This window comes from Camellia sinensis, chromosome 1, assembly GCF_055761805.1.
Source record: "Camellia sinensis isolate YWXY chromosome 1, ASM5576180v1, whole genome shotgun sequence".
In the NCBI taxonomy this organism is placed as follows: domain Eukaryota; kingdom Viridiplantae; phylum Streptophyta; class Magnoliopsida; order Ericales; family Theaceae; genus Camellia; species Camellia sinensis.
Genome location: NC_138961.1, coordinates 211,058,248 through 211,130,336, shown reverse-complemented (window position 1 = coordinate 211,130,336; position 72,089 = coordinate 211,058,248). Strand labels below are relative to the sequence as shown.

The window sequence follows — 72,089 nt, the reverse complement described above, 5'->3', positions numbered from 1 at the left end:
TTTTCCCCCCTCTTTGGTCCATATACTTGGCTGGCCAGCTCTGTAAAAAGGGTTAGAAAATTTCCCTTCAAGCCCTTTACATTATATCTCTCTCCCTCTCCATCTCCATCTCCATCTCCAAGCTTCCATTCTTCAAACCCTACACCATTTTACACTACACCACCAAGCCCTACCCTTCCATCCTCCACTCCAGCAGTTTGAGGGTGTTCTCCAGAGCTTAGGGGTGCTGCAAACTCAAGCCAAGAGTTGCTAAAGACTTGTCTTCAAGGGTAAGTTCTATTTCTCCTCTTTTGAGCTTATTTTTGTATCATTTCTTAGCCATACATGCTTGCTGTTTTGAGCTCCGTCCCTAAATGAAAGTGGCATTTTTTTGAGCTCCTTTTCACTTTTTCTTAAGGGCCTCTCACTGTTTGAGGCCCCCTTGATGCACTTTCTTCATTATCCTTCTTAAATGCCATAATCTTGCATAGTATTTTTAGCCTATGTGTGATCTTTTTTGGAGCATGATGTAAACTGTAGATAGGCTTATTTTGAGCCCTTCTTCAACATTGAAGAAGGGCTCATCACTGTTTGGGACCTCCATGTGCCACTTGTCATTATACCCCTCTTTGGTTCCCATTTTTGCATGATTTATTAGCCTATTGTGCTTCTGTTTTTGGGCTCTTTTCAGAACTGAAAACAGTCTTATTTTGGCCTATTATTCATGTTTCATTAAGGGCCTTTCATGGTTTGAGGCATATTTCATATACTTTGTGTTATATCTCTCTTTTTGGCCCCATTTTTGCATAGCATTTTGGACATATTTGCATACTGTTTTGGGTCCGGCCATCAACTGTAAAATGTTTTATTTTTGGCCTCTCTTCAGCATTTTTGAAAGACCCCTTTGTGTTTAAGGCCAGCAACCACTACTTGCTTCTTTGGCCACCTTTTGGCCCATTTCTTACATGAGAGTTTAGCCATACCTGTGCTGGTTTTTGTGGTTTGCCATAAACTGTAAAAGATCATATTTTGGGCCCCTCCTCAACTTTGTTGAAGGGCCCTAATCTGTTTGGGGTCAGAAGCTGCGAGTTGTTTCATTATCTCATATTTAGGGCCATTTTTGCATACTAGTTTTGCCCTATTTGTGCTTGCTGTTTGGCCATGCTTTGAACTGTAAAAATGCTTTTCTAGGGGCTGCCTTGCTTCTGTATTTTCATCTCATGTTCAAATTATGCATGCATTGCATAGCTATAGGCCATTTCATGCGCCAAAATTCATGTTTCGGGACTTGTTCCATGTATCGGGTATCATTTCGCTTTGTTTCGGGGCTGTTTTGCCCCTCGTTTTGCTACTATTTTTTGCATGTTTGCATACCATATTCCATGTCTTTTTCATGTCTCATTAGAGTGGCATTTCGGTGCCTGAGGGTCGGTCCTCGGTTTGCGTGCACGCGTGCACGCATTTCGAGTTATCTTGTTTTCATCTGATGGCCTCTTATGTGAGTGTGACTGAGGTCCACTTGTGTTAGTGTAAGTCCATTGTGCATTGTGTATGCCATTTCATCCATAGCATTGTGTAGGCTGGGCTGTATATTACCTCGTGCAGCGTGTATGCCATTCCATAACATTGTGTATGTTAGGATTGTATCTTAGTTACATTTCGTGCATGTCATGCATATTGCATCGTGTTCGGGATAGGAGTTAGCCCGGGCACGGGAAACGAGGTGCATTTCGTACTCCGAGTGACGGAACGTGTCTCAATTCCTCAGTCACCGACACTCCGGATTATCCATGATGGAGTTAGGTTTTAGTTGAGTTTTCATGTGCATTCATTCTATATTGAGTTGCACAATTCGACTCATCGGCCATCATGCATCGATATGCGTTATTGGTGGCACGAGGATCGAGGTATGCATACATTTGTGAAAATACATTGCTATGCTCCTTTCCTGCTTTCTGTTGCAGCAAATCAAGAATTAGCAACCTTCTGGAGCTTGGCGCGCTTTCCAAGAAAAATTACAAAACAGAGGCTAATCGGGGCATCCCAGTGGATTTCCGCGCAAGGCAGCCCAGACATGCATCATTCATCAGAGTCAAGGCAGTCCCTGGCTTGCATGCCAGTTTATAGCTTTTCTTAGTTAATTTGTAAATTAATTAGGAATTTGTTTATATTCGGACTGTATTTATTTGGACTGTACTATTCTTTTATTCGGGACTGTATATTTATTCGGACCCTCTACGCGAGGGCAATGTTGTAATAAGTGTGCGTGAGTGTGATGTATGTCTTCCAACCCCACGTCTTTCTTCCCTTTTATTTACCTGCTTATGATGGTTAGATTAGGGCATATTTCAATTAGCATATAGTATGACAGCATGTTTGCATTATTCATTTGTTTTGCATGCACCGGGCTCGGCGCATCATACTAACTGCATTGTATTTCAATTTCAAAGTTGAATACATGTTAGCTGTAGCATTCCATATGCCATGTTTAGAATAGCCGAGCCTGCCATAGTTGCATTTTGCATGTGTTGCATTAGGCAATCCTGTGTATCTAGGATCATACATGGATTTCTAATGAGTTTCTGTTTTGGCTTGGAGTACTCGGTAAGTTTTATGCTTTAGCATCCTTGCATGCGTGTAAGTGACTGCCATGAATAACATGCTTACCATGGGGCTAATTGCTTATGTGATATAACTGCCTGAATGCCTGTGGGTGAAGGTTGGGTTAGTTAAATTAGGACAATTCATCAAATGTTTGTTTTAAGCCCACTAGATAGTGGCAAAACCATCTTTTCTAAGCCCACCCGAGGGTGGCAAAATCTGCATTTTAAGCCTACTTGCGAGTAGCAAACCATCTTTCACAACAAACAATAAATGTTTTGTTCCAATTCGGGCGATCCGGTCTATACTTGTATGCTGTGTGCATCACATAGTAATCTAGGCTAATAACCAGAATAAGAACACACAATGTTTTCAAAAATAGATATCATGGTTAGTAGAGGCCGATCTTTGATCGGGCGAGCGGGGGTGCTCACGAAGTGACCTTCCCCAATCGTACCCAAGTTCCCGAGCCGAGGCAACTTTGGTGATGACGGACACGTGGCCTTTGGCACCGAGTCAGGGTTTCCTAAATTTCCCGAAATAAAATATTTAGGTGGCGACTCTGTATCTGGCAAAGCAGTCCATGTTTGGCACTTCTTTTCTAAAAATCTGTTTTCTCAAAACGATTTGCTGGATTTGGACTCTTTGGTTCAGATTAAGAACCGTAACCAATTTGAGAGTCCTGAGCTGTAGTAACCCCAAATGAACAGAACGGGACTCATCCTCCCGGGGCGTTCGGGGACGTCTACAGTTTCTGACGACTCTGCTGGGGATTTAGAGAACTTGACTCGAACTCATGATATCTGTTTTTGACTACACTTGTGTGTTTCTTTGCATTGCATTTGCATTGGTGCCCCTAGGACACCGTGTTTGCCATTTGCTATTCCTGAACGGTTTGCCGGAGGCTTGTCTTGCCAAGGCATGACCATAAGGCTGATCGGTTGTGGGCTCTGCCAGTATGGGAACACAAACCCCGGTTTTACCGGGGCACCCTTTTTAACCATTCGACCTAGTGCATATTCGGATCCATAGTGACCATTCCAAACTAGGACAGATTACTTACCCGTTTATAGGTTGTTTGAAACCGCTGTGTGCGTAGTGAAACCCTAGTTCCTGACAAAATAGGACAGGGAAACCCTACCCCAACATAGAGGTGTTTTGGCTCTCACTTACTTGTTATGTGCTTTTTGGGGTGCGTCTCCATACGAATGCATGTATCAGTTTACAGGGTTTGGGCATCAGGCCTGCGGGCGTCAGTTCAGTATTGTGGGTATCAGGCCTGCGGGCATCAGTCAGTATTTGAGAATCAGTTATCTGCGGGTATCAGATTCAGATTTGAGGACAGTGATTCAGGGATAATAACCAGTGTTAGAGGACAGTGTGTATTCAGCTTATCGACTGTGTGTTGTTATGCCAGGCTGTGTGTCATGTATTTATTTTAAGCTGTTATGCTGTCCGTTTATCTGTTTATTTATTTCCTTTTCGCTTTATTTATCTTTTGCTAGGGCAGTTCCAGCACAATTGCTTCCAACCCAGCAGACATTCCCCAAGCACTTTGGACACGAGGTCGTCGACTCAATCGATCCGAGGATCTAATTGACGGACAGCCAGTGTTCCATTCTCTACCCCCGGTTATCAGGCAGAGACCGAGGAAGCACAGTGTATCCGAACAGAGGACTACCCCATCAATGGACAGTCAGATTGGGATCCTAATTACTGCTATAGAAATAGACTTGCCAATAGTTTGGACGAACCAAGGCAGTATGGCAACACCGACAGGAGTCGAGGAAATGATGCGTCAGATGCAAGAAACCATGAGAGCCATGCAACAGGACGCTATTCGCCGGGATGAGTTTGCCAAACAGCAGGCCGAGATCATGGCCCAGCAGGCCGAACTGATTACCAGACTGCAACAGCAGAATGCGGCATCTGCTTCACATCAAGTCCCTCCTCCGCCAGGGGCTCCACTACCCGAGCAGGCACCTACTGTTCAGAACGCTCTGCCTAACACCCAGAACACTGTGCCAAATCTCCAAAACTTACAAAAGGACACGAATCTTCCAATGGGGCCAACTCCGCCCCCGCTTCTGCCACAATTGTCCAAGACCCATACACCTAATCACCCGGACTCTCCTTTCGAGTTCGAGATTGATCATACAGCTCTGAAATTGAGCAAGCTTGAGAAGCTCTTCAAGAAATCCCAAGGGGTAAGGGCTATTCTGGATATTGAGGACGGATATACCGACGTGGCCGTAACATTGTCCGATAGGTTCAAGATGCCTCAAATCGATCGTTTTGACGGGTCCAGCGACCCCATGGTCCATCTTCGGCTATTCTCAGACATCCTGCGGCCAATGGGCCTAACCCGGCCACAGAAGCTTTCACTGTTCGGCCGAACCCTGTCGGGTGTGGCCGCCCACTGGTACGCGAAGTTAGAGGATGAAGTGAAGAAGAGTTGGGATGAAATGGCAGAGGCCTTTGTCGCGCAATACTCGTACAACACTCAGATCGAGATTACAACTCGTGATCTCGAAACGACAAGGCAGGAGCCCAAGAAAACTTTCTCAGACTTTGTAATCCGATGGAGGGCAAAGGCGTCAATGATGACTTTGAGGCCCACTGATAAGGACCAAATCCGGATGATTGTGCGCAATCTCCAACCAAAGTTGATGCAGAGAATGATTGTAATCCCCTTCCCCACTTTCTCAGATTTACACGAGATGGGGGTACAAATTGAAGACGCAATGAAGCAAGGTCTGTTTGACCAGGATAGGGAGCAACCGAGGAGGACTTTCAACCGTAACAACAATGCAGGCCCGAGTGGCGCTGCAAACACAAGTGCCTCGGAAGTCAGCATGGTCACCACCATTCCCCCTTCCCTTCCAAGGCCCATGGCAGCCACACCCTTCTCCGGTGCATCCGGGAGCAATACTCAAACCTCCAAATACCCCCCCAGAGGCCAAAGAACCTTCACCCCATTATACATGCCTTTGTCTAAGGCTCTGGGGGTCTTGATCAGAAAGGGACATCTGAAACCCCTAGAGTCGAGGCCATTGCCAAATCCACTCCCTCTCTCTCACAACCCGGCCAAATACTGTGCATATCACCAGCAACATGGCCATGATACCGACTAATGTTACAGGCTGCGTCACGAGATTCAAGACCTCGTTGACAAAAATGTGATTTTGCCGCCAGAAAAACCCAACGTCACAACCAACCCCCTCCCTACACACAACCAAACTCCACCTCCCAAAAGAGTCAACTTTATCCAGACTAGGGTCATGTCTTACGATCCTAGCATCTATATTACTCTCATCCACCTACCTAAACCGGAGGTGTTCCTCCCCGACTGCACTGACTCCTTGTGCATGTTGGACATCTCTACAACCCAACCCGAACCAGCGGTGGTGACCGTGGAAGATAGTGCAGCAGAGGTTGCAGAGGGGGATAGAATGGTCGAGGCTGGGTTTGAACAGTCTGGAATTTTTGCTAAGGAAGCCTACGACCCAAGTGAATACATCCTATCGGTGGGCCAATCCGAGCTGAGTGTGGGGTTGCCAGAAAGTGCAGAACTGTGTATGATCCGAGGGGGGGGATTTGAGCAGAGATTAGATGATCTGACAGCTGTAGAGGAGGACTTCGCCAACCTGCAATTTTTCGATGATCAGGAACCAGGGGATGCGGCAATCAACTGGTTTGACTATGAGGAATCGGCAGAGGCCACTAGATGGCTCGATGATCAACCAAATGTAGTGGGAGAATCCCAACCAGAACAGGGCCCGGCAGGGGCGGGGGTATCAGTTGTGGCCGGAAGGGCCGGAAGTCCAAGTATATTGCCGGAGAGTGCCGGTACGAAGAATTTTGCTCTGGACGGAAGCATTGTGGATGCAAGAAAGGCTGAACAACAAGCTGCGCTGACGCAGATAAAACAACACGATTCTAAGAGAACCGGGAAAGCTAAGATCCACGAAGGGATCGAAAGTGCTGCGGGCACAGGGATAGAGGATGCTGTGGGCATACAGACTGAAAGTGCTGTGAGCACGAACATGCCCGAACCGGATGGGTGCCTTTTGAATGCTAGCGGAATGTGGTGGGAAGACGATGACTTATGTCTTGCCCACACGGATGAAGATTGGGGAAGTAATCAACCGGATGACACTTGGTACCTCGATGAGGTGGATCACATGACGAGAAGCGGACGGTACTTCAAGCCCCCGCACCTAGACCAACTCGAGGCATCTAGGAAAGATAGAGAAGCGGAGAAGCAGAAGGAGAAGCAGATTGAAGAGGAAGCTGTGCTGAAACAGATAAAGAAGATACAGGCAGACATCTCCATCTGGGGACTGCTTATGGCATCGCGAGTACATAGGCAAGCTGTCCTATCTGCTATGGACAAGTCCAAACTCTCCATAGATACCACGCCTGAACAGCTGGTCGGGCTGGTTTTTCCGGGAGGAGGTTCCCCGGCATTAACCTTTTCGGACAAGGAACTACCGCCTGAGGGCACAAATCATAACAAACCTCTCTATATTTCCGTGGAATGTAGAGACAAGTGGATACCGGTGGTACTTGTTGATACCGGGTCTGCTATTAATGTCTGCCCGACCAGAACAGCGTATGCAATCGGGTTGAAGCCCGCGGACTTCGTCCCAACTACTCAAGTGATCAGAGCATACGACAATACCAGCAGGGAAGTGATGGGGGCTGTCAAAATTCAAACCAAGGTTGGTCCAGGACAACACAACATTGAATTTCATCTCTTGGACGTTCCCGCAACCTTCAACCTACTTTTGGGGCGACCGTGGTTGACCAGGTCAAGGCAGTCTCTTCCGCTCTACATCAAATGCTGAAATACCCTCACGGGAAGGGGGTAGCAATTGTTTTTGGGAATTCATCAATCCATCCGCCGCCGGAAGTGTCTACGCCTGTCTTAGAAATCGAGCATGGCACCGAGGATGTGTTCTTATCGGGGTTCACTTTGGCTGAGGCTCGAGTGGTACAAAATGTCATGGCTGTGAATGAGGGGGTGTACGTCAGTGCTCAATCCGTCTACCTCATGAACAAGCTACAACACATCCCCGGAATGGGATTGGGAAGAAGCGGCCGGAAAGGCGTCGCGGCATTGGCCGAAGTGCCACACAACCCTCACACTTTTGGATTGGGTTATCTGCCCACCAAAGAGGACTGGGTGAGGAAGGGGAAAGAGATGGCCGGAAGAGCCAGAGCAAAGAAGGCTGGGAAGCCTTTTGAGTTAATGCATAGGCCCATTTGGGGTACCCTAAACGGACGCTTCGTTCGGGAGGGAGAAGACTTTCCATTTTGCGGCTTCCCAGAACCATGGCTGAACGCGGAAAGGAAGCGCGTGCCTGGTTTCGAGATCTTCTTCGATTTGCAATTACCTGGGGATGACGTTGCCGAAGCGCAGATAGACCCACCAACTGAGGTTGAGCAGTGTAAAGCAGTGGATTCTGAGAACACCGAACTTGAGATGGGGGTAGCACTGGCGTGTCTACTTTCAAATCCTTCGATCGACCAAAAGTGCTTGGGGGATAACTCCTCGGTTTCTATGATTGGAGATGAAACAGCTGCGGGCCTTCCAGCGACTATCTTGGATGCATCTATCGCACCCTCTCTCACTTGGCAGTACGAGGAGGGATTTTTGTCCAGCAATACTGGGTCAGGTAGTGAGCCGGAATCTGATTCCACCGAGTCCTATGAGTCAGAATCAGGTTCCAGCTCGACTGAGTCTGAGTCTGGTAATCCTGGGGATGATAACCCGGATGCCACAGTTGTATCCAGGTCGTCTTTTTCTTTCTCATTTGAGTCTGTTGTAACCGAGAATTCGGACGATTTGGTTGAGCTTAATGAGAATCAAGTGACTGTGGTTTCTGAGTACTTTCCTGTGCCCTTAATTTATTGCATAAATTCAGACTTTCAAAACTTTGATGAAAACGACGAGGACGAAATTCCTCCGTTTTTGCAACGTCTGATTGAGCAGGAGCATGAGAGATTTGTCAAACCCTTAACAGATGAAATCATTACCATGAACATTGGTACTGAGGAGGACCCGCGGCTGGTCTAGATCGGGTCCACGCTGTCTTCGGAGGAACGCGAGCGCTTAGTCGCTTTATTAAAAGATTTCAAAGATGTTTTCGCGTGGTCCTACGAAGACATGCCTGAGATCGATCCTGAGGTTGTACAGCACCGGATCCCCCTTGACCCCGAAGCCCGACCTGTTAAGCAAAAACTCAGAAGGATCCGCCCCGACTGGGCTCTCAAGATTAAAGAAGAGGTCACCAAGCAAATCGATGCAGGCTTCCTACTGGTATCCGAATACCCGACTTGGTTGGCCAACATCGTTCCAGTGCCGAAGAAGGATGGCAGGATCTGGGTATGCGTGGATTTCAGGGATTTGAACAGAGCTAGTCCGAAGGACGACTTTCCCTTACCGCATATCGATGAACTGGTGGACTTCACAGCAGGGCATGCTTTACTTTCATTTATGGATGGCTTCTCAGGGTACAATCAGATAGTAATGGCACCAGAAGACAGAGAAAAGACTACATTCACCACCCCATGGGGGACTTACTGCTGTAGGGTAATGCCATTTGGGTTGAAGAACGCCGGAGCTACTTATCAACGAGCCGCGACCACGATATTACACGACATGATCCACAAAGAGGTTGAGGTGTATGTGGACGACATGATTGTCAAGTCCAAGGAAAGAGAGGGCCACTACACCGCCTTGCAAAAGTTCTTTCAAAGGATCAGGGAATTCCGGTTGCGGCTAAATCCTCAGAAATGCACATTTGGTGTTACAGCGGGAAAAATGCTTGGGTTTCTGATTACACAAAGGGGCATCGAGGTCGACCCTTCAAAGATCAAGGCCATCTTAGAAATGCCACCACCAAGAACTGAAAAGGAGGTGCGAGGCTTTCTGGGTAAAGTGCAATTCATAAGACGGTTTATCTCAAAATTAACCTTGACTTGTGAACCACTTTTTGGTCTCCTGAAGAAAGGCAAGAAGTTCCAATGGGACGGCTGATGCCAAGCAGCGTTTGAACAGATCAAAGAATATCTACAGAACCCACCCGTGTTGTCGCCACCAGAGCCGGGGAAACCATTGATTTTGTACCTTTCGGTGACTGAGACTACGATGGGCTGCATGCTCGCACAAGAATCGGAGGATAAGGTGGAGAGGGCCATCTACTATCTAAGCAAGAAGATGTTGGACTACGAGACCCGCTACACTCCGCTCGAGAAGGCTTGCTTAGCTTTGGTATGGGCTACCAGGAAGCTGCGGCACTACTTGCTAGCTCACTCCGTAATGTTGGTTTCACGATTGGATCCCATCAAGTACCTTTTCGAGAAACCGGCACTTACGGGTAAGCTAGCTCGCTGGCTGCTGTTGCTCTCCGAATTCGATCTGAAGTATGTGACACGCAAGTCAGTCAAAGGAAGAGCAGTAGCGGAGTTCCTTGCCGACCACCCGGTTGAGGGGGATGAACCGGTTGAGTATCTATTCCCAGATGAAGCCATTTTGCACATCGACGACGAATATTGGACGATGTACTTTGACGGAGCATCAAATCAGTACGGGTATGGGATAGGAGTGTTGCTGATAGCACCCGACAATTCCCGTATCCCTTTAGCCTTCAAACTCCGGTTCAAAGTCTCGAACAATGAAGTAGAATATGAGGCGTGCATTGCCGGCCTAGAAGCGGCCTTGGAACTAGGGGCAAGACGTTTGGACGTCATCGGAGATTCAAACCTCGTTGTATCTCAAGCAAACGGAGACTGGAAAGTCAAAGAAGAAAAGATGATGATGTACCACCAGACCTTGGACTTGTTAATTCCTCGGTTTGAAAAGCTAAATTTTGCTCATCTTCCAAGAGAGAACAACAGGTTCGCAGATTCTCTAGCAACTCTATCTTCCATGATAGACATCCCATTTGAAATCCGGATGCGTCCAGTCGTCATTGACCAGAAATTTGCGCCAGCCTATGAGTCGATTGCTGCTATAGATGAGGTTCAGGACGAAAACCCTTGGTATTATGACATTTGAAATTTCTTGGAAAATGAAGCATACCCGCCAGGGGTAAATGCCAAGGATAAGAGGGCAATCAGAAGAATGGTCGTCTAGTTCATCATCTGTGGGGGTAAACTGTATAAGAGAGGTCATTTGGGAATGCACAAATTGTGTGTTGAAGCCGAGGAATCGAAGCGCCTGATAGATGCCATCCATGGAGGAGAATGCGGTGCGCATATGAACAGAGTAATGCTAGCACGGAAGATCCTCAGACAGGGTTATTACTGGTCCACCATGGAGGAGGATTGTATTAGTTTTGTTCGGCGATGCCACAAGTGTCAGATTCATGCAAACCGCATGAACATCCCGCCGTCGAAGCTGTACAACATGACTTCGCCATGGCCATTTTCAGTTTGGGGAATCGATGTGATCGGGGCTGTCACTCCGAAGGGGTCAAATGGGCATGAGTTCATCCTGGTTGCAATAGATTATTTCACGAAATGGGTCGAGGCCCAATCATATGCGGTGTTGAAGGCGTCACACGTCGCAAAGTTTATCAGAAACAACATCATTTGTCGTTATGGGGTCCCAAACGAGATAATTTCAGATAATGGTTCCCACTTCAAGAAGGAAGTGATAGACTTGTTGGAGAAATACAACGTGGCTTTCCATAAGTTATCTACATACCGGCCGTAAACCAACGGAGCGGTCGAGGCCGCCAACAAGAATATCAAACACATACTGCAGAAGATGGTGGAAACCTACCGGGATTGGCCAGATAAGCTGTCGTTTGCTCTGTGGGGCTACAGGACTTCAATCAGAACTTCTACCGGAGCGACTCTGTATTCATTGGTTTATGGAATGGAGGCTGTTCTACCCATCGAGATTGAGGTTCCGTCATTACGAGTATTAGCCGAGTGTCAAATAGCCGAGGCAGATTGGCAGCAGAGCAGATTTGAGGAACTCATGCTTTTTGACGAAAGAAGACTGAAAGCACTGTACCACATTCAAGACTACCAACGCAGAATTTCCCGGGCTTTCAACAAGAAGGTTAAGTCCAGGAATCTAAAAAAAGGAGATTTGGTGCTCAAGGACAACCGAGCTCCCATCCACGACCCAAGGGGCAAGTTCAAACCCAATTGGACTGGTCCTTACATCATCAAAGCTATCTGGTCAGGTGGAGCTGTGGTTCTGATGGATCTAGATAGCCTAGAGTTTTCTCAACCGATCAACATGGACAAGTTGAAGAAATATTACCCTTGAGAGGCTCGCTAGGCCGAAAACCCGAAAGGGCGACCTAGGTAAAAGTTAGAGTACAAAAATTGGAAAATATAAAACCTGAGCTCGCAAGGTTGAAAACCCGCAAAGGGCGGCCTTGGCACAAGTTAGAGGGCAAAAGGAGAGTGAAAATACCCGAGTGAACCTAAGCCTGAACTACGTAAGGCTTGATTCCCATCTTTGGGATACGTAGGCAACTTCACCTTGAAGTTCAGCCATAAACTTTTCCTCGATCAACTTTGTCCATTTTGACCATCTCGGTCATCTTTATCCATCAGCATTTATCGCAATCTCTAGCACAATACTATTCAGACTAGGGGCAACTTTCCGTTGCCGCGACAGTGCAGAGCTATCCAGACTAGGGGCAACTTTCCGTTGTCATGCAGTGCCGCGGTACTCTTCAAACTAGGGGCAACTTTCCAGTTGCAGGATCTGGGGTTGTGCATCTCAGTGACAAATCTTCGGCGTGTCCAGTTCTGATCCATATCGAAAATGGTTTTGAAAAGTTTTAATAAAAGTTGACTTTGTTCAAATTAATCTCTTTACAACTAAGACCATTTTTGGACCAAAGCGGAAAATTTTCAGTACCACAATCTTTAATTTCATTGATTTCAAAAACAGAGTTCTCCTGCTTTTGCATACAATCGAAGTTGCTTTTTATTACATTCATAAAGAAAACTTGAAAGTACTAATAAAGCAATAAATTCGGGGCATAGTCAATCAAGTATCCCTGCGCCCCCTCCCAGAGCTGGTCGAAGCCTCTGACGCCAAGCTAGGCCCAACCTGTGCCTCCTCGTTGAACCAATCCAAGCACTCGTCAGACAAAGTGCAACTGAAAGTGGGAGCAGGAGCCAGGAGCTCTCTAGTCCTCCATGCTGTGGCATATCGGGCAAGCTGTGCACCTCGGACCGGGAAAGCAGCTGGGTACTCAATCCCCTCTGGTGGGCGGATCTGATCATGGCCGAACTGGCGCAGGAACCGGAACGGAAAATAGAATACACAGTGGGTTAGACCAATCAACTGGATCCCGATCAGCCGGGACATGCTGTAGCTCATTGCCGGGAGATTGAGCCAAGGACAACGCCAAGCAATGCGATCTGCGGACAAATTGCACATCCAATCAAACCACCACCTTTCGTCAAGAGCATCGACTAGGCGCTGTCGAAAGAAATAGCCTCGAGCCGAGTAGGCCGGGCAAGAGTCCACAACCTGCAATTTGTCCATTAACCATACCTGGGGAGGGATGAAAAATGAGAGAATAAAGAATAGAGAGATGTACGATGAGAGAAAAGTAAGACAAGGGTTTTATGAGAAAAACCGAGCCTGAGGGCCGAGTGATGTGAGCAAATACATATGTAAGGTTGGGTGGGAAACATTACCTGCAGCAGCAGTGGACTCCTAGCAAATCTAGTCGTCTCCCGGCGATAGACAGAATCCAAGCCCATCAGCGTCTCAGCCAAGGTCATGGCGATGCAACTCTTTCCTTCTCTCAAGCCTTGGGCAACTTCAATCAGACGAATGCTAGCTCCGCCGAAGCCCGAGGAAAGCAGAAAGTGAGACAGCAAGCACAAGCAATGGGCGTGTTGCCGGAAACCTTGCCAATAATGGTTGCTGTGGTCACCGGCATCAGAAAAGCGATGGATCAAACCAAGGATATCCAATTCCCCATTACAGATCAGAGATCGAGCATCGTGCGCGCTGAGTCCACACATCCGCCTTAAAGCTTGGGCATGACCAAAGCGGAACTGGGGCAAGATCTCTTCGTGACTTTCAGATTCCATCAAAACCTGAAAATCTTCAAAAGTTGGACATACCTCTTGGCCGCCGAAGCTAAAGACATGCATCACTGGGTTCTAAAACCCCGCCGCGGCATGGAGGAAAGGGAGATCTAGCGGAGTGCGGCTCAGCGTGAATAGTGCATTCAAGCCGAAACCCCGGAAGTTCAGCTTTTCCGAGCCGTCTAGAGAAGAGATCCAAGATGTGAGATTTTCTGCGAAAAACGCCTCCATCTTTGTGCAAAACGAAGATGAATTGAATCAAAGCACGGGGCTGAGGCTTTTTTGGAGGGAAAGACACTATTCAGGAGGACACGTGTCAAAAATTGGACGGCTGCAGGGATAAGTGGCCGGCCGACCACCTTTTCTGGCTGGCCGGCCACGTTTCTCCTTTCCAACACAAAAAACTGGCCGACTGGCTCCAAAAAGTGGCCGGCCATGCTCCAGTGTATGCCTTTGGCCCTGTTTTACCCTCCGAGGGAAAGTTTCAAGCATTTCCGTGCAACGGATGTGTCAAAAGCCTCTATTTCCCTCCGTTTCGGATGCGTTCCGGTGCCCAGATCGTCCGAAGTACACTTCGCTTTGTTAATTCTTGTTCTTCGAGTTGTTGTTTTGCTTATTGAGTTGTTGTTTTGTTTATCGAGTTGTCGTTTTGCTTATCGAGTTGTTTGTCGAGCTGTCGTATTTCGTGTTTTTGAGTTGTTACTCTTTGTTTAAGCTGTTTGTTTAAGTCTTGTTTATCGAATTTTCAACATTATTGTATTTTGATTATCGAGTTGTAAACTTGCTAGGGTTCTGTTATATCTTAGTAAGTTGAGTTGCTTAGTTTGTTGTGTCGGTTCACTACCTGACTTGGTGATTACACAATGCACATTCCCATTCAATTTCATTTTTGTGCAAAATAAAATGATGCGATACGATGCTAAAAGTTTCAAATACAAACACCTTTTCAAAAGATGTTTCATTTCATCATATTTTACAACAAACAAAGGTACAAGTTTTACAAAAAATAAAACTGCCTAACAATATGCAAAGTGCTACAAACTACTAGCAAAAAGGAAAATAAAGCAGGAAACAGCAGCATCAATGCCCTCGGGAGCGAGAATGAGAGGCCCTCCTCATCCTCTTCTGCGGGACAACCTCTGCACCATCATCATCATCCGGGTCGGAGCTGTCGTCCTCAGGATCCCCCTCAGCCTCGCCTCCGTTCCCGGAACCAAGACCGGAGTCCCCCTCCTCAGCAGATGTCTCTGACTGACGGTCTGTAACCTCCTCCTCCTCCTCCTCATCGGGCTCCGCCTCTACAACATGTGCCCTGCGTCTGCGAAAGGACCCTCCTCGAGCTCCTCGGAAAGGCCTGGACGGCCCAGCTCCGTGAAAAGGCTTGGATGGCCCAGCTCCCTAAAAAGGCCCAGATGGCCCAGCTCCCCAAGAAGGCCCAGGTGGCCCGGCCCGCGGCTGAGCATATACCGGAGGCATCTGAGAACAAAGAGTTCAAATTAAATACATCAGTCCAAATATGTACATCAGATGCAGATGCAAGCAAAAAAGGGCTACATGAAGTGGGCGCATATAAACACAGTGTACAAGTGGGGTGTGTGTCAGATGTGCTCTACACCAAATAGCCTACCAATGCAGTAGAAATCAGCATGTCATCAGAAGTATGATAAATGCCAGAAAACTGAAGGGTACCTAAAAGCCCATGACAGACAACTGTGCCTCCCTCCGCAAGACCATGCCCTCGAGTGAGGCTACCAATCCGACCACCTCCTCCATATACTCTCTGGGTGGCTGCAAATACAAGCTCAAGTCATCAACGAATAAAGGAGTGTCTAAAGCATTTGAATGATAGATAAAAAGCAGTAGAACATACCAGCGGTGAGTCGGGATCAATGACATATCGATGACCGGGCATCGGAGGCCCAATCGGGATCGGAGTCGGAGAGGGAGCCCCAAGCTACCACCCCATCAGCTCAGTCGGCATATCCGGCCACCCAGGATGAGAAAGAGTCGGAGGAATCGGGGGAACCGGTCTACCCCCACCTCTAGATGCACCAGCCCTGCTGGTGGAAGGGACGTCTGCAGCCTGAGCCCGAGCCTGGCTAGAGGATGGCATACCAGCAGACCTCGTCATCGGGGTGCGAACTCCCGTCAATGGAGGCATCAGGTATGTATGACGGTAAGTGGCATAGTCCCCCTCCTCGAGATGTAGCAAAGCATCAGTACCCAGTATAGCACTGACTACATCCTAGGAAGAGAGCCTATCAGCAGTTTGCATACTGACTGGAGGTGCTGCGGGAGGGTCCTGAGAAAGGTACCCCCACACCTAACGTAAAAAGCGTTCCTCCAGAAACCATGCTCTACCAACCGGTCCTTCGAGCAGGAGCCTGTACTGAGAGGTACCCGATCCTCCGGCATACTGAAATCGGAGACCATCACCCAAGGGTGCCCAGGGCTGCCATGTGATCTGCGGATAACAAGTGCATAAACCAATCAGAAATCGAGAATATGCGTGCCAAATCAAAGATGAAAATGGAAGGGACTGAGAGTTCTAAAGTACCTCCGATGGGCGCACAGAGTCAAAGTACTGCCGTAGATAAAGGAGAGTCTCTCGGGGTCTCGGCCGGTGCTGGCCCTCGAACACCAGTGAGTATGGGGTCATGAGGGGCCCTGCCACCTCCAACTCTGGGGCTAATGTCGGGAAATACACGTAGACCCATAACTGAGAAAAGCAGTGCAGAATGTAAATACAAAGTGCTGAGGGCAAAATACAGACTGTAAAGTGCATTGTGTGTGCAATGTACAAGTAATGAGGAGCAGAAATGTAAATCAAGAGGACAAAAAGTACCTCCCAAGCTCTCCAATAACCACCGAGTAAGTCTCCCTGCCCGCGGGAGGTCGCGCTCATGTAGCAGTAAAGGGTAGCCAGGCCGGCGCCACCCCAGTCGTACCGACTGACCTGTGATAGGTCGACCAGAGCGCTCAACAGGTACAGTTCAACCGTGTTCCCTCTATCGGCGAACAAAGTAGTCCCGAAGAAGAACATAAGAAAACCGCGGGCATACTGCTCTGTCTCCTCAGGAGTCCCGGGCTCCATCTCCACCCGCCGAAAATGGGAAGAGAACCAAGTGTACCGGACTCTCCCGGAAGCCCTGTCAACAGGTGGGCGGGCCCCCAGCAAATGAATCCAAGCGGCCTCCCATTCGCCCATGTCCTCGTCATAAGGAATGGACCAACCCCCTATGTCCAGGCCGGTCAATACAGCAAAATCTAGCGGGGTCATAGTCAAGTCCCTAGTGGCGGAAAAATGAAAGGAGTTAGTGGTGTCCCACCATCTCTCCACCAAAGCTGCCATCAGTGTCCTCCTAGCAGGACAACGCGATAATCCCATGCAGAAGGCCCCGAACCCCGCCAGATCTACTAAATCTCGGACAGCCTCCGGGAGCTCAGTATACCAATCTCTCGTAGCGGTGGAGCCATATCCCCGCACATTGCGAGAACCAACCTACGTTCAGAATGAATACGTGTGTCAGTATAAAATGAATGAGTTGTGTGCCAATGAAATGAATGAGCTGTGTGCCAATGAAATGAATAAGCTGTGTGCAAGTAAATGGGCTGCGTGTTCAGAAAATCAGAGTTTGGGCTGTGTGTTCTACTCTTAATCAGTGTGGGCTGTGTGTTCACCTTCAACATGGGCTGCGTGTTCAGAAAATCAGAGTTTGGGTTGTGTGTTCTACTCTTAATCAGTGTGGGCTGTGTGTTCACCTTCAACTTGGGCTGCGTGTTCAGAAAATAAGAGTTTGGGCTATGTGTTCTACTCTTAATCAGTGTGGGCTGTGTGTTCACCTTCAACTTGGGCTGCGTGTTCAGAAAATCAGAGTTTGGGCTGTGTGTTCTACTCTCAATCAGTGTGGGCTATGCGTTCACCATCAATTTGGGCTACGTGTTCAGAAAATCAGAGTTTGGGCTGTGTGTTCTACTCTCAATCAGTGTGGGCTGCGTGTTCACCTTCAACTCGGGCTGTGTGTTCAGAAAATCAGAGTTTGGGTTGTGTGTTCTACTCTCAATTAGTGTGGGCTGTGTGTTCACCTTCAACTTGGGCTGCGTGTTCAGAAAATCAGAGTTTGGGCTGTGTGTTCTACTCTCAATCAGTGTGGGCTGTGTGTTCACCTTCAACTCGGGCTGTGTGTTCAGAAAATCAGAGTTTGGGCTGTGTGTTCTACTCTCAATCAGTGTGGGCTGTGTGTTCACCTTCAACTTGGGCTGCGTGTTTAGAAAATCAAAGTTTGGGCTGTGTGTTCTACTCTCAATCAGTGTAGGCTGTGTGTTCACCTTCAACTTGGGTTGTGTGTTCAGAAAATCGGAGTTAGGGTTGTGTGTTCTACTCTCAATCAGTGTGGGCTGCGTGTTCACCATCAATTTGGGCTGCGTGTTCAGAAAATCAGAGTTTGGGCTGCGTGTTCTACTCTTAGTCAGTGTGTGCTGTGTGTTCACCTTCAAATTCGGGCTGTGTGTTCGACAAATCAGTGTTTGAGCCGTGTGTTCACTTCTTAACTAATGTGTACCATGCGTTCGCAATCAATTAATGAGCCGAGTGTTAAGAAATTCAAGTGTTTAAGCTACATGTTCAAGATGCAAACAAAGTACTATGTCATAGGCTAAACTGTGTGTTCAAGCATGGCAAAGGCACAAAATGCACGAAAAATGCAGAAAATGAAGTAAATACCTCTCGTGCCTCATAGGAGAGGTGATGCTCTGGCTCTCGCAGAAGTAGATCTCCGGGCGCTCGATCATCAAAATCAGTAAAGTGACGAAAAGTGGCCCGGGGAAGAACATGTGTCGGCGGGGCATACATCTCGGGAATAAAGGGTCGAACCCTCGGAGGCAAAGTCATGACATCAAAATCATCCCCGGCACCTGGAGAGCCTCCACCATGAGGAAAATTACCCGCCATTTCGGAAAATCTGCAAAAGGGGCAAAAAGGAGCAAAAATGAGCAGAAATTGGAAAAAGTCAACAAAAGTCAACTCTCGGGAAATGAAAAAGTCAACAAAAGTCAACTCCCGAGAAAATTTTCCAAATATTGAGATAAACTCACCTCAAGTGGCGAAAATGAGAAAAGAAGCCCCGAAACCAAAATTTAATTGGTTCAAAGTGCTTGAAATTGAATGTTTTCGCGAAAACAACTTGCGTGGGGCGTTGGAAAGCGCGTATAGAGCCCAGATCTGAGGGAGAAAATGGTTTGGGAAGCAAGAGGAGAAGATTTCGCGGATGAAGTTATGAGCTCAAAGTGTATGGATGAGAGAATATATAGAAAGAAGGTGAAAAGACCAAATTACCCGCGGATTTGGGCAGGTGGCCGGCCGGCCACCTTTTCTAGCCGGCCGGCTATTCTCTTTTTGGAAAAGTGGCCGGCGGCCTCCCCTTGGGAAAATAACTGGCCGGCCGTATCTCCCACATGCTCACCTAGCTCTCTGCAAATTTTGAGGAAGATTGGAGTTCCCGGGACCTGAAAAAGTTCAAGAAAAGTGCACTTTCGGTCGCGAAATTGCTCCGCCAGAACTTCAGCTTCAAGATTCTGACATGTGTCTCATCATCATTCATCGAAATCAAGATGTATCCTTTTTGAATGTGTTGTAGCCTTTTCAGGAAGTGAATCGGAGGCCGTGATCGAGTCGCCTTCGCCGAAACACGTGTTTCTTTGCTCGTTATTTCGTAACAAACGGGCACCTTGATTTATGCTTATTTTGCACTATCATGCACATAACTTGCATTCTCATAAGCATACTTGCATTATTATGCACATTTCTTGATATTGCCATACCTCTGTGCTTGAGCATGCATTGTCACGCACGTTCCTTTCTCGCATCACGATGCATTCACTCGCCGGCACTGTGTGTGTCAAACTTTCGGAATCACATTGAATATATGTTGTTAGCATATTGTGCTTGTTGAATTTCTCTCTTTTTGCAGGCACGATATTGTATGTACGGTTCATTTGAGGCTGGTGCGACCAGACGAATCGCGCAGGTATCGTATCCTCTCCGTGTGAGACGCGACGAGAATTGAATGATTCTCCGCATTCTTAACTGCATGAAATGTAGTTGTTGCTTTGCATTCTTGCTTAAAACTGTTGCATCTATTTGCGAATACTTGCTTCATTACAGCTTGCTGCATTTGCATGATCATTGAGTTACCTCCGGCTCTGTGCATATCGCTTTGCATTTTGCCCCCCTTGCCTGCGGGCATGCCTGCGGGCACATCTCTGTTTATCTTGTACGTTTTTCTAAGTCTTCGGCCTTGTCAAAAATGGGTCGTCTCTGGGCTTTGACATTCACTCCCGTCACTTGTGACTTCCGAGTTCTGTCAAAGAGGGGCAACTGTAGACACCCATTTTTGACCGACCTTGAGACTCAGACGTCACCAGTTGAGCGCTTGGTGATATTGCATAATGTGCTCGTTCAGAAGTTTCAGAGTCTTGGTCATGAGCCCTGCCTCCGGATTTCCGAACCCTCTTCTATGCCTTGCCTCGGTTTGCGAACCAGACTCGATTTTCTCTGTTTCTTTTCCTGAGGGGAGGGAGAGGTCCCGTAGACCATCTCTCAGTGGCCGTGGGCTACATTTTGTGGCTGTAGGCCATTTTACCCATTTCGGAGCCCGGTTCCCGGTTTTCGGAGCTGTCAGGCTGTGTGCCTCGGTTCGGGACCGCTTAACCATCTCCTATTGCTCCGGTTTTTGGCATGCATCTTATTAACTTCCTTTTGAGGGACACTGAGGTCTGAGAGACCCACTTTGTGGTCGAGTGCCACTTTCGGTGCTTAACATGCAGTTTTCGGGACCCCGAACTGCGCGTTCTGGCCCCCGAGCATTCGTTTTGCATCGGTTTTCGTTTGTTTTTGGCAGGTACCTCTGTTTCATCACCAAGAAGGCCATAGAAGGGTGGGAGGCCAGCAATTGTTTCAGCAACCAGTTATATATCCTCCGGCGCCCTCCGACGCCCGTTTTTCTTGCTTCCGAGCCAATGTTGACCACCCTTGGACTATTTTCTCGAACTTCTAACCATATATTTGTGATGTACACACATGGGAGGACACTAAAAGTTGGTGGCCGGCCAGTAACTCCACCTGACCCTTTTGAACCCTTCCTAAAAATGGCCTATTCTCTCTCCTGTTTTACAGTTGACAATTTTGAACCATAGGGTTGTGTTGAGGGCACCTGGGAGGACAGCAATTTGTGGTGGCCGGCCATTAAATCTTCATGACCCTTTTGACCCTTGGCCGGCCAGCCATGGGAGGCGGCCGGCCGGCCACCTGCAGCCCCAAAACCTGGCCGGCCGTGATCCTTGCAATGTGTACATTACAGCTATACACTTTTTTCCCCCAAAAAATCTGTATCCGGAGGGACAACTTTTGGGGGGAAACTTGGCTTGTTTTCCCCCCATTTCTTTCCCTCCTTTTCCCCCCTCTTTGGTCCATATACTTGGCTGGCCAGCTCTGTAAAAAGGGTTAGAAAATTTCCCTTCAAGCCCTTTGCATTATATCTCTCTTCCTCTCCATCTCCAAGCTTCCATTCTTCAAACCCTACACCATTTTACACTACACCACCAAGCCTACCCTTCCATCCTCCACTCCAGCAGTTTGAGGGTGTTCTCCAGAGCTTAGGGGTGCTGCAAACTCAAGCCAAGAGTTGCTAAAGACTTGTCTTCAAGGGTAAGTTCTATTTCTCCTCTTTTGAGCTTATTTTTGTATCATTTCTTAGCCATACATGCTTGCTGTTTTGAGCTCCGGCCCTAACTGAAATTGGCATTTTTTTGAGCTCCTTTTCACTTTTTCTTAAGGGTCTCTCACTGTTTGAGGCCCCCTTGATGCACTTTCTTCATTATCCTTCTTAAATGCCATAATCTTGCATAGTATTTTTAGCCTATGTGTGATCTGTTTTGGAGCATGATGTAAACTGTAGATAGGCTTATTTTGAGCCCTTCTTCAACATTGAAGAAGGGCTCATCACTGTTTGGGACCTCCATGTGCCACTTGTCATTATACCCCTCTTTGGTTCCCATTTTTGCATGATTTATTAGCCTATTGTGCTTCTGTTTTTGGGCTCTTTTCAGAACTGAAAATAGTCTTATTTTGGCCTATTATTCATGTTTCATTAAGGGCCTTTCATGGTTTGAGGCATATTTCATATACTTTGTGTTATATCTCTCATTTTGGCCCCATTTTTGCATAGCATTTTGGACATATTTGCATACTGTTTTGGGTCCGGCCATCAACTGTAAAATGCTTTATTTTTGGCCCCTCTTCAGTATTGTTGAAAGATCCCTTTGTGTTTAAGGCCAGCAACCACTACTTGCTTCTTTGGCCACCTTTTGGCCCATTTCTTGCATGAGAGTTTAGCCATACCTGTGCTGGTTTTTGTGGTTTTCCATAAACTGTAAAAGATCATATTTTGGGCCCCTCTTCAACTTTGTTGAAGGGCCCTAATCTTTTTGGGGTCAGCAGCTGCGAGTTGTTTCATTATCTCATATTTAGGGCCATTTTTGCATGCTAGTTTTTCCCTATTTGTACTTGCTGTTTGGCCATGCTTTGAACTGTAAAAATGCTTTTCTAGGGGCTGCCTTGCTTCTATCTTTTCATCTCATGTTCAAATTATGCATGCATTGCATAGCTATAGGCCATTTCATGCGCCAAAATTCATGTTTCGGGACTTGTTCCATGTATCGGGTATCATTTCGCTTTGTTTCGGGGCTGTTTTGCCCCTCGTTTTGCTACTGTTTTTTGCATGTTTGCATACCATATTCCATGTCTTTGCCATGTCTCATTAGAGTGGCATTTTGGTGCCTGAGGGTCGGTCCTCGGTTTGCGTGCACGCGTGCACGCATTTCGAGTTATCTTGTTTTCATCTGATGGCCTCTTATGTGAGTGTGGCTGAGGTCCACTTGTGTTAGTGTAAGTCCATTGTGCATTGTGTATACCATTTCATCCATAGCATTGTGTAGGCTGGGCTGTATATTACTTCGTACAGCGTGTATGCCATTCCATAACATTGTGTATGTTAGGATTGTATCTTAGTTGCATTTCGTGCATGTCATGCGTATTGCATCGTGTTCGGGATAGGAGTTAGCCCGGGCACGGGAAACGAGGTGCATTTCGTACTCCGAGTGACGGAACGTGTCTCAATTCCCTAGTCACCGACACTCCGGATTATCTATGATGGAGTTAGGTTTTAGTTGAGTTTTCATGTGCATTCATTCTATATTGAGTTGCACAATTCGACTCCTCGGCCATCATGCATCGATATGCGTGATTGGTGGCACGAGGATCGAGGCATGCATGCATTTGTGAAAATACATTGCTATGTCCCTTTCCTGCTCTCTGTTGCAGCAAATCAAGAATTAGCAACCTTCCGGAGCTTGGCGCGCTTTCCAAGAAAAATTACAAAACAGTGGCTAATCGGGGCATTCCAGTGGATTTCCGCGCAAGGCAGCCCAGACATGCATCATTCATCAGAGTCAAGGCAGTCCCTGGCTTGCATGCCAGTTTATAGCTTTTCTTAGTTAATTTGTAAATTAATTAGGAATTTGTTTATATTCGGACTGTATTTATTTGGACTGTACTATTCTTTTATTCGGGACTGTATATTTATTCGGACCCTCTACACGAGGGCAATGTTGTAATAAGTGTGCGTGAGTGTGATGTATGTCTTCCAACCCCACGTCTTTCTTCCCTTTTATTTACCTGCTTATGATGGTTAGATTAGGGCATATTTCAAATAGCATACAGTATGATAGCATGTTTGCATCATTCATTTGTTTTGCATGCACCGGGCTCGGCGCATCATACTAACTGCATTGTATTTCAATTTCAAAGTTGAATACATGTTAGCTGTAGCATTCCATATGCCATGTTTAGAATAGCCGAGCCTGCCATAGTTGCATTTTGCATGTGTTGCATTAGGCAATCCTGTGTATCTAGGATCATACATGGATTTCTAATGAGTTTCTGTTTTGGCTTGGAGTACTCGGTAAGTTTTATGCTTTAGCATCCTTGCATGCGTGTAAGTGACTGCCATGAATAACATGCTTACCATGGGGCTAATTGCTTATGTGATATAACTGCCTGAATGCCTGTGGGTGAAGGTTGGGTTAGTTGAATTGTGACAATTCATCAAATGTTTGTTTTAAGCCCACTAGATAGTGGCAAAACCATCTATTCTAAGCCCACCCGAGGGTGGCAAAATCTGTATTTTAAGCCTACTTACGAGTAGCAAACCATCTTTCACAACAAACAATAAATGTTTTGTTCCAATTCGGGCGATCCGGTCTATACTTGTATGCTGTGTGCATCACATAGTAATCTAGGCTAATAACCGGAATAAGAACACACAATGTTTTCAAAAATAGATATCATGGTTAGTAGAGGCCGATCTTTGATCGGGCGAGCGGGGGTGCTCACGAAGTGACCTTCCCCAATCGTACCCAAGTTCCCGAGCCGAGGCAACTTTGGTGATGACAGACACGTGGCCTTTGGCACCGAGTCAGGGTTTCCTAAATTTCCTAAAATAAAATATTTAGGTGGCGACTCTGTATCTGGCAAAGCAATCCATGTTTGGCACTTCTTTTCTAAAAATCTGTTTTCTCAAAACGATTTGCCGGATTTGGACTCTTTGGTTCAGATTAAGAACCGTAACCAATTTGAGAGTCCTGAGCTGTAGTGACCCCAAATGAACAGAACGGGACTTATCCTCCCGGGGTATTCGAGGACGTCTACACTCCAATAATGTAGCACTTTAATGTAACACACTAAAAAATTTCTTGGTATACTTTTTTCAAACGTAATAACGTAATACTAAAAAAAAAAAAAATCAATAGTGTACTTTTTCCAAACATAACACTCTAATATAACAAAAAAAAAAAAAAATTATTAGTGTATTTTTCTCAAACATAACACTCAAATGTAACACAAAAATAAAAAAATAAATCCTTAATGTACTTTTCTTAAACGTAACGTTTCAATTAATGTAATCCCAAACGTAACATTCTCTGACGTAACACACAAAAAAATACTAAAAAATTCTTTAATGTATTTTTTCAAACTTAACACTTACAGTTTGAAATTATACATTTACTCAAAGCAACCTAATGAATTTTTGTACTAATTTGGGAATTGTTTGAAGAATCTCACATCATTTTGGAATGGTTTGAAGAATCTTAGCTTTTTTTTTTTAGAGTGTTACATTAAAGTGTCATGTTTGGAGAAAAAAGTATACTTAAGAGTTTTTTTGTGTGTTACATTGGAGTATTACATTAAGAAGGTTTTTTAGAGTGGTATATTAGAGTATTATGTTTGGAAAAGTATATTAAGGATATTTTTTTTTAGTATTAAATTGGAGTGTTACGTTTGAGTATTACATTGTAGTGTTACAGTTTGAAATTATATGTTTATCTAAAGTTTACTAAGAGGTTTTTGTATTCTTTTTGAAATGTTTTAAGAATCTCATATTTTAAGTCATTTTTGTACTCATTTTGAAATATTTTAAAAGTAAAAAGATTTTCATATAAAAATCTTACCTTTCTAAGATAAAAAAAAAAAAAAAATGAAACATAATAGAAATAAAGGTATAACTGTAAATTCAATTTTCAACTAATATATTACATTTATCTTTCTAAAATCAATGAGATTAATTAGTTTATAAAAAAATTCTTGAGAGTAAATGGATTATCATTCTTTAAGACGAGATTTATAGATAAATTTTTCTAATATAATTTATAATTTATTCAAAATTTAAATATAAATTACGAACTTATATATAAAATTTTTCTAATATAATTTATAATTTATTCAAAATTTAAATATAAATTACGAACTTATTATATAAAGCGAACAAAATTAATGGCGTGAATGTCACAATTTTTTTTATTCAACTATACGTATCAACTCCACGTATGAAAAATGTTTGGGAGCACTAATTAGTGCTCCCACTAATTAGGTGGCAATGGGTCCCGCCATTAATGATGTGATGTTTTGGTCTTGGAGTTGTGTTTTTTTTTTTTTTTTTTTTTTTTTTACTTTTTTAATACATTAGTGCTATTAATGGTGATATTTTTAGTGGGATGAATCATTGTTGCTCCAAGTATATATGAAAGGGAGGTGTCTCAAGGGTTATAGGACAGAGATCGAGAAAATATAAAAGGTAAATTGCAATTTTTCTATTTATATTTGGTCATTTTTTTACATTGATTTTTAAGGTTCTTTTTGTTTTTTTCACTTTAATTCTTTATGTTTTAAATTTTTCTCTAATTTACTCCTAAAATTATTTTATATTCAAAATTAGGCAAAAAATATCATGTTATATAACATAAAAATATTAAGATTTAAGTTTGTATTAGAAGTGTGAGTTACATGTAATAAAATATTTTTTTTGTTATATGACAGTTAACGTAACATTTTCTGTATAATTTTGAACAGAAGTTAACTTTAAGAGTAAATTGAAAAAAAAAAAACTTAAAATATGAAGGATCAAAGTGAAAAAATAATCAAACATAAAGGGACAAAGTGTAATTTATCTTAATAGATGTATCTATTGGGAAAATAATTAGAAATTAGTTTATTAATTTTTTAACTTTTTAAAATCATTTACCTTTTTATTTTTATATATATATTTTTAAAATAAATTAAAAAAATTAAAAAATTAACTTTTAACTTTAATTTTTAAAATAAGTCATAAAATGGGGTTGTTTGATATTTTATGAGATAAGAAAGTTTAATTATTTGTCTCCAACATCCCAGCATGTCGGTAGTCTGCATGCAGAGAGCCAGTTAGCTTGGAGTCAATTTTGTGGTTGGGGGACCTGGTCCTGGCCTGGGCCACAATTAATGCTATGTTTGTCAGGTTAGAATTAAAATAGGTATAAAAAAAATAAATAAATTAAAAAGTTAATAAAATAAAATATTACATGTAAGTTATAATAATTATTTTTTTTTGTTTTATAAAAGTTATAAAAATCAAAAAATTCATCATAAACGAGACTTTTTAATCAAGTTAACAAAGTTTAAAAATTAAAAAGCCAATTCATTTTACAAATAAGAGTTAACTCTCTCTCATTAAAAAAAAATTATTGATTGATCATGGGACATTACATAATCATGTTTTAAGCCAATCACGAATATTTATATTTTTTCATATTCTCCACTCACTAGGTCTCGTTTGGGAACATGTTAATTTTGTAATTTTTTGGTTATTTGACTAAAATATGAACTAAAAAAAACTAGTATGTTTAGGATGTTTTTTTGACTTTTTACGAAAAGATGTGCAAAAAGTAGAGAGAAAAGAGAATTTTTGACTTTTTGGTATGAGTTATTGACTTTTTAACTTTTTAAAGTAACTTTTTAACTTTTTGACTAAATCAACCTATTGCCAAACGAGACCTAAATATAAAATTATAAAATTTAATTTTTTTATCCATCACAATACCTATAAAACACCAAGTAACGTAACCCTGAACCAAACAACAACTTCTCATTAAAATGTCTACACAAGGGTTGTGTGCAGTGATTGACTACAATGGGCTGGCTCTCGGTTGCAAGATCAGGTACGCGACACCTCTTTTGTTTTTTCTTTTGTACTCTTTATCCATAAATTTTAATTTTAATTTTTATTAGATACATCCACCTTAATTAAAGGGAAATCAAATTTAAAATTCAATTTCTATTAGATACCTCCACCTTAACTAAAGGAAAATTTTCAATTGAGTGAAATTTTTTAAAAAATAATTAAAAATTTAAATTTTTTTTATAATTTATAATTTTAATTATTAATATTTATAAAATTTATCACTGATTTATAATTATTTTTTTTAAATTCTATTGATTTGATATTTTTCCTTAATTAAAAATTACTCACATCACATCTTCAATTTCTCCACTTTGCCGCATCATATATGAACTATTTATGTTCAAGAAAAGTCCTATGTGACAATAACCTTTGAGATACTTTTTCTATTTAAGAGCTCGTTTAGAAAGTGGATTGACTTTTTAATTTTTTGATTTTTTTAATTTAGAATTAAAAAATTTGATTTGGAAGGATTTTTGACTTTTTTAACTTTTTTGTGAGAGAACGAATGTAATGATTATGGGTTGGATGTGATATTTTATCTTATTGTGCTAAAAAACCTATTTTATTTTTTGTGACTATTTTAGCCAAAAAAGCATCCAAACTAACTTCCCCAACTGAGGCTTAGATGAGTGAAAAATATAGTCTTTGTTTGGCATGTTAGACTTTTTAATTTTTTGGTTATTTTAGTCATTAAATTTTTTTTTTAATCCAATAAGACAAAATATCACATCCAAATCATAATTATTTCATTTTTTCTCTCACAAAAGTTTAAAAAGCCAAAAAACCTATTTCAATCGAGACTTTGGCCAAGTTTGGCATCTTCAAAAAAGTCAAAAAATCAAAAAGTCATTATCTTATTTAAGTCACATTATTTTATTTAAGTCACATCACCTCTCTACCACATCATTTCAAACCCAACCCATACTTCATAAAAAGTCAAAAAGTGCACTTATTTAGAAGATTCCAAACAAACCTTTTATAGCCCTAGGCTAAAATAGCTAAAAAGCTAAAAATTTAAAAAGTCAACCCACATCCCAAACGAACCCATAGTATATTTAGGAGTGTAAAAATGACCCGTGACGCGTGGGCAACCAGGGGTGGGCCTGGTCCGTTTGGGCTCGAGCTCGAGCCCATCCCGGGCCATCGTTTTGAAACCCGACCCGGCCCATCTTCCTGCTCGAGGCCCAATGTTTTGTTTTTAGTGAAAAATAATAAAATTTTGATAGAAAAAAATAAAAAATCAATTTTTTTTTTTGTTCAAGCTTGCCTAAGCCCACCCCAAGCCCGAGCCTAGGCCTAGGCCCACTGGCCCGACCTGAGGCTTGAATACCCCCTGAGCCTGGGCCTAATTTTCTATCTCGTAGACCGTTCTAGCCCGAATTTTGATTGGAGTTCACGAGATCCGACAAGGGCCGACCCAGGCCAAATTTACACCCCTATGAATATTCATTGCCTAAGGTCCAGCTAGTAAAGCTTGATAATAAAAAATCTCATTGTTGGCTTATTTTTCTTACGAAGAAAAATATCATAAATGCGAGCGTGCCAGCAAGGATTGAAAAATCCTTACAGATTAAATTCAAGCCAATTATCAAGCGATTGTGTTGACGGTTCTTTTGCCTCAACGAAGAGGACTTCAAAATTGCCAAGTGTAAAGAAAAGAAAAATTAAAAGAATGGGGAACGGAGAAAGACGATTGAATGAACAATCAAAGTAATAATTACTTACCTCTACTCCTATGCTTCGAAAAGAAAGTGCATAAAATGCTTCGAAATTGAAATGCTGAAAATAAATGTTTCGAAATATAAATCTATGTTAAACTACTCCTAAGATAAAAAAATGACAAGAAATATTGAAATCAATTGTCTTTGATTTAAGTTCTGGATCCTTTGCAATGTAGCCATTAATGGCTATTTATAGAAGAAAAAATACAGCAATAACTACTTAGTAACTACTCATTTATTCCATTTTCATTCTTGTCTTGCCATGTGTCCTTCCACTCATCCACTTTGTCCTCCCACTCATCCACTTTGTCCTTCATATTCTCCATTATCTCTATAACTTCTTTTAACTTCCAAATGAATAAGAAGATGTCACGTGTCCTGCAATTATATAAATAATAAATAATAATAAAAATTACAGATTTATGGTGCTAACATTACCTCCCGCGACCCCTTAAAAATGATGTTTATTTGAATTTTTGAAGGGCCGAACCAAACACATGACTAATCTAAGCAATAAAATGCTTCGAATAATATCAACAAAGTGCTTCGAATGATATAATAGCACCAATGAAGTGTTTCGAATGAGTATGGAATTATGACTAAATGTCTCGAATGCTAGCTATTACGGACTAGTAACAAGCTTCGAAGGTAGTACAAAGGACCAAAATCATATTTCGAATGTTGAAAGTGCCGACAAAGGATAAATTACATCCTTAGAAATACTCAGCAAAGTTTCGAATGTTCACAACCACCATCATTGTTTCTTCGAAGCTGTTAATGTAAGATGGAGTGCTTCGAAGCTTACAAAATTATGGCAAAAGAGCCTTCGAAGCAGCTTTTGGCCAACATTGTAGTTATTCACATTTTGTATGTTCTGGTTCATACATAATTAATGAAAATATTAATTTTGTGCTTCGAACCAGTTATTAATTCTTCGAAGACATCAAAACTGTTGTTCTTTGAACCAACTTATCATGAAAAAAACAGGCATTATTCGACAACTAATTAATTGTCATTTTACATATATTTGAAGAGATGTACACATTTCGAAAGTTTTCAAAACTCTATACAGTTTCGAAGGTGAAGTAATCAACCTTCGAAACAACTCTTGATGTTTCGAATGTATCTTCAAAGCTTTATACAGCTTCGAAGGTGAAGTAATCAACTTTCGAAACAACTCTTGATGCTTCGAATGTATCTTTGATGCTTTGATTGTGTACATACAAACAACTGGCCATCAATTTGAAAAGATAAGCCATTCTCAACCATTTATTTAAATGCACAGGCTTTTTCTAGCCAAATTCATGCATTTTAAATGGTCATCCCTTGTTCTTAGTGCTTCGAACTCATAAGAACAATTTGTTAATTTTATTAGCCACATCATCAAAATTATATTTTGATGTGAACCACAAATCCAAAAAGGATTTTGAACACCAAAAGTCATAGTATAGTGTGACCATGAAAATTCATACTTTTTGACATTTTGAAAAATGTCAAAAATTTTGAATTCATGAACAGCGGCTTGTTCATTATTCTTGACCATGTTTGTTTTAAAAACATGACTTTTGCCGAGTAGATTTTCATAATTATTTTGCAAAGTGGGTTGTTTTTCCATGTTAGCCATTAATGGCTTATGAAAATCACCCATAAATATGTTATTTTCATGACTTGACTATCTAAAATTTGGTTTTTGGACCTCCCGATCCATGTATAAAACATCATTCTTAGCCAAATTTGGCTCAAAAACATGCTCTTTCGTTATGTTAATTTCATAATTTGGCTCTTTAAAAACGGACTCTTGAACCCCCCGAGCCATTGATGAAATCAACTCTTTACTTTTGCTATTTTCAACCATGGAAAAATTCTGAAAAAATTCACCAATTCCGGCCATTAAAGCCTCAGTTAAAGACTTGGTAGTGAGAGTTGATAACTCATCATTCCATTGGCGAATTTCCATATCAAGTTGATGAATTTCTCTAATTAAATGGTGTCTTTTTTCTTCCACCAAATAATATTGTAATGGATGAAAGTTTATTTCATCAAGAAAATGGATCTCTTCTTGAAGATCCAAAATTTTTCTTTCACGCCAATATATTTCAAATTGACAAGTTTGAATGGCGAAATCCAAATCGTTTGTCATTTCTTACACTTGGCAGTCCCACTGGGCGTGCCAAAAAATATTGGCTTATTTTTCTTACGAAGGAAAATATCATAAATGCGAGCGTGCCAGCAAGGATTGAAAAATCCTTACAGATTAAATTCAAGCCAATTATCAAGTGATTGTGTTGACGGTTCTTTTGCCTCAACGAAGAGGACTTCAAAATTGCCAAGTGTAAAGAAAAGAAAAATTAAAAGAATGGGGAACGGAGAAAGACGATTGAATGAACAATCAAAGTAATAATTACTTACCTCTACTCCTATGCTTCGAAAAGAAAGTGCATAAAATGCTTCGAAATTGAAATGCTGAAAATAAATGCTTCGAAATATAAATCTATGTTAAACTACTCCTAAGATAAAAAAAATGACAAGAAATATTGAAATCAATTGTCTTTGATTTAAGTTCTGGATCCTTTGCAATGTAGCCATTAATGGCTATTTATAGAAGAAAAAATACAGCAATAACTACTTAGTAACTACCCATTTCTTCCATCTTCATTCTTGTCTTGCCATGTGTCCTTCCACTCATCCACTTTGTCCTCCCACTCATCCACTTTGTCCTTCATATTCTCCATTATCTCTATAACTTCTTTTAACTTCCAAATGAATAAGAGGATGCCACGTGTCCTGCAATTATATAAATAATAAATAATAATAAAAATTACAAATTTATAGTGCTAACACTCATTCAAAGGTGTTTAGGTTCTTGTTATTTTTCTTTTCTTTTTTTTATCTGTCTGTTTGCTTGTTTTTTTAATATAATTGCTTCATATGTTATAAAAAAAATAAACCTTTCAAGAGAGAGAGACTGTTTTGTTTGTATTCACTTTGATGGTTTAGACAAATAAGGCCATCTCCTTTTATAGGCTACAAGGATCATAGGATCATTTGAGAAATATAAAGATGAAGAGGATTTTATGTCATTCTTGCATCTTCTCAAATATTCTACTCTAGAACATATAAGAATAGTATATACACTTTTAGAATTAATTTTTTATTTTTTTGTAGAACTATATATAATGTTCTTCTACCAATCTATTGATTGTTTTAGAGAATTCTAAATTCTTTCATTAACCTCAAATCTTGTAGCATTTCCCTAGGAATTTTTGGCAAGACCGGACAATGGGCTAGCTTGGGGTTGCTATAATTGGATTAAATATTAAATGTAGCATAGAAACTGAGTCCCGGTTGATTTTTATAATAATGTTTCTTAGCCCAAGTTTATTTTTGAGAAATTTTCTTGATTCATATTAAACTTATAAATTATTTAGTCCTCGTATTTTAAATTATATTATAGTTTATCAAATTGTAATGGTTATAAGTTAGCTTGGGAGTGTTAAAATTGAGTTAAACATTAAGGGTGTGTTTGGTTGGACGGACTGGATAATGGGAGATTATAATCCATCAGACTTGAGTTCTGGGACTGTGAATCCCCCGAACTATTTGGTTGGATTGGATATGTATTCTGTATTTGTTTTTTCATGAGATTATATTCTGTGTTTGTTTTTTCATGGGATTAGATGTCTAGAAAGAACTATTTTTAGTGAATCCAACGTTTGGTTGGACGGACTGGATAGGATAAATGAACAAAAGACTATTTTACCATTTTTCAATTGTTTACTAAGTAATAGCAATATTAAACATATCTTTAATATTTTAATTATTTTTAGCAAGATTAAATAAAATTTTATTTTATTTTATTTTTTACACAATTAAATAAATTTATTTTTTTTAAATTAAATAAATAAATAAATAAAATATCAATAAAAATTTATATTATTTTTTTAATTAAAATTTTAAACAAATTTGTTTTTAAAAATAATAATAATTAAACAATGAAATTAAATAAAACATCTATTAACATTTAAATAATGAAATTAAATAAAATATAAACAAAATTTTAAAATAAAACATCAATAAAAAATTATTTTAAAAAAATAAATAAAACATCAATAAAAAGTTAAATAAAATTATTTTATTTTTAAATTGAGACATTTAAATTTTATTGAATCTTACTAAATATAATACATAATTAAATAGAAGATGATCAAAATGGTCATTTTACCACCTAATCCCAACAGTAAATAATCTTCCTAAAATTGTCCCACACCTCCCAGGATAATATAATTCCCCATATGGAGGATAAGGAGTCCCGCCGAACTCCATGTCTGACGGACTAAAAAAAAACACAAGCATCAGATTGGATTTACTGTGCAGATTACAATCCCCTCCCCCCCAGTCCCCCAATCAAACATACCCTAAATGTAATATAGAAATTGAGTTGGGTTGACGAGTATGCCAGTATTTCTTAGCCCAAGCTTAGTTATTGCAAAATTATCTTGGTTAATGCTCAACTAATGAGTTATTTAATCTATGTATTGATTTATTTTTTTAAATTGGTAGATATATTTTTTAATATTTTTAAAATCAAAAAAAGAAATATGCATATTTATTAACAAATTTTAAATTTAATTAAGAAATTTATATATTAAAAAAAATCAATAGCCTTGCACTTAATCTAAAAAATTGATTGGTTAGTTAATGAAAATATTTGGTAATGATAAATTTAAACTTTATGTTAAAATTTTCCAAATTATGATGGACATAAACTATTACATGGCATGATATATTTTCATAATTGGACTGGCTTCCCTTCAGTCCGTGATTGGAGTGGAAGGTACTATTGGGCTCGTGGGGCTCACCACGGGTCTCGTTTCAATAATCTGAACCGTTGAATTTATAGAACTCATCGAGTACTTTATACTTACAAAAAATCACGTTGATCGGATTTTAATTGCTACATGATCAAATCAGTTTTGTATAAAAAAATAGACTGTAAAAAAATAAACGGTTGACAGAAATCTGATCCGATAAGATAGCTATCGATATCCGATTAACATAATTTGTTATAGGCGTATAATACTCGACGAGTTCTACACATTGAACAGTTCGAATTATCGAAACGAAACCCGTAGTGAGTCCTACGAACCCAACAGTATTCTCTAGTCCAATCACGAACTGAGGGAAAGACCAACCCTTTCATAGTTATTATACTTGCTTAATTTTGGCTAGAGTATGGAACTAATTTCAACTCATGACTTGATTCAATGGGAATTGGCAATTTAGATCAAGTATATAAAAATATAAATAAAATAAAGTTGCAACATTTAAGTTGAGTAGGTCATTTTAACTCATTCAAATTATTTCATAATTTTCAATTTTATTTTCAAACTCACCAAGGGTAATATTGTAATTTCATGACTGTAAGTAATTAAGTTTTAATGCAACTCTAAAAAAGAGTTTGATTCAAACATGGACATCAGAATTGTTTAAAGTATCCAATACATATCGTTATTTCTGTTTGGTTTCTATATTTTCCCTCCTGACTCGAGTTCTCTGTTATTGGGTGCCTTAGTTTCTAGGGTTTTGTTTTGTTTTGTTTTTTTCCCTTAGATTTTCCATGGAATCCGAGCATAGAAAGTTGTTCGTAGGAGGAATTTCACAGGAGACTAAGGAAGAGAACTTGAAAGAACACTTCATCAAGTATGGAGAAGTAATAGAATCTGAAATTATCAGAGACAGAACCACGGGTAATGGAAGAGGGTTTGGTTTCGTCACATTGGCTGACCTATCTGTGGTTGCTACAGTCCTTCAAGATGAGCACATCATTCTGGGAAGAAAGGTTACTGTTCTCTACACATTTTTTTTTTTTTAATATACATTTTATATTTATTTATAATCGAATTTTTTTTTTTTGAAACTTCTTATAAATTGAATGATAATCTTGTAGAAGTTATACCCAGATGGGTTAGCAAAAACCCGTAATTTTTTTATATTGTTTTCCCATTCTTTTTCTGGGTTTTTATTTATTTTTTTGTTTCCCTTCTTGATTAATTTCTTATATTTTGATTGCTGATTATAAAGTTATTTATCTGTTCTCTCCATCATTGATGGTTTTGATTGTTTTCTAATTTTTTCATCTGGGCATAACTCTATAATTGATTTTTTCTGTGATACTTTGTTTGGGTTTTTGTGTGTTTTTTTCTTTTCAATTTAAATTTAAAATTTTCTTATATTTGGAGTGATGATTGTATAGGTTGAGGTTAAAGTAGCCAAACCCAAAGATGAGCAGTTGAGTAATAAGAAGATTTTTGTTGGGGGTTTACCACCAAGCTTAACCGGGGAAGAGTTGAAGGAGTATTTTGGGAAGTTTGGTGCGATCACAGATGGAGTCGTAATATGTGACAAGGAAAGTAACAGATCAAGGGGTTTTGGATTTGTAACTTTTGATTCGGAGAATGTCGTGAACAACATTTTGCAAAACAAGTTCTATGAATTGAATGGTAAATCTGTAGAAGTAAAGAAGGCAACCCCTAAGCACAACAGTAGTAGGCATACTTATGTGTATGAAACTAACCATTTAGGAAGTATTTACCTGCCAAATTTTCATCATCTGTTTGGATGTATGCCCTCTTATGGATATGCCTATCCGAGTAGTTGTAACCCATTAGGTTGTGGAAATTCTTATCTATATCCCAATGGTTGGGATAATAATGTATATATCCCACATCTACCAATCTTTGCTGAAAATTATGTTGGTCGTAATACTTGTTATGGTGTTGAGAATTACTGTTTTCCAAACGGTGGGATTACAACTGAGGGTAATTTTGATGAAAATATCACTGGTCGAGGAAATGTTCAGACCAATGATGATGGTGAAAATCTTTTGATTCCAGCTGCCAATGGTACTTCTGGTGAAGATGATCTTGAAAATATTGAGATTATAGCTGAGGGTAATTTTGACGAAAATGTTGCCAGTGGAAATGTTCAGACCAATGATGATGCTGAAAATCTTTTGATTCCAGCTGTCAATGGTAATTCTGTGGGGGTTATCCTGTCTCGGACCAATGATGGTGGTGAAAATGACATTCCAAAATCTGTTGTTCCCAACTGTATGATCTTGTCTCAGACTAATGGTGGTGCATTCTTGTCGGAAGAAGATGAAGCTGAACATGACCTTGAACATCAAAAGGGAGCAGATTGCCAATTAACGCCTTGTAATTCTAGCTGACTTCTTTGTATACATCTTCCATATTCAGGTCAGTACTGAATGTGGTATTTTGAAATTTTGCTTTTAGTTTTTATTTGTTAAATAATTCTAATTTTTATATTAGTGTGTAGTGATTAAACCATGGTTTGGTTTGGTTTGGTTTGCGTAGTGATTAATGTGCTCTTTATCTATTATAAACTATAATACAATTGATGCTGTTTTATTATAGATCTGTATGTAAAATATTCAAAGTTTGTTTTTAATTAAGTGAATTAGGTCATCATTATTAACAAATTATGTTATATTTAACAATACAAAATAATCTGCAGCAAGCTTGATATATTTTGGTGAAGAATAAATTTATTTTGTTTTTCGTGAACTCACGTGAAAAAAATAAAATTTAAGTATATTATGTGCCATAAATAATTAATCGTCCATATTTACAAGCCCCCAATATGAAAATCACATTTAAGCAAGAGTTTTCATTTGCCAAATTAGGATTCATGTTTCTTACATCTTGAATAGCAACGTGTAAAACATAGTTCGGGAAAAGCAATTTTTTTTTTTTTTTTTTTTTTTTGGGGGATAAATAACCAAACTTTATTAAGAAAGCATCAAGAAGATGCAAGAAATACAAAAGAGGCCCCGAAACCTCAACCAAATTAACAAGTCAAATCCTCTAAAAAATCTACAAAAGCCAACACACCCGAATCTACTAAACCTGTCACCCAACTATACAAAACTATAAGAAGACGTCTCTCTAACCAAGAAATGAAGTGAGCCACCCCCTGAAACACCCGCCTATTACGCTCCAGCCAAATTAACCACAATAAACAGTGCGACACAAGAAGCCAAGCCTTCTGATGCCGCCGCCCTACCCGCCCTCCTGTCCAACTTTGCAGAACTGCGAGCACCGAGTTGAACCCAAACTAAACCAAAAACTGCAATCATAAGCATCCAAAGACGAGAAGAGACCGAACAAAGAATAAGCAAATGGTCAACTGATTCTGCTCCCCTACCACACAAACAGTACCAATTTACCAAAATATGCCCATGACGAATCAAATTATCAATGGTCAAGACACCACCCAAACTTGCTGTTCAAACAAAAAAGGCAACCTTTGAAGGCGAGCCCGACAACCAAACACCTCTCCACGGATAAACCCTAGCAAGATCCTGTGCAAACCCAACCTAAACAAGGCTTCCATAAAAAGAAGACACAGTAAAAATACCTTTGGATCTAGGACAATCCCAAACCAAAGAGTCCTGACCTTCCCTCACCAACTTCGAACCATAATAAAAAATCCAAAAGTTTCACCAACTGATCTTGCTTCCAATCCTGAACATTGCGACGCAACTGCACATTCCACACCGTCGATTGCCCCTCCCCAATCTTGACAGCAGCCACCAACACCTCATAATCAGCAGCAATAGCAAAGATCAAAGGGAATTGAAACTCTAAAGACAAGTCACCACACCACCTATCCCTCCAAAACCAAACTCGATCCCCCACGCCAACTTTCAACCGCACCCTTCTCCAAAAAGCCTCCCGACCTAACCAAATCCCCTTCCACACCACAACCATGAGAAAGACCCACCGTTCTGGAACACCACTCCCCCCTACCCATACCAAACTTAGCAACCACCACCCTTCTCCAAAGCCGTTCCCTTTCCGCCACAAAACGCCACAACCACTTCCCCAACAACACCAAATTGAACAAGATCAACCTCCGAACCCCCAAACTCCCCTCTCCTTAGGCAGGAAGATTTGATCCCATGATAGTAAATGATAATGAGCACCCTCACCCCCACCACCCCACAAAAAGTTTCGTTGCAGCTGCTCAATCCGCCTTGCTACTGACACCGGGATCACGTGAACAGACATAAAATAAGTCGGAATATTTGCTAAAACACTTTTAATCAATACAAGCCAACCACCCTTTGACAAATACTGCCGCTTCCATCTTGCCAACTGTCGTTGCACCCTATACACGACCCTGTCCCATACCCGTTTGGCCTTAAAAGAAGCCCCTAAAGGCAAGCCCAAATATGTAATAGGCAACGAGACCACTTTACAACCTAAGATAGCGGCCAAAATCGAAACACCGCCTCAAAACACAACAGCACACATCTCAAGTACCTAATATGCTCCTCCTCCGCATCACAGAAAATGAGCGCATCATCTGCATAAAACAAATGAGACACCTCCACCACCCCTGGACCCACCCCGACCTCAAACCCTTTCAACAAATCTTGTTGCACCGCTCTAGGCAACAAACGCCCCAAAGCCTTCATAAGCAAGATGAATAACAAAGGAGATGATCATCCTGCCGCAATCCTCGATAAGTCGGAAAGAAACCTTCCGGAGACCCATTAACCAACATCGACATCCGCACAGTAGAAATACAAAACAAAATCCAACGCTGCCATCCATCCCCAAAACCCAGCCTCTCCAACATGTACATCAAAAACTGTCAATTCACATTATCATAAGCGTTTTCGATATCTAATTGAAAGATTATCCCCAGTTTCCCTTGACGCAGCCGCGAATGCACACACTCATTCGCCACAAGCACCGTGTCCAAAATTTGCCTACCCCCCACAAAAGCATTTTGAGAATCCGAAACCACCCCATCTAGCACTAACAGCTTATACACACTGCCCAAAAGACTAATAGGACGGAAATCTCGAATATCCTCTGCCCCACCGTTTTTTGGAATCAAAGCAAGAAATGTGGCATTAAGGCTCTTCTCAAATTCGCTTGTTTGATGAAACTGGTCGAACATAGCCATCACCTCTGTCTTAACCACCCCCCAACAGTGTTGGAAAAAGGAAATAGTAAATCCATCTGGACTAGGAGCCTTATCTCCAAACATACTATGCAATGCCGCAAACACTTCCTCTTCAGAAAATGGCGTCTCCAATGACATACAATCTGCCTCTGAAATGACATTGAAAATTACCCCATCTAGACCTAGCCTCCACCCTTCTCCTATATTCCGAAACAAATGCTTATAGTAACCCACAGTACTGTCCTTGACACCCTCGAAAGTCGAAAATTCCACCCCATTCACTCGAATTCGCCCTATTTGATTAACCCGACGATGCGCATTTGCCATACGGTGGAAAAACTTCGTGTTTCGATCCCCATCCTTTAGCCACAAGCATCTAGACTGCTGACGAAAACTGATCTCCATGCGTGCAAGATGGCCAAACTCCTTACGAACCTCCTCCCAGATAGACATATCTGCCGCAGACAACACCCCAGCACCTTTTCTCTCATCTAACACCTTCAATGCATAAACAACTTTTGCCTTTTGATCCTCCAAGCGACCAAAAACCTCCCAATTCCATTTTTTTAAGTCTAATTTGAGAAACTTCAATTTCTGCGCCAACTGAGAACTAGGCAATCCTACCACACGATAACTTCCCTACCACCCTTGAATCAACTCCACAAAGCTTTCAGACCGTAACCACATGTTTTCAAAACGAAAAAGTGTTGGTCCACGTCTGACCCCCACTATCCAGCAAGATAGGCCAATGGTCCGAAGTGGGCCGTTGTAAACGCCATTGGCTTGCCTGTATGAAATGCTCCTCCCAATCCCCTGTGACTAGAAATCGATCAATTCGATACATCACTCCACCCCCGGACCAAGTGAAACTGCCACCCTGAAGCGGAAAATCGACCAACTCCATTTCATCAATGAACAAAGAGAAACGTCTCATTGAACCCAACCCCGAAATTGCCCCAAACTTTTCCGCCATATAGTGAACCACGTTGAAATCCCCCCCCACACACCAGGGAACCCCTCAGATATAAGCAATGCTCTGTTACTCCTCCAAAAAAGAAGACCTCTCCCCTCCACGAACTGGACCATAAACCCCGGTAAAGGCCCAACGAAAGTCATCATCTACACACCGAAATAGGCAAGATAACGAGAAACCCCCCACTTCGACATCCTCCCTCACCACCACCCTTCGGTCCCAGCAAATAAGAACACCCCCAGCCACTCCCAAGGCAGGAAGAAAATCCCAATCCACAAAACGGCCTCCCCACAGATCCCGCACAGTTTCCCCCTCAATACAATCCATCTTTGTTTCCCGCAAACACACCACATCTGCCTTAGCGCTGTTTAACACTGATTTTACCAACACTCTCTTCCCCCTATCATTCAGTCATCGCACGTTCCAAGACAATATTTTTAACCGCATGATAACAATAATGGATCACTACGCCCCTTCCTTGGACCCCGCACATCTCCCCCCTTAATTCTATCATAATTAATAGAACATTCCAGCCTTCGTAATTCCTGAGCACTCTTCACGTTAGGACTAGTAGACATCACCCCTGACTGGTAAGGAACATTCCCCCTCCATGACTCTTCAATGGCCGAAAATAATTGCAACGCCTCAGCTTCATGGCCCTCAAAGGAAACACCTAATAATTAACTAACCTCATTAATACGAGACAATACCCAAGCAGAGACCTCCTCTGGCTGCGGCATGCCATCCCCCGAACAGAAATTTTCCTTGGGAAAATCATCCTCTGGATCATCATCATCGCTCGCAACAGTGTCCAACACCACCTCATCCTCAACAACTTCAGGTCGGACCACCATAGCCAAACCATCCACCAAGTCAGCCCAGCCACCCTGCTCGCTGACCCCTTGTTGCAATCGCACGGCAGAATCGCCCACTGCGGCAGTCCCTGTAGCAGAAGAAACCGATCCCACCACCGCCTCCTCTGGAACGAGATGTTGACCAGAACTGACACTCGAGCCAGACGACTGCCGAGGACCAGTCGGCGACTGCTCAGCAAGACATATCGACCCGCATACCACCGGCGACGACCCATCAATCGAATTAGGGCCAAACCCATCCCGTAGCGTCGAGAAGACCCGACTAACAGCTGGGTTTGCTTGGACTGCCTCAGTTTGGGCCCCTCCAACCCTACTTGGGCTCAAAGCTTCATCTGGAAAAGGCCCACTTGATTTAAAAATTTGTGTAGTAGCCCCTCCATTCCAACTTGGGCTCAGAACTGTAGAGAAAGGCCCATGTTTATCAAGTCGTTTTTTAGTAGCCCACTGCTGTTTGGGCCCACCTCCATTCCGAAATCATGTTGTAAATTGAAAGAGTTCATTGTGGACATGTTCCTAATCTGATTTTTTTCCTGGGGTCTTAATTCATTTGTAATTAACTATCTTAACTTATTTAAATTCAGTGCTGCCATTTAGATTCAGTTCAAATTATCAACTTAGTGAAGCAGCGCTGCTCTTTTAATTTTTATAGGTCATGTCACCGAAATTGTTGTTGTGCTGAATGTTATTGAATTTCAATTCCTATTTTATGTCATTTGTTTGTTCTCACCAGATGATTATGTGAGTTGCAACATATGTTCATTGTACAAGAATTTTCAGATCAGTAATCACATGAAGAAAATAAAAAAATAAATCATTCTTTTGTCACAACCTTAAAAACAAGAATTGTGACCCGTAGGTTTCCCAAAACCCTGTTTATACATTTGGGCTTGTTGATTAAGCATAGATAATGGACTTCATGTTACCCTGCAGAACTTATATTTATGTTGTGAGATTGATATCTGATTCATGTTTTTTCTTAACTTTTTTTTTTTATATTTAAATTTTATTTATTTATTTGTGCTTTGATGTTAATGTTGCTTACCCCTGCGTAACTTAATTCTTAATGTTAATTTTACTTTGACATTGTTTTGGCCTCATAAATAATGATATTTATGAAACTTATTTATATTTTCCAGACTTTTCTTTTAGGTTCACATGGAACACATTAAGATTTTGATTGTTTTGGACTTTCCAACTTTCCATCAACTGTTCCATGCAGCACAATGAACTAGAAATCTCTGTTGCTTATTTGCATAGCTCCCAAATTCACTCTTAGGTATTCTTCTAATTATCTACTCCTATAATCAACCCTGAATTCCAAATATGTTCCAAAGTTATCTCTTTGTTCAATTTTTAAAGTTCCTTCCAAGTTTATGATTCCGATGAGCATTTACAAGACTGCCTTTTAGAGTAAAGGGTTTAGGAAATCCCATGTTGAGAGTACAAAGTGATCAACTCGACTTTGCTAGCACTTTTACATATGATATTTGATCCTGTAGCAACCTAAACTGTAGAGCTACCTGGAATTGAAATAATAATTAGGGGTTATTTAGAATGATCTAAATAAGTATATTTTTCAACTTTTTATGAAAAAATGTGCAAAGTGATGAGATTATGTGACCCAAATAAGATAAAAAGATATAAAGATGTGCTAAAGTATAGAACTTATGGACCAAGATCATGCTTTTTTATTATCGTAGTTCTGAATTAGAGATTTATTGCAACTGCTGGAGTCACTTCCTGGTTGGTGTTTACCACACTCGCATCCAACCCATTTGAAAATGAGGCCAATCAAGATAGATTCCTGACATGCTGAAAGTTTGAACTGTTGTAGAGCTCTCTCTCAGACACACACAAAACACACACAAGCACATTTTTGTTTTTTTGCAACTGCTTCTGTCTTTTTCTTTTTTTCTTTTTTCGTTCTTGGTTTGAGCTGCAAAAACTAATCTGCTACACAGCATTTAATTCACACCCAACATGTTGCCGTTTCTTGTATTTTTTGAACTTCCATTTATTTTATGTCTCTATATATTGTGATAAACGTATAAAATTGTTGTCTTATAGGTAGATCTGGGTCAATTTGGTAAGTTCTCAGTTTATGGAAACAAATCAAATTAACAGTATACCAAAAACCCTTCGGTCATGTTTGTTTGGATAGACATGAGCTTGGGATTGGATTAATAGTCCAATAAAATTATTAATCCGATGTTTGGTTAAACAATTGACGTACGGACTAACAATCTATCCGGATATGGTATCCCACATATGATGTGGGATATAAATTGGAGGATTAAGCCATAGCTTGGACTATCAGTCTTTTCTTATAATCCTAACTTAATCCAAACATAAGATACGATACACAATCCAAAGTGTAAAAATTAATGTATAGAGAAATAGAGAGAATTGTATTATTGATTGTTGTATCTTTATGTTTACAATGAGTCCTATATATAGAAGATTAGAGGAGGTAGGTATGTAGTAGGTGGAGTAGTAGGTGGAGTAGGTGAAGTGGGTGGAGTAGGTGTAGTGGTAGGTTTTGGTAGTAGGTGAAGTGGGTGGAGTAGGTGTAGTGGTAGGTTTTGGTAGGTTTTTTCAACAGCCCCCCGCAAACTCAAGGGGGATAGGAACTAACCAACTTGAGTTTGGAGAGAGTAACAAAACAAGAAAATACATAAAATAAAGGAGGATAGGAGACACTGTATGGTAGTGTCAGACCGTTGGTGAAGACACTATATGGTGGTGTCATAACGTGGTACATAAAATAAAGGAGGATAGGAGACACTGTATGGTAGTGTCAGACCGTTGGTGAAGACACTATATGGTGGTGTCATAACGTGGTGGAGGACAATGTATGGTGGTGTCATAACGTTGTAGAGGACACTGTATGGTGGTGTCATACCGTTGTAGCAGATAAAGTCTGGACAGGTGACGAGGTCACACCGGACCGATGTAGAAGCTAACCGGAATCAATGTCGGGACAGTTTACAGAGTCTTGTCGGACCCATGAAGGAGCTAACCGGAATCAATGTCGGGACAGTTTACAGAGTCTTGTCGGACCCTTGAAGGAGCTAACCGGAATCAATGTCGGGACAGTTTACAGAGTCTTGTCGGACCCTTAAAAAATACACTGTATGATGGTGTATATAGGCTGCCTAAATATATATATATATGGATATATATAGTGAGCCCTCAAAAGTCGCGCCCTCAAAAGGCGCGCCCACTTCATCAAAAGGCGTGCCTGACAGAAAGCGTCGAGCCATCAAAAGGTGAGCCGGAGACGCGGCGAGGCACGTGAGCGACAGAGTGGCGTGTCGGCCTCGTCTATTTAACCAAGGTTGAGGCGGAGGCTGTGCAAACCAGTCTGAAACCGCCGAAAATCCTTTGAAAAAACTCTTCCGTTTCTGAGAAAGAGATTCTGGAACACTCTGTTGCCATTCTGTAACCAACCTTTCTCTGAAACACTCAGCAACCCATAACATGGCCTCGTCTTCCCGTTCAGCTACCCAGAATATGGCCTCTTCGTCCCGTGGTCTGCTCACTCTTTTTCCCGACCTCAACGAGTCAACAAGAGAGATAACTGGTGCGGTGGCACTGGAACCTCAACCAAGCGCCCCGGAGTTTGCTCCGTTGAACTTTCCTATGCGGTCTGTGGAGCAAAGAATGGCAGTGCAGTCGGATGTGGAGGCCAATCAGTATACATTGAAGTCATGTGTGGAAACCATGACTGCGGTTACAAATTTGTCGAACCGGCTGCAGAGTAGGACAAATGAGGTGCAGCAGTTAAACGCCCAACTGGCTCTGCTCCAACGCATGTATAAGGATGCGCGAGCAGAGATAAGTGTGCTAAAGGCGGAAAACAAGGAGCTGAAGCGGAAGGCCACCGTGATGTTTCGATTTGGAGGGCCGTCATATGCTGCAGTGGAGGAGCAGGGAGTAGTGATCATGCCCAGTGGAGTGGGAAACACGGAGGCAACACCGGCAAGGGCCGCCCAGGACGGAGGCAAAAAGAAGAGACCGGCGGCAGAGTAGGTCGGTGGGTGGCCGTCTGCAGAAAAGAAAACAGATCTGTTGTTGTTGTGATGGTGATCTTGTGTGGTTTTTTTTTTTTTTTTTTTTTTTTGGTGAGATGTAAAATTGTGATCGGGGTTGATCCCTGAGATGAATAAAATATGGTTTATTGTGCAAATTTGTATTTGTAAATTGTTTTGGGTGTTTTTTTTTTTTTTTTTTTATTGTAATGGAAAAAAGAAAGATAAGAGAAAATAAAGAAAGCGGAGATGTGAGGGAGTCGGTGAGTGGAGTGCAGAAGGAAAGATGGGTTTTAAAAATAAAAAAAAAGGGGGCATGGTCCCAATGTCTGGTCCACAGCTTTGTTTGCAATGTCCAAACGAGATCTCTTTTCAAAAATAGGCTCTCCCATCTGAGAATGAGTGGTGAATTGAGATTGGGTGTCTGAAATTGATTTGTAGATGCGTCTGCGTTGCTCCAACACAACGATCAGTAGACGCTCCTGAGCAAGAACGCTGATCATGGCTTCTTCGCCTCTTCCGAGGGGTCTGTAACTGTAACGGAGCTCTGGAGCATGTTGTGGAGGTCCTCATCGGTGGTGACGGAGATGAGGGATGTGTTCAGAATGTGAATTGAAACTATCCCCACTGGCGTTACACTTTGCAATTACCGAGGGATCCGAACTCGGACGATCGAGATCAAAAAAATCAATCAAGCTCCGGGAGCACCAGATCAGTAGCGGTAGAGCTTGCCGAAGATATGGAGAGCGGTGTCGAAGCCGATGAAGCAGAGGCTCATGACGAGGACGACTGTCGGGCTGATCTTGAAAGGTTTGAAGCTCAGGTTGAGCTCATAGCTCTTCTCTGCGAAGACGAGGATGACGAGACACGTGGCTCGGCTCCGATCGTCCATCTGAGTTCGTCGGAAGGCGTGTTGGCTCGCGACGGGAGCTCGGTGGAGGTGTGGAAGGTTGATTTGCTGGGCTGAGTCAGACCCGACTGTACGAGTCGGGGCGTGTGTGGTTGACTTGGGAATCGGATCTTGGTAACCGGGTCGACTTGGAGAAGTAGTGCTCAACGTTTGGCCCGAGTTGCTGGGTTTTGGTATAGTTTTGGCTATGAAGATCGGCCAGTTCATGCAGATGGTTGACCATGCTTACTAAGGCTGTTGCTCAGCACAAGCCAGTAGCCTTCATAAGAGTGGTTGGTTCTGAGTTCTTTCAGAAATACTAGGTTGAGGTCCGGCGGGCGGCCAAGGCGAGGTTGCCGCCTGCCGGTGAAGCGAAAAATATTAAGTGCTTAACCTGGCTTTGATACCATGTAAAAATTAATGTATAGAGAAATAGAGAGAATTGTATTATTGATTGTTGTATCTTTATGTTTACAATGAGTCTTATATATAGAAGATTAGAGGAGGTAGGTATGTAGTAGGTGGAGTAGTAGGTGGAGTAGGTGAAGTGGGTGGAGTAGGTGTAGTGGTAGGTTTTGGTAGGTTTTTTCAACACAAAGGATTTGTAGTCTTAGGACTATTAGTCATGAAAATGCTAATCCAACATAATCTAATGAGCCCAAACAAACATGACCTCCTTGTCTAAGATTACTGTTATTGTTAGAGCTGTGGCTTTTATGCAAACAATGATTACTATCCAAAGCATTGAATAATTGTACATCGTCTATATTATATGTTTTTGTGCTTTTATCGCTAACAAGTTTGGATTCTTATCTAAATCAAGAGCACAATATTTTTGAGTATATGACAAGGTATTGACTGGTGATATGTTGATTGATGCAGGTGAGGTAGTTTTATCATATCTTGGCCTGGATTGCGATACTATAAATTTGTTAAGGTGGCACTAATTCCCAATTCCCAATGTGACGAGTTATTTCAGAATTTCACTTGCATATAATGTATAAATAACGTTGGTTTTTTATCATATGGGATGCTTCACTATAGTTTTGACATGTATATACACAGACTACTACCTTTTTTCACCCCATCGATTTCATGATATTTTTGCTATGCTATCGCTTTTATGAAGTATACATGTCGCATTTGTGATGTGTAAGATAGGGTTGAAATGGAGTTTCATTTTTGAAACATAAATTTGAGCCATAACCATACCCTAACCCTAAGTGCAGGCAGAATTCAATGCTAGGTCTTCGTATTATGGTTATGCCAAGAGATTATACTGTTAAGTTACCTGGCATCATATAGCTATTGCAATTTGATGTTGAAATATGAAAATTGTTAAATATTTGATGTAGTAATTGTAGTGGATTTATTCACATTGTGTAATTCAAAGTTACGATTCAAGGTAATTACTATCATAACATTCAATGTGGTTACTGTCATAACAAAGATCATTCAATTTGTGCTTTAAAAAGAGAGCGAAAGTAGATGATGACAAATGAGACCCTTTTTATTTCCAGGGCCATTGTAGCAGACATGAAAAGTACCTCTTTGTACACAAGGTTTGATGAAGGGTTTGGATTCATCTTTGAAATGAACTACACCACCAGCCACTGCTTGCTAATGCATTCAATGTTTTTTTAACAGAATTCTCTGTTTTCACACTCTCTTTTAAGGAATGTGGGAGGAGAATTGTATTGGAAAGCAGCCTAAGTTGAAACACCGAAAAGCTTGTTCCAAGAACCCTGAATTACTTCCTAAGATGCTAAAAAAAAAGCTAAAGAATATGATGGAGAAGTTACACTTTTTTTTGAAAAGTACAGTAGGACACAAAGTTATGATTGCTCAGTAAGATTGCTATACATAGTCTTTTGTTTTCATAGACAATTGTTTGTTGGTACTATGATCTTTTTTAGATCAATAATGTTTATATTATCGCTCATATTTTGTTTAAATTTGAGTTCCCACGTAAAATACCACAACCACATTTAAGTCCAATTTTTAGCACTTTGTTTTTATTTCTTTTCAACTCTCCCCCTCCCCCTCACAAAGGTTTAGCACACTGATCGCTTTATTACCCCTCTTCAACCCCCAAAAAAAATTAAAAATAAAAATTGATATGAATTACATGTTGGGCTGGGTTCCCTCTAGTCTCAGATTAGACTGGAGGATACTGTTGGGCTGTGAGAGCCCACTATGAGTCCCATTTCGATAATTCGAACCATTGAATGTGTAGAACTCATTGAGTACTATATGCCTGTAAAAAATCACATTGATCGGATATCAATAGTTACATGATCAAATCAATTTTGTATAAAAAAAATTAGACGGCAAAAAAATATACGGTTGACAGAAATTTAATCCATTGAAATAGCTATCGATATCCGATCAACGTGATTTTTTACAGGCATATCTTACTCGATGAGTTCTACACATTGAACGGTTCAAATTATTGAAACGAAATCCGTGATGGACCTCCATAGACCCAATAGTACCTTCCAGTCCCATATCAGACTGGAGGGAAGCCATTCCCTTACATGTTTTACCTTAGCGGCTCCGTTACGTAGCTCGAATCTTCATTAGCTCGAGAGAGGCCGAATTTCTTTTTTCACTCAACTTTCTGCTGCTGTGCTCAAATTACACCCACACATTTCGTTTTTTCTCTCACTCTCTCTCACTCTCTCATTACTGTTTTTTTCTTTCATCTTATTCAACTTCTTCCTTTGTTCTCTGACTCTCTCAACATATTGAACTGCTTAGCAAGATCATATTTCCTTCCTTCAAATTTCCAACACACTTAATCATTCAAAAAAAAAAAAAGTTCATAGAAACAACTGATCCAATAACTTCCATGACAACAAATATACAGGTTTTAGAAACAAATACTCCATAAAAACTGAAACCCACCAAGTGCATGGTGGACCGATTCATCGCTCCAACATAGCTTGCATCGGATTGGGATATCAGCTTGATGAGCTTGAACCGCTCCGAGCCGTGGTACCCGCTGACCGTGGTGACAACCAATTCCATGCCTTGAATGAGAAAATTTACGAACTCTGTAAGATGAATATTACAACATTTTTTTTTTTTGTATAAATCTGAATATAACAATAGACTCACAAATTGTACATACATACATACATATAGACTCAAATAAAATCAAATATATGTAAAATAAGTTGAAAATTCTCTAAAATTAAGCATAAAAAATCCCAAACCAAACCCTATCCACAAATCCCATTTTCCATTTCCCATTTCATTCTAGAAATCTCATCATTGCACAAAATCAGCAAACACATAGAGAGAGAGAGAGAGAGAGAGAGAGAGAGAGAGAGAGAGAATAATAAGCCATTGAAGTTCATATTCGAAGAGACCCATTGGAGTCCAGATCTATGGGTATACACAGATCTATCATGAATCTGTCCCCCCTCTCCCCTTTTTTCCTTCTTCTCCTTCTCTCCTTTGCTCTTTTTCCTTTTCTTCTTTTGTCATCTGTTTCAGAGAAAAACAAAGGGGGAAGAGAAAAAAAAGGAAAAAAAAAAACTGCCCAAAACGACGTCATTTTGGACAGTCGAGCCATTCGGGCCGATGGCATTTTGAGTTAGAAACATTTCTTCTTACCTTAGTTAGCAACTAATTAATTCTCCATATTGTTTTTAGCTATCTCAATTTACTTAGGGATTCCGAAAGATGAGAGGAGATAGAGAAATAAATATTTTTAGAAAGTTTAAGAACTGTAGTGTTTCCTTATATTTGTTGAGTGATTTCTATACTCACTAAGAGTAGCCACATTGGCCTCACCAAATATAGTTTTTGGTTAAATATAGCTAGCAAATTATAAAAATTTTACTCTATCAGTTTCAATAAATTATTTATAAACTAATTTTTAGTTAACTTTATATTTTATTTGTTATTTAATAGTTTATCATTTTTTAATAGATTTGACCTCACTTTTTTAAATTTCTTAAGTACTATTCATTGAAAAGATATTTAAAATTATTTAAATTCAAAAAATGAATAAAAATAACTATTTAAATTAAATAGAATTTTAAAATAGAGAGTCTTATAGAGCGTATATATCTATATAATATGGGAGAAAGGTTTTTGAAAATGTCCAAAATGTATAAGAGATACATTTAATTTTAATGGTCTAAATCTTTTTAAACAAAAAATTAACGGATTAGATTACTTTTTTTCCCACCTATACACTTTCGACTTTCTCTCTCTCTCCTCAAAACTTTTTTCCAATTTGTTTGAAAAACATACCATTCGCCCCAAGCCCCCACTCACGCTCCTCTTTCTCTCTCAAAATAGAACCTACTCACGCTTCTGTCTCTTCTCTCTTCTCACTCATCTCTCTTTTATCCTATCGCTGATGTCGACCACCGATTTCCCTCCCCAACCCTCTTCCTCCAAAGGCGACCTTTCCTAGTCGTCCTCTCTCCCCTTGGAGTGTAGACCATTCAAGTTGGATTCGAGAAACGACTTTTGGATTCGAGAAACGATTTTTGGATTCATTACCTCTCGCCATCGCCGTTACAACCCAGCCATCCAAATCTGGAATGGTGGAGTAACTGAGGAAAAAAAAGAATTTTCTTTATGTTCCGGGGCTCCTCTGTAATCAACTAATACAACGACAACATTGGCTTTGGATGTTAGTGAATTGAGATGGTTATATAGCTAAGAGAGAATGCGGTTTCGACGCAGAAGCCACCACCATGGAAGTAGACAAGAAAAGGAAGTTTGTAATGTGGGTTGGGATTTTTTGGGATGTAGAGCCTTATAGATAAGCCAGTCTCTGGATCGATTACAATGTCTTTGGATTGGACACCAGTGTTGGAATTGGTTGAGGGAGGGACTGTTTGGTGCCTATTAATCTTTCTACTCTACCATCTCTGTATACTTGAATGAAGTGTGGAAATTCATAAACTATTTCTTCATCTTTGGTTGAAGACATGGTGAAGAAACATAGTAAGGAATGCAAAAAATAATCAATCTTTATGTATTTTATATAATCAAATTGTGTTGATATATTATTATTTTTTTCAATAGGAATGCAAAAAATAATATGTGGAAGACAGAGCCTACAAAGGATTGAGTGGCCACTTCTTTCCACCGACAAATCGCTTGGGCTGCTAATGGTATTTATTATTTATTTTTAGTATCAAAATGCATCTCAGATTGTTTATTTTTAATTTTTTAATCTTTATATAAATTCTATAATTATTTAAGAAAAAAACAAAGAAAAACTTATGGGACATCTCGTCTGCTTTTGACTGTACATATTTTATGAGTGTTTTGTTTACTTTTAAATATTCCAAATAGTATTTATTTATTTATTTATGAGCGAAGTTGTGTAGAGTTTTCTGTTGTCCATAAAAAAGTTCGATAATCATTGCAGTTACTGAATTGAGCGATTAATAGGAAAAGATAGTGGCAGATTATGGGTTGTCATGAAATCATGCTATTTTCTTTTTTAAACCATCATTTGGTTGATAATTGTTTAACTAAAGAAATTAGGGGTATCTAAACAAGTCTTTTGGAGTAGCAAATGTGATGGCTTTATATATGTTTATGATGAAATCAAAATACCTATAATTATAATGGGTTTTGATTTTGGTTTCAATTTCATCTTTATAAAATTGGAGTTAGTGGGGGAAAGAGAAGGGTCCAAACTTGGACAATTGTTGTGCTCTGATTTCTTAGCTTGCTTGGTTTCATTTTTTCATATACATTTTTCAGAAAATTCTACTTTTTTATTTTTCGTGTTTTTTTGTTTTTACTGAATTTTTTTTAATATTTTAAGCAATTTTTTTTACTTTTTAAACACACCTACATAAATACACCTAAAAAGTAAAAAAAAATTGTAAATTTTTTTTTTTAAAAATTCACTAAATACAAAAAATACAAAAAAAATATAAGAATTCAGTACATTTTTTTTTTTTGTATTTTTATGTATTTATTAATTTTCTAAAATATTTTTTTACAAATTTTTTACTTTTTAGATACATCTAAGTAAGGTGCATTTAAAAAAGTAAAAAAAATATCTAAAATTTTAAAAATATTCACTAAAAACAAAAAATAAACACAAAAACCAAAAAACTTAACCCAAAAAATTCAAACCAAACACTTGGGTGTGTTTGGTAATGTTTACGTCTTCAGTTTATATTTACAAAAATTTTATAAACTGATTTTTGTTTATTTTTTGTTTATTTTTAGAAAAACATAAACTACAAATGCGTTTGGTAATTGACAAAATGTTTAAAAAATTTTAAAAATATAAAAAAGAGTGAAAAATAGCAAGTGGTGGCAAGTGGAGGTAGAAGACGGTGGTTCAAAGTGGTGACAGCTGGTGGTGGTGGGTGGGTGGTGGTGGTGGGTGGGTGGGTAACGGTGGCGGGTGGTGGGTGGTAGTGAGTGGGAGGTGGTGGTGGTGGTGGCGGGTGGTGGATGGTGGTGGCAGGTGGGTGGCGGATGGCGGGTGGTGGTAGGTGGCGGGTAGGTGGCGGGTGGTGGGTGGTGAGTGGCTGATGGCGGGTGGTGGTGGGTGGCGGGTAGGTGGCAGGTGGTGGTGGTGGTGGGTGGGTGGGTGACAGTGGCGGGTAGTGGGTGGTAGCGAGTGGGTGGTGGTGGTGGTGGCGGCGGCGGGTGGGTGGCGGATGGCGGGTGGTAGTGGGTGGGTGGGTAGGTGGGTGGGTGACGGTGGCGGGTGATGGATGGTAGCGAGTGGGTGGTGGTGGCGACGGGTGGTGATAGCAAGTGGGTAGCGGATGGCGGGTGGTGGTGGTGGTGGTGATGGTGGGTGGGTGGGTGACGGTGGCGGGTGGTAGGTGGTAGCGAGTGGGTGGTGGTGGTAGTGGTGGTGGTGGGTGGTGGGTGGTGGGTAGTGGTGGCGGGTGGTGGTGGTGGTGAGTGGGTGGGTGGGTGATGGTGGCAGGTGGTAAGTGGTAGCGAGTGGGTGATGGTAGGTGACGGGTGAGTGGCAGGTAGGTGGCGGGTGGGTGGCAGGTGGCTGGTGGTGGTGGGTGGCTGGTGGTGGCAGGTGGTGAATGGTAGTGGCAGGTGGGTAGTGAGTGGTGGTGGCAAGTAAGTGACGGATGGTGGTGGCAGCGGACGGTTAATGGTAGTGGCAGGTGGTGGGTGGACGACAGGTGGGTGGTGGTGGTGGTGGCGGCGAGGGGTGGCTGGTGGTGGTGAGTGGGTGGCAGGTTGGTGGGTGGTGGTGGCAGGTGGTGGCTGGTGGTAGCAGGTGGGTGGTGAGTAGTGGTGGCAGGTGGTGGTGGAGGGTGGATGGTGGGTGGTGGTAGCAGAAGACGGTGGTGGAAAATGGTGGCGGGTGGTGGCTAATGTTGGGTGATAAAAAAAAAAAACTGAAAACTCAAAATAGAAACACATTTTTTGTGTTTTCATTTTTTGGCCAAATTTATAAACTGAGACCACTGATTTATAAATCAAAAATTTTACCAAACAAGTTTTTATTTGAGTTTTTAAAATTTTTGAAAATATAAACAGAAAACTGAAAACGTAAGTGTTACCAAACGGCACCATTATATTCATGTTGCTGGGGTTGATTTTAATATTTAATTTTTTCATTTTAAATATTTATTTTTTCCTTAGAAGGGGTTTTAATGTGATTGCTAAAGTACATCTATTATAAACAATGAAATAAAGATTAAAAAAAATTATTGTAGACATTGAGTTGACCTTTTTTTTTTTTTAGTTGTTTATATTGTTATATCTTCTCCTCTTGATTGGATTTTATTATCCGATTTGATACCAAGTGATTTGAAAAAAACATTTGACTATCATATATGGTTGTTAATTTTTTTTTAAGGTTGTATGAAAATTCTCAAGAATATACAAGTGATTTAATATTGTTAATTTTTTGTTTCTTGGTGTCTAAATTTATATAACCAATTTTTTATTCACATACATCAGTTATGGATAATATCATTATTTTTGGTCAATTTTTTTTTTCTTATAAATTTAAGTACGTAACTTATAATGTAAGGCCTATTTTTTTTTTCCAATATATTCTACGCATATTTCCGTACAATGTATTTATGCCCGTAATACACTAGGACATTACGGGCATACATACAATTTTCATATAATTATATAAGCAAAAGCATTATTATATGTATGCCCGTGAAAATTGTATGTATACCAGACACATCTTTTGATCTAGCTATATATTGTATAAGCAAAAATGAGTTTTTGTGAGAAATTTTATAAGAACTCTAAAATTTTATAATAAATTTGTGAATTTATCAAATTAAAAAATAAATTTAAATAGTATTGAGATTACAATTATATTATAATGCTAACATTATTTATATCGTACCTTTAGGTACCGGCATACGTTAGGATTACAATTATATTATAATCTTAACATTATAAAACTAGCTAAAATATAAAAGTGCTTTTGAAATTATAATTTAACTCAAAATTTGTTGAGACTCATGCGCATGATTTTCTAAGGAATGATAAAGGAACTATTATAAGGAACCTAATATATATATTTTTTAAATAAAAAGATTTGGGGATTCAAAATTAGTGAGGATGAAAGGAAGTGTGTTTCAAGAGACGGGTATAGAGTCATATACTACTCTTAAAAAGATATATAGTGCAAATAGTGGACCAAACATTGAAGACCATATAGGAGATCAAACATTGGTGGAGGGAATCAAAATAAATTTCCTTCTGAAAGATTGTCTGTTTTAGACCAAACTCATCCCACCCTTAAATTTGGGTATTATTATTTGTACTTTCATTCTTTATTTTTTATTTTTTATATGTACATTTTATAGTTTACCCTTTTTGTATATATAAAAAAAAAAGATTAAAAAAAAGCCCCATATCAACATTTTAAATATGCATTAGATGATAAAATATAGAGTGTAATGATAGAGAAGAGAATGTGAATAACACTCTCATTAGGTTTTTATCATAAAATATTAATTTCTTGTAAAAAATAATTAAGTACAATAATAAATTTGTACACAAATTATGTGTCAATGATATTATTTAATTGTGAAAATGATATTTATTGTTTTGTTTGGAAATGAAAAGCCACAAATATTAGAGGATTTTTTTTTAGGATTGTTTGAAAGGATTGTTTGAAATATAATTACATTTTATTTAATTTTATATACCTTTTTGTTTTCCATTTCCAAATTTTTACCCAAAACCATGAACCAATCACATTATCAATGTTTGAAAAGAGTTTTTGATCTTTTATTATATTGATATACATTATCTATGAAAAAAACTATATAATATTTGGTGGGAGAAATAAGTTCTTGAAATGGATCATCAATCACATTATAAGAGAATAAAAACTAGCCAATAAAAGTTTTTTTAAATATTTAAAAAAATTAAACATCAAGAGAAATAAATTATGGAAGGTGTGAATTGATTCCTATATTTTAGTGGTACAAAAATTTAAATTTTAAAACTGATCCTTTTCAAATTTCTAAATTTAAAATTTTTAATACATTAATTAACTTTCTTTTTGAAATGTGTAAATTAAGACATAATAAGATTTTTTTTTTAAATGATTCAATAAAAGCTATTTTATTTTTTAATTTAAAAACTGATTTGTTAACTTTTCTTTTCAAATTTCTAAGTGCTCGTTTGACATGTGGGTTTGGATGAGGTTGAGGCTATTTCAACCACAAAAAAAGACAAAAATAAGTTTTTTAGCTTAATAAGATAAAATGTCACATTCAAACCTTAATCATTTTATTTTTTCTCTCACAAAAGTCAAAAAATTCAAAAAATCTATCCAAACTAGACTTTTTAACCCCAGACTAAAATAGCCAACAAGCCAACCCACATCCCAAATTTAAATTTATAAATAAATTAATTAACTTTCGTTTTGAAATATGTAAATCATGATATAATAAGATTTTTTTTAAATAATTCAATAAAAACTATAATATTTTTTAAAAATTTTAAAACTGATTAGTTAAATTCTTTTTTTCAAATTTCTAAATGAATTAATTAACTTTCTTTTTAAAATGTGTAAATCAAGGCATAATATATACATATATATATATATATATATATATGTGTGTGTGTGGGTGAAAATCTGACCACACTGCCCGTTTAGTGATCAGCTGGAGAGCACAAGCAGAATAGATGGCTTAAGCAACCTGAAACTGACAGAAAAAGCTCCGGCGGTGGTTCTTCCACCCGGGGGCACTCCGACGATCAAGTCAGTATATCTCTCAAAGATAATCAAGTACTAAACTGAATACTCAAAGTATAAGTTACATACCTTAGACCCACGGGGGTGCCTCTCTTTTATAATATACTCAATCCAAGTCCCACTAGAAGTATGACTTCTATGAACTCTAGTTCACTGCTCATTCTGGACTCTTTTAAGTGATAAAGATAAACTCCTTGAGAGTTTTATCCTTATCTTGGTTCAGTCCCCTTTGTGCTTTAGGACTCTTGCCCCTTACCTCGGATTCCGATATCTTCGGAGATGACCTCGGCTTCTCCGAGATTACCTCGGCTTAACTACCAGGGCACGTGGCACCTCAGCTGACATGTCGGCGTCACCATGCCACGTGTTGGTATTCAGAAAATATATCCCCACAACTGCCCCCTAGGTTCTATTACCTCGGCATTTTGAGGTGATGGAACCTATTCCGAAATTTTGTCACTTCTTTTCTGAGTAATGGCTCAAAAACTATTTAGCCAAGATTATCTACTTTCAGCCGACGTGTTCTCTTCGGAGAACAAGGCTTCGGTCGTACTCTCCCACGCGTATGAGCTGTCATACATATCCAACTGTTTCTTTTACGTGTTTCGTCTTTATTGGAGCGTGTCAGTGACGCGCCTGAAGTTGTCTGTTCATTTCGTCTGCGCCGTCTGACGCATGCGTTACCCTAGGCGTAATGATTGCCCTAATTTTGCCGCCGTTTCACATTTTTGACAAAACTTTTCTTTTGCCTCTATCTTTTCTTCACTTTTTCATTCCATTTTCTTGCTCTTTCTCCCTCTGAAAGCTCATTCTTCTTCGAATCTGCCATTGCTTCATTCTTTTCTTCTGGAACTGCTCTTAATCCCTCATTCTTGCAAAAAGCCCTCTTTGCTGTCGCCATCAATTTCTGGGTTCGGCGAGCACTGCCCCGACTTCATTTGTCCTGGTAAGACCCTTTCCTTTAATTCTTTTATTCTCTTTATGTGCTTTTGTCTGTCTGTTGCCATTACTAATCTTATTCGAGGTCTTGGTTTTATCTGTATCTTGAATTTGTGGCTATGCCTTGAACTTCTATGTTTTGTCATCATTCTCTTTGCCGCTGTTCTTGATTTGTTTCTGTATCTTTATTGTTTCTGAGAACTATACCTCTGTTCTTGAATCTGAAACTTCGTCTTTGTTTTCTCTTTTTTGTATCTGCCCCAGATTTGTGCCCTCGATTTTTATCTTCGTACTTCATAGATTTGGGATTTGTCTGTAGAACCCTTAATCTTTAGGGAAACCTGAAAAATGCCCATTTCCTGAAACATATTCCTCTTAGTTTAAGCCGACATAATGGGTATGTGGAGGCATAGGGTAAATACCCCAACAAAACTTGAATACTTTAGGCAAGAATTCTTTATCCCAGCTGACGTTCATCTTAAGCTGGCTGGGGATAATGATACCATCGTGCCCACAGACCACACAATGCCTTTTCCAATAGTTGCTTTTACCGAATGTGGACTTCGGCTTCCACTTGATCCCCTTTTTCGTCAAGTTCTCCATTTCTATAAGCTGAATCCCATGCAACTTACCATCAATTCCTATAGGGTAATTAACGGTATTATTGCCTTAGCTAGGCAAGAAAACCTTAGAATCACCCTAGCCGACCTTCAATATTGTTATACCATGTGCCCTCTTGATCTGAAGGATAGGGGTTTTGTCTATTACCTTAAGCCGAGATCCACTCAGTACAAAATTATAGCCGACCTCCCAGACTCCAACAAGGGGGCTGGAGATGATTTTCTCATTGCTTCTGGAAATTGGGAATTTGGCCCAGATGAAGATGTCCACCTCTACCCTCTTCCTCGAACAATCACAGAGGGTAAGAGTAAGAGCCCTGAGTCAACACTTAGTTGTTTTTACTTAAGACTTTCATACCTTATGTTTCTGACGTCTGTTTCTTTGCAGATCTTCATCAGCCACCGAAAAATTTTCGTCAATCCTTCTTCCCAGGAACAGATCTGAAAACACTTCTTGGCCTTCCAATCCATAAACGAAAAGCCCCTGTATTACTAAACTTCATCCCTACATACAAATCCACCTTACCCGACGTTCCAAGAAAAAGGAAGAAGAGTCTTTCTCCACCCACAGCCACAACCTTAACTGCTTCTACATCCCGAACAGATCAAGAGTCCACATCTGACCCAGCCGATCTTCCATCAACTTCGGCCCCCTACTTAATACCAATTTCTGAACGTAAACGTCGAAGAAAGCTTGTAAAGACTGCCGAAATGGTTCGTCCAAGGCCAGTTGTCCAAGACCTTTTTGCCGATCTCCCAACTGACGCCGAAGCCGCACCAACGCAATCAATGCTCACACCCAAACCAAAGAGAGTTAAGAAGGCTCAGCCTAAGGCCAAGGCTACAGATGCCGAGGCTGAGGATGCGTTGCCGATTTCGAAACTAGCTGAAAGCAAAAAATCAGCCTCTACTTCAACCAAGAGGTCTGCTGAGGGCCAACCCTCAGGATCTACACAAACAAAGAGGCCAAGGTCATCGTCTGCGACGACCTCGGCTTCGAAGAAACCCGAAGTCCCCTGGGCCCCTGATCTATCCCTGGAGGACAGGCCCATTATGGCTAGTGAAAGTGCTGACGACATTAATGTTGCTGTCGCCCTTAGCACTGCTCTTCTTCTACCAAATGACTTGGAGCGAAATGGCAAGCTTAGTGAGTATGAAAATTACGCTCTTATGCTCCAACACTCCGCTCAAGTAAGTATTTCTGTTTGTACTTGTGATTTTTTCTTCTGTTCTTCACTGAGAGTACTGTCTCACATTTCTGTTTTTCTGCAGGCCATTCAGCATGCCCACTCATTTTTAATGCAATCCTTTGAAAATCGTCAAAGGTTGGTTGACATGAAGAGGGAAGCATCTTCAATGAAGAGAGAGATAAGGGCCCTTGAAGCAAAAATGAAAAAATTGGAGGATCAAGCCGAGGCTGCAACTAAAGTTCAAACTTTAGCTCTTGAGAAGGCCGAAGCTGCTGAGGCCGTTAGAAAAGTTGCTGAGGCCGAGAAAAGAGAGGCCGAGGTTCAGAAGGCCCAGGCGGAGAAAGAACTCCAGCAAGCTCTGGCCACCAAAGAGGCCGAAATCAAAGAGGCCGATGAAAAGGCCTATGCTCAAGGTATGGCCGATGTTGCAGAAGACTACAAGCTTCAAGTCAGGCAGGCATGCAACAGGGGATTTTCCCTTGGTTGGATGTCCTTGATAAAGAAGCTTGATCTTCCTGCTGACTCGCCATTGCGCCAGGCCGACGCTATTCCTTTGCCATTTCCTCCACCTCCTCCTGAAGGTGGATCAGAGTCTGAGGCCGAGGCCGTGGATGAAGATGAAGAAAAAGATGATGGTGAGGCCTTGGTGAGAAAACCCAAGCATGCTGCCGAAGCCAAGTCCCCTCCTCCTGTTGAGCAGGTTATGGACTTAACTCAAGATGAGGGGGGTGATGATGCTGAGGAAGTGCCCAGGGAGTCTGTTCAAGGGTATCTATCATCTGACCTCCTTCTGACTGAAAGAAGTCTTGACACAACACTGGCAGAGATAGATGCCGAAATACAAGCGGAGAAAGTGGCCGAGGAGATTCCACCTGAATCGTCCGAGGTCCCCGTTCCTGCAGTGGCTGATACTGAAGAATCTTGAAAATGTTTTTTGTACTTTTTTCCTTCTTTTTTCTGTACTTTGCACTTTGTACTTTTTTACTTTTTGGGTAATGCAAAACTCTTTCTTTTGGCCGACGTGGTTTCTTCAATATGTAACTGCAACAGTTCTTCCTCTGGATGTTTCAATCTTGTGATATTCTGTTGACTGCTTTTGCATAGTCTTGTACTTAGAAAATTTTTGCATATTTCCTCATGTTGCTTCCTTTGTGCAATCTCCTCGGGGTTTCATACCTCGGGTATAACCATAAAAGCATTTATTTTGGCAAGATACTGTCCTGCAATCTTTTCATGAATTTCAACAAGTATTAAATGGTAATCTTAGTCTTACCTACTTGTAAATTGCTATAAATTTCAACAAGGAATGAACAATGTACTTAGCCTTTATTTTAACCTGTAACTTTCTGTATACCTCGGCGGGTGATCATATGTCGGCTTAACATAAACTTGTAAATTGCTACAAATTTCAACAAGTGTTAAGCATCTTCCCTAGGGTTTAAACAACCCACATATTGCTATGAGAACTTAAGCAATAACCTCGGCCTATCTTCCACTTTGTAAATTGCTACAAATTTCAACAAGTGAAGATAAGGAATCAGCTTAATTCCAACTTGTAAATTGCTACAAATTTCAACAAGTGGATTAAGGAATAACATCGGCTTAACTTCGACTTGTAAATTGCTACAAATTTCAACAAGTGAAGATAAGGAATCAGCTTAATTCCAACTTGTAAATTGCTACAAATTTCAACAAGTGGATTAAAGAATAACATCGGCTTAACTTCGACTTGTAAATTGCTACAAATTTCAACAAGTGAAGATAAGGAATCAGCTTAATTCCAACTTGTAAATTGCTACAAATTTCAACAAGTGGATTAAGGAATAACATCGGCTTAACTTCAACTTGTAAATTGCTACAAATTTCAACAAGTGAAGATAAGGAATCAGCTTAATTCCAACTTGTAAATTGCTATAAATTTCAACAAGTGAATTAAGGAATAACATCAGCTTAACTTTGCCTCAGTTTGATATGTCTTCAATATGCATAACTTTATCAATCAAACATGTTGAAAGGATTCTGAAAAAGACTTTATTGATGATATCGGCCAAACATTGATGCTTTATCTAATGATAGAAAAATTTCAAATTACAAGTATTCCAAGGTCTGGGCAGTGCTTTACCCTCATTGTCCTCAAGCCGATATGCTCCATTGCCTAGTACTGAAGTAACTCTGTAGGGTCCTTCCCAGTTTGGGCCAAGCTTGCCCTCCCTGGGATCCTTCTTGTTCCCGACGACTTTTCTTAGGACTAGGTCGCCAACTTGAAAATCTCTTGGATTAACCTTCTTGTTGTAAGCTCTGGCAAGCTGTTGCTGGTATACTGCGAGCTGAATTGCGCCTTTCTCTCTTCGTTCTTCCAACAAATCCAGGTCTCGGGCTAAGAGTATGTCATTGGTGCCATTCTCTACTCCCTGGGTTCTGATCCCTGGGATGCCGATCTCTAATGGGATGACTGCTTCTGTGCCATAGGCCATGGCAAAGGGTGATTCTCCTGTTGATCTTCTTGGTGTAGTCCGATATGCCCAAAGTACGTTGGGCAATTCGTCTACCCACTTTCCTTTTGCTGCCTGCAGCCTCTTCTTTATTCCATCCAGGATTACTTTGTTGGATGCTTCTGCTTGCCCATTGCTTTGAGGAAAACTTGGTGTTGAGAAATAATTCTTGATCTTGAATTTTGCACAAAAGTTTTTGATGAGTTTGCTGTCGAACTGTGTCCCGTTGTCGGCAACAATTGCTCTTGGAATGCCAAATCTGGTGATTATGTTTCTCCAAATAAAATTCTTGACGTCCACATCTCGGATTTTGGCAAGAGGTTCTGCCTCTATCCATTTTGTAAAGTAGTCTGTTGCTACCAGCAAGTATTTTCTCTGCCCAGTTGCCTGGGGAAGTTGTCCAACCAGATCCATGCCCCATTGGGCAAACGGCCAAGGGCTGGATACTGGGTTTAGGTCGGCAGCTGGCTGATGTATCAAAGATGCAAACTTTTGACATTGTTCACACTTCTTTACATAAGCTTCGGCATCCTTTTGCATGTAGGGCCACCAATACCCCTGGGTAATGGCCCTGTGGGCTAACGATCTGCCCCCTGCATGGCTTCCACAAATTCCTTCATGAATCTCGTAAAGGAAATCTTCAACCTGCAAAGGATGTACGCACCTTAAAAGTGGTCCAGTGAAGGACCTCCTGTAGAGATGGCCTTCCGCTGTTAGACTGAATCTGGCCGATTTCAGCCTAATTTTATGTGCTTCTTTATGGTCTTCTGGCAGCTTCCCCTCTTTTAGGAATGCAATAATTGCATCCATCCAACTTGGTCCAAGGCCCACGCACATTGCTTCTTGTTCAATGCTCTGTTTATCTATGCTCGGGGCCAACATGTAGTCGATCATAATTGTCCTTGTTTTTCCAGTTTGAATTGAGCTGGCCAAGTTGGCTAACGCATCGGTGTGGGTATTGTCATCTCGGCTTACTTGGAGTAATCTGCAGTTCTGGAATAGGGTTGCCAGTCGGATGACTTCCTTTGCATATGCCGACATTCTTTCGTCTCTGGCTGCAAATTCTCCTGTTGACTGATTAACAATCAATTGTGAATCACAAAAAACAATTACCTCGTCTGCCTCTGCTGCTGCTGCTAGCTTTAGCCCTGCAATTAATGCTTCATATTCTGCTTCATTATTGGAGGCTTTGAACCCCAGACGGATGGACTGTTCTACAATTTCTCCATCTGGAGATATCAGCAGTACTCCTGCTCCTGCTCCCTGGCGGTTTGAACTTCCATCGACGAATAGTCTGAATGAATCGCCGATGTAGATGCTGCATGGTCTGAGTTTTTCTTTCTCTTGTTTTTTTGTCTTTGACTGGGATTCTTTTTGCTTGTCGGGGCAATGTTCCTCTTGGCTCGACGGAGCCCGAGGTGTGATGGCTTCAGGTGTGAGTTCTGCGACGAAGTCGGCCAAAACTTGGCCCTTTATTGCTGTTCTTGGCCTAAATTCTAGGTCAAACTGGCCTAGTGTTACTGCCCATTTTGCTATTCTTCCTGGTAAGTCTCCTTGATGTAATAAGGACTTCAGTGGGTGCTTTGTTAGAACCACAATCTTGTGTGCCTGAAAGTAATGGCTCAATTTCTTTGAGGCCATTACCAAGGCTAGCATTAATTTTTCCAGTGGTAGGTACCTTGTTTCCGCGTTAGCCAGAGTCTTGCTTACATAATAGACAGCCTTTTGTTCCCCTTTTTCCTCTCGGATTAGCACTGCACTGACTGCGTGTTCAGAGACTGCTAAGTACAAAAACAATTCCTCCCCTGGGATTGGGTTAGAAAGGACCGGGGTTGTGGTCAAGTACTTTTTTAGGTCGGCTAAGGCAGCTTCACATTCTTCCGTCCATAGGAAGTCTGTGGCTTTTTTTACCAGGTTAAAGAAGGGTCTGCACTTGTCTGAGCTTCTGCTGATGAATCGGTTTAGGGCTGCGGCCCTTCCAGTGAGCACTTGAACTTGCTTTGCCGATGTTGGACTCTGAAGTTCCAGGATGGCCTTGATTTGGTCTGGGCTGGCTTCAATGCCCTTTCTTGTTACCAGGTATCCTAGAAATTTACCTGACCCAACTCCGAAGGCACACTTCGAGGCGTTGAGTCGGAGCCGATATCTTTTGAGTATGTCAAAGACCTCTTTTAGGTCGGCAAGATGACCTTCTGATTTCTTGGTCTTGACGACCATGTCATCGATGTAAACTTCTACCGTTTTGCCAATTAGATGTTTAAACATCTTTGTCACTAACCTCTGATAGGTTGCTCCTGCGTTTTTTAGCCCAAAAGGCATTACCTTGTAACAGTACAGGCCTTTCGGGGTGATGAACGCGGTCTTCTCTTCATCTGGTGGGTACATAGCAATCTGGTGGTACCCTCTATATGCATCTAAAAAACTCATCCTTTCATGTCCCGAAGTGGCGTCGACTAGTTGGTCGATTTTGGGCAGAGGAAAGCTGTCTTTGGGGCAAGCTTTGTTGAGGCTGGTAAAGTCTACACAAACCCTCCACTTGCCATTCTTCTTTTTTACTACTACTGTGTTGGACAGCCATGTTGGGTACTGAACTTCTCGGATGGCCCTGGCTTCCAGGAGTCTGTCTACCTCTTCCTCTACTGCTTCGACGTGCATTAATGTCGGCCTTCTGGCTCGTTGAATCACTGGCTTTGCCGATCTGTCGACATTCAGTCTGTGGCAGGTGACCTCGGGGTCAATGCCAGGCATTTCATAAGGTGTCCAGGCGAACGCCTCTATGTTTGCCCTTAAAAAATCTTCCAGTTCCTTTTCTTCTTCTCTAGCTAAGCCTGAGCCGAGAAGAAAAAATCGTTCTTCGTCGCCCTCCTGGACGAGGATTTTCTTTAGCGCCTCTTCGCTTTTCTCGGCTGGTTCTTTCCCGACATCTTCTAGGACTTCCATGTCCTCATCTTCAACTTCTGCTTTCTTTGGCTCCCGTATACTGTAGGTGGATTTTATTGCTGCCATGGAGCAAGTTTTGGCTTGTAGTTGATCCCCTCTAACTTCTTCAATCCCATGCTCTGTTGGGAACCGGAGTAGTTGATGCAACGTTGAGGGAACTGCCCCCATTGCATGCAACCACGGTCTTCCCAGGATGATGTTGTATGGTGAGGGTGTGTCAATTACCAGGAATTCCGTCCTGATCTTCTTAGTGCCGGCTTGTACTTCTAAGCTTGTTGCACCCAGTGGCCATGTTGGTGTTCCATTAAAGCCGACCATCGGGCCGCTTGATTGTTCTAGGTCATCGGGGTGAAGGCCTAGCTCTTTGTAACATCTGACATACATGATGTCACAGGAGCTGCCTTGATCTATTAGGATGCGTTTTACTTGGCACTCCCCAACCTGGAGGGATACTACCAAGGCATCATTATGCGGATGTTGGACCAGTTCTAGGTCGGCTTCAGTAAAGGCTATCATTGGCCCTTGGCATTCTTCTGGCCGATGTCTCTTTTCCCCGACTTGGTAGATATGCTGTAAATGTCTTACCCTCTGGGTTTCTCCTCTGACTTCGTTTTCGTTGACCCTTGAGTGGATCACATTAACCACCCTCGGTTCTCCTGCTTGTGGTAGCTGTGCTGGGGGAGGGGGTGCTGCTGGCGCTTGAGGCAACCTTGCCTGCTCTTCCCTTGTTCTGGCCTCATCGACCAGGTCCCTCAGAAGGCCTTGTCTCACCAGGTCCTCCAAGTGTGCTTTTAAGGCTCTGCAACCTTGAGTTGGATGCCCTTCTTCATTGCGGTAGGCACAACGTCTACCAACGTTCCTTCCCATGAATTCCCCCGGTGCTCTTGCCGGGGCCCTGAAATAAGGTTGATTTCGAATCCGATCCAAGATTTTATGGATTGGGATCCGGAATACTATGGTTACCGCCTGTTTATTTCTTAATTCTATTTCTTGTTTGGTCGGCCCATTGTTGACTCGGCCTCGCTTTGGCGAGCCGTTTCCCTTTTCTTGTTTCACCTCTTTGTTTCCCGATGTATCTTCTTCGGCCCTGGCGTATTTCTCAATTCTTGCCATGAGTTCTTCCATGCTTTTTGGCAATGTTTTTGCCAAAGACTTCCGTAGAGGGCAGTCATCTTTCAGGCCGTTCTTAAAGGACACAACTGCTACTTCCTGGTTGCATTCGGGTATTCGGTTGAACACCTCGTAGTACCTCTTCGCATAGGCCCTGAGGCCTTCTTCTTTGGTGATTCGCAGAGCCATCAAAGCATCAACCCTCAGGGGTTGTAGCTTGTTGGTTACGAATCTGGCCACAAACATCTCGGCCAAGCCTTCCCATGTCTTTATGCTTCCTTTTGGTAACTTATGGAACCAATCAGATGCAATTTCCCCAAAGGATGAGGGGAATACTTTGCAGAGCAACGGCTCGTTCCCGCTGTATAATGCCATTGAATTCAGGTATAGCCCAACGTGAAAGTTTGGATCTGACTTACCATCATAGATTTGAAACCTCGGCATACTGAATCTTTTGGGCGGTTCGAATTTGTCCAGTTCCACTGAGAAGGCTGTTTTCGGTTTTACTGGGGAGTTTACCTCGGCTTCTGCATTCTGCTGCCTCCTCTTGAGGTAGTCCCTTAAGTCTTCTTTGCTCCTCCCTGGAGCTCGGCTGTCTTTGGATTTTAGTCTTTTTGGTACACTGCTTTTGGCCTCGTGGTGGGGTCGTTTGTATCTTTCTTCATGGGATGTGTCAAAATGGAGTACTTGCCCCTAAACATATCGATGTTCTTTGGGGTCTGGGTTCTTCATGTGGTGTGTCCTTCGGGACTCTTCTTGCCTCGGGTTTTCCCGTCCGACTTCCCTGGAAGGCCGGTGAGAATGCCTTCCGCTTCGGGTATGCTGAGGGACCTCGGGGATTGTTTTTCTTCCATCCTTCTGAGTGTTGTTCGCCGGCATCGGCGTATCTTACAGCGGGTATGGTGGCTGCATAACATTATTCTGCATCATGAAGTTGACGACTGACTGGAGGTCCGCCAACTTGTTTGCTAGTTCTTTTACTTCCTCATCCCTCCGTAGGCACCTGTCCCTCCATACCTGGAGGTTATCTTCATTGTAGTATTTTCCTTGGTTTGCTCTTTTTGACGTGTCGCCTTCTGGGATGACGTCGTTCTCTCTGTGACCCTGGTCACGGGCTTCTGCATTGTGGTTATCTCCTTCGATGTCAAGATCAATTGGTCTGCCACTCCCAGTGGGAGCATTATCCCCAATATTTTGCTGTCCGTTACTGGCCATCTATTCTTCCTTCGTTCCCACAGACGGCGCCAAATTGTGTGGGTGAAAATCTGACCACACTGCCCGTTTAGTGATCAGCTGGAGAGCACAAGCAGAATAGATGGCTTAAGCAACCTGAAACTGACAGAAAAAGCTCCGGCGGTGGTTCTTCCACCCGGGGGCACTCCGACGATCAAGTCAGTATATCTCTCAAAGATAATCAAGTACTAAACTGAATACTCAAAGTATAAGTTACATACCTTAGACCCACGGGGGTGCCTCTCTTTTATAATATACTCAATCCAAGTCCCACTAGAAGTATGACTTCTATGAACTCTAGTTCACTGCTCATTCTGGACTCTTTTAAGTGATAAAGATAAACTCCTTGAGAGTTTTATCCTTATCTTGGTTCAGTCCCCTTTGTGCTTTAGGACTCTTGCCCCTTACCTCGGATTCCGATATCTTCGGAGATGACCTCGGCTTCTCCGAGATTACCTCGGCTTAACTACCAGGGCACGTGGCACCTCGGCTGACACGTCGGCGTCACCATGCCACGTGTTGGTATTCAGAAAATATATCCCCACAATATATATTTTTAATTTTAAAATTGATCAGTTAATTTTCCTTTTGAAATTTCTAAATTTAAATTTGTAAATGGATTAATTAATTTTCCTTTTGAAATATGTAAATCAAAGTATAAGAAGATTTTTTTTTAATAATTTAATAAAAGTTAGCCAATAATTTTTTTTATTATTTAAAAAATAATATTTTAAAAAAAATAATATGAAGGTTTTGAATATGCAAGACTACTCTCATTATATATATATATATATTTTGTAAGAAGGGCAGTATTGGTGTTTCAACTCAATTAATTAAGTTTTTTTTTTTTTTTTGTAGATAGGGAAAATAATTATCAAATCATTTCAAACTCTCATACTCTAAAACTATTTTTAAAATACACAACTAAACAAATCAAAAAAATTTCTAAACTCTCCCTCTAATTTTTTTTTTTAAAATTTACCTCTCAAGACCGAACCAAACACACCCTTTGTTTTTCATGAGAACACTGAAATTGTTTAAAACCATTCAATATATAGTTATGTCCGTTTGGCTTCTCACAAGAAGAATCCTTTGCTTTTTCTCTCAATGTTGAACACAACGGTTACCCACAACGGCACTTCATCACCAAAGAAATCCTCTGAGGAGGAAGATCATTTTGTCCGAAGAACAAAGAAGGTCAAGAATAGGACTGATGATCTTGACAACGCACCTATGGTAGAAGATAGGGTGGAAATTAAAGACCACTCTACCTAGATCGAAACCACAAATCCCACCAATCATTGCACGAAAGTCCTTCAAGCAAGCCCTCATCGAATCCAAGCTAAATGAGAAAGATTTTGATAGTGATCTTGAAGACCTATCAACTGATAATGAATTCATTTACATTCTCTTTGTTTTTCACGTGGCAGGATATGCCATCAAAAAGAGACCTGCAGGAACTCACTAGTGCCAATGAAGACAAAAACACAAGTGACTAAGGGAAATTATTCAATACTCCCGGAGCACCACGTGTCCATACTCCAAACAAATCACCAATTAGTTAGCCCCATGTTGTCCCCCCATTTCCAACATAAATCGTGGGCCCTTGTGTCTCTCCACCAATCAAAACCTTATGGAGCACCACGTGTCCATACTCCAGGAGTACTGAATAATCACCCAGTGACTAATGCTAACCCCAACGGCACTAATTCAAACATGGTCATGTGTGATGACATCAATATTGGGCCGCCAACGAGCAATATGGAGACAACCTTTGGGCCGTAGATGCTACAAAAAGAACAAATTTGAGGATAGTTGGGAAAACCCATCTCATACAAAAAGAAAACCAAAGAGAGCAAATTTAGTTGGGAAAACACACAAAGGCCCAATGAATGCACATAATAGATTTGAGCCTCTTTCTGAGGTTGTTGTGAAGGATAGTAGGGAGAATGAAGATATATTTAAATTCCAGTAAGGGGAAAGCAGCAAGAAAGTGAGGGAGGGGAAAAAACAAGGCCTAGGAAAAGAGAGCCCACAATATAAAATGGGCTTAAATGAATCAGCAATTATGCAGAGGCCAAGTAAGGAGCATAGCAAAGGAAAACTGGGGGAGAAAGAAGAGGCAAGTTCTTTATAGCTGTATAAGGTTGTGCAAGAGTTGACACATGAGGAAACAACTGACAACGAGATGACTAAAGCTAGAACAACAGAGCTGGTAGGTGTTATTAGTCATGAAAGGGCTGAAATGGAAGTCACATCCTCATCTCTATTATATGATAATAACGCAGAGGCTATTAACCATAACCAACCCTAGTTTGGAGAACAAAACATATCTCACTTTGAATATGGAAATGATATGAGGAACACAGAAAGAGAGATCTAAGAGATGGAGGAGGGGCAAGAAATGGAGAACAACGAAGAAGCGATTCTAGGAGCAGAGATTCATTCGATGAAGTACAACAAATTGAGGTTATCTCTTGAACCAAATAGCGAAGCAATTCACTTAGTCGCCATAGAATGGTGGATCGATTCAATTCAATTTGGAATTGTTGGGGAGTCGGCAACAAAATCTTCAAGAGAACATTAATACTGTGTTTAGTTGGGGGATTTGATTAGGGATTTGGAAAGGCAAATGGAAAAGGTAGGTGAAATATGAACAAAACATACCTATATTTCACCTAGTTTTACACACATTTTCTTTTTCCCTTTCCAAATCTCTCTCCAAATCCCCCAACCAAACACGGCGTAAGAGAAATCGTGAGAATTCATAAATCCAACATGTTGGTGCTCATGGAAACCAAGGTAGGCCTAAGTTCAATGGTTATGTTTTTCAACAACATGGGATTTACTGCATCCTCTAGTGTGGATCCTATAGGTAGAGCATGTGGCATTTGGGTTCTATGGGACCCAAACCAAATTGGAATTAGAGTGTATGAAGTAACTTTTCAAGCCATTCATGCAATAGTGCCAAAAAAAAAAAAAATCTTCGAGGAGCGGGTACTTTCAACTATCTACGCAAGTCCAAATGCAAGGCAACGTGATGAATTATGGAGCAACTTAGAAAACATGCCTAGAAATATGCAAAGTTCTTGGCTTGCAGTTGGGGATTTTAATGATTACACCAATTTAGAGGAAAGAAGCTTTTCCAAAATCAAAATGTTGGTAGAATCAATAATTTTGTGGATAGGATTAATCGATGTAATCTCATGGATCTTGGCTGCGAAAGACCAAAACTCACTTGGACCAACAATAGGCAAGGATTGGCGAATGTGAAGGAAAGGCTTGATAGAGCACTCTACAACATAGAATGGAGAACTAACTTCCTAGAAGAATCTATAAGAAATCTACCTTGTACGTACTTTGATCACTCACCAATGCTTGTCTTCATTGATGGTATGAGAACTAAACCCCCTTTAAATAAAATTCTTAGATTTGAGGTTGCTTGGTTCTCTCATCCTGATTTTAAAAATGTTCCTTAATAACACAATTCTATGGAATAAGGAGGTTTTTTGAAATATCTTTAAATGTAAATGTAGACTTTTGGCTAGGATTGAAGGTGTGCAAAAAGCACAAGACACCTATTGCTCTCATAACCTTCTTTTTATTGAGAAAGATCTCATAAAAGAGTACAACCACGTATTATAACAAGAGGAAATTCTTGGTTTCCGAAGTCTAGGTGTAAGTGGATTACTCAAGGTGATAGGAACACAAATTTTTTTCACATAACTACTCTCACTAAAAGACAGAAACTGAGAATTAATGTTCTTAAAGATGATACCAATGCTTGGATTTCCAACCTTGAAGAGATCAGGCTTATATTCAAAACTACTTTTCAGATCTCTTCAAACACGAGGATGTATCTAATTTGAACAATTGGAATAATATTGCCATTAATGCCTTCACTGAGGAAGACAATCATGAGATCTTGAAACCTATCACTGATGGTGATATTTAGAGTGCTATTAAAAATATCAAAGCATTTAAAGCTCCCGGTAAGGATGGCTTGCAAGTTGTGGTTTATTAGAAATTTTGGGACATTATGGGTCAATCTACTCATGATTTTATTAAAGATTGTTTTAACACTAGAGCGGTCCCTTAGGAGGTTAACCAAACCCTTGTTGCTTTCATCCCTAAAACTGATAATCTTGAGACTATAAAACTTTTTAGACCTATCAGTCTGTGTAATGTGAACTGTAAAATTCTATCAAAAATTTTGGTAAATAGAATCAGACCTTTGTTGGATAATATTGTAAGACCTTTTCAAAGTAGCTTCATACCTAGTCCATCCACTCATGATAATATTATAATAACCCAGGAAATTATCCACACACTTAGATCCAAAAAGGGTAAAATTGGTGGCATGATCTTCAAAATTGACTTGGAAAAAACTTATGATAGACTATCTTGGGCTTTTATCCACCAAACTTTGCTTGAATTCAATTTGAATATTAACATGGTTAATTTGATTATGAGTTGCATAACCACTGTTAGCTCTGCTATTTTATGGAATGGGGAAGCCCTACCTGAGTTCAAACCTGGTAAAAGACTTAGGCAGGGTGACCCCATCTCCCCTTATATTTTTGTGCTGTGTATGGAAAGATTGTCTAACATGATTGTTAAGAAAGTTGAAGCAGGTGAGTGAAAGGAATAAAAGCCTCTAAAAATTCTTTGTCCTTTTCTCATTTATTTTTTGCAGATGATCTCATATTATTTACCAAAGCTGATTTTGTGCAATGTGATGTGATGATGGAAGTCCTTTAGGAGTTCTTTGAGATTTTTGGGCAAAAAGTAAATTTTCATAAATCCAAACTATTTGTATCCACCAATGTACCTAGATAGAAAGCTTTGGAGCTCAGACACAAATGTGGAATTTTTTTAACCCAGGACCTTGGGAAATACCTTGGAATGCCCTTACTTCATAATAGTTCTAGCAAAGCCCACTTCCAGTATATTATTGAAAAAATTCAAAAAAGGTTAATTGGGTAGAAAGCTAAAACCTTGTCTCCAGCTAGGAGAACAACTCTAATCCAAGCTGTGACATCTGCCATTCCTGTGATGACCCCAAAATGCTAATCATGATTATAATTAATTAATCAATTATGTGTTAAACCCTAATTGTGAAATGAGCCATGTGATTAATTTGTATGTTTTTGTTTGATTCGAAGTTATTTGTTTTGATTTGTGTTCAAAATTTAAAATTGATGGCCTAAATGATTTCAGAAACTGAAATTGACTACATGAATAGACTAATTGGAATATTTAGAGTTATATGGCAAATGTGATTACAAACTGATTCAGTTTAGTAAAATGGCATGTGATTTAATTGAGCCTAATTGGAATTGTTTTGGGTTGATTAAATTGAGTTGTGTGCTAATCTTGATTAGTTAAGGCTATTTGTATTTCGATAAGATGACATTTGATTGTACTTGAGGTATCCTATTTATAATTCAAGATTTGATTAAGTGTGGTATGTGTTGGGGCATTAAATGATGTTGAGTATAAGAGATTACAATCTGGTGGGTATACAGAGTAACCTGGGTATGTGAAGAGAAATCTGTGTGGGTGTGTGTAAGTCTGTATATGTGTTGT

The 72,089-nt window shown here is 40.6% G+C and overlaps 2 protein-coding genes across 2 annotated transcripts; one reads left to right on the top strand and one right to left on the bottom strand.

Annotated features, from left to right (window-relative positions):
* The first annotated feature begins 34,429 nt into the window (after positions 1-34,429).
* On the top strand, positions 34,430-46,889 carry LOC114276078 (uncharacterized). The gene is made up of 3 exons (XM_028217816.2): positions 34,430-34,835; positions 35,250-36,252; positions 46,646-46,889. Exons 1-2 carry the CDS (start codon positions 34,614-34,616, stop codon positions 36,222-36,224), a joined length of 1,197 nt encoding a protein of 398 aa, XP_028073617.2. The 5' UTR covers positions 34,430-34,613; the 3' UTR covers positions 36,225-36,252; positions 46,646-46,889.
* On the bottom strand, positions 37,839-39,968 carry LOC114276135 (uncharacterized). The gene is made up of 5 exons (XM_028217919.2): positions 39,783-39,968; positions 38,800-39,634; positions 38,586-38,674; positions 38,344-38,492; positions 37,839-37,956 (listed from the first exon to the last, which is right to left on the bottom strand). Exons 1-5 carry the CDS (start codon positions 39,966-39,968, stop codon positions 37,839-37,841), a joined length of 1,377 nt encoding a protein of 458 aa, XP_028073720.2.
* Positions 46,890-72,089: the final 25,200 nt, after the last annotated feature.

Excerpts from the sequence above, each read along its gene's own strand:
- LOC114276078 (XM_028217816.2), top strand. The coding sequence starts at position 34,614 with ATGGAATCCGAGCATAGAAAGTTGTTCGTAGGAGGAATTTCACAGGAG. Across the intron at positions 34,836-35,249 it reads ACATCATTCTGGGAAGAAAG|GTTGAGGTTAAAGTAGCCAA; the intron begins GTTACTGTTCTC and ends ATGATTGTATAG.
- LOC114276135 (XM_028217919.2), bottom strand. The coding sequence starts at position 39,968 with ATGGCGGAAAAGTTTGGGGCAATTTCGGGGTTGGGTTCAATGAGACGT. Across the intron at positions 38,675-38,799 it reads TCAAAATGCTTTTGTGGGGG|TTTTTGATGTACATGTTGGA; the intron begins GTAGGCAAATTT and ends GTGAATTGACAG. Across the intron at positions 37,957-38,343 it reads GCGGAGGAGGAGCATATTAG|GAGAGGGGAGTTTGGGGGTT; the intron begins GTACTTGAGATG and ends TTCCTGCCTAAG.